The sequence below is a fragment of the Lathyrus oleraceus genome, chromosome 1 (genome assembly GCF_024323335.1).
Source record: "Lathyrus oleraceus cultivar Zhongwan6 chromosome 1, CAAS_Psat_ZW6_1.0, whole genome shotgun sequence".
NCBI lineage: Eukaryota > Viridiplantae > Streptophyta > Magnoliopsida > Fabales > Fabaceae > Lathyrus > Lathyrus oleraceus.
In genome coordinates, this window is record NC_066579.1 from 15,005,605 (window position 1) to 15,070,146 (window position 64,542).

Here is a 64,542-nt window from a genome sequence, read left to right on the forward strand (position 1 = left end):
GTCATTTTTGAAATTGAATGGACCATAACTTGCCAACCATACATGGGAATTTCAAGTTCTTGGACTTTTTGGAAAGGTGAGACCAAGATCTACAACTTTCATGTTGAACAAATTTTCATTTGAAGCTTCCTTGGACATGTAATTTTGAGGTCAAAAACTTTCCATTTTTGGAAACTTCCATTACTAGTCACTTTCTATTTTTGGCAATTTTTGTCTTGACTTGATTTTCTCCATTCTTGAGCTTTGCAATGTCAAATAACACTTGTTTCAACATGAAGGAAGTGTATCCAACTCACTTCCACCTCCAAATCCATTAAAATCAAGCACAGTTGACCACAGTTGACTTTTTCAACTGATAGATGAATCTGTCAATGCATTGATCAATCTGAGCCCCAATCCTCTGATGAAATGGCTCAAGGATGAAACCCTAGCCTCCATAAGCTCAATAAAACCATGGGATGATCCCCATATACATCATAGACCCCATCTCCTAGCCATGCCCTGACTGGCCCAATGCAACTGATTAGGGTTGACCAGTGGTCAAAACCCTAATCTCAAGGAATATGCTCCAATACTTGATGATGACAAACCATGATGATGATGATGAATCATTCCAAACAAGATGAAGACCAATATCCTTGAGAACCACAACACCCTAAGTTGAACCTCCACATCCTCAGATGATTAATGACCAGTCCAATAAAACCCTAGCTTGCACATGACCTCCCATCTTCTGATCAAGACTTGTGAGGATGACTTGCACCATGTAACCACATGATATGCAATATGCAATGCCTAATGGCCTAAAAATGATATGTAATATGTTATGCTAGTCCCAAGAGAGGAGGGCAAATTTTGAGATGTTACACTATGCAACATGGCATGTGTCTGTCAAAAACACAATCCCCTTCAACTAAGGAAGAAAGGGATCGCATGAATAAGATTCCATATGCATTTGCAATATGATCTATCGTGTATGCCATATTATGTACTCGACCAGATGTCTTGTATGCTTTAAGTGCAACGAGTAGGTACCAATTTGATCCCGGTGATGCTCATTGGATAGCTGTTAAGAATATCCTTAAGTATTTGAGAATGACTAATGACTTATTCTTGATATATGGAGGTCAGGAAGAGCTTATTGTAATTGGATACACTGATGCTAGCTTCCAGACAGATAAGGATGACTTTAGATCGCAATCTGGTTATATGTTCTGCTTAAACGGTGGCGCTGTGAGCTGGAAAAGTTCAAAGCAAGATACAGTTGTTGATTCTACAACCGAGGCCGAGTATATTGCTGCCTCAAGTGCAGCAAAGGAAGTTGTTTGGATCAAACAGTTCATTAGTGAACTTGGCATAGTTCCTAGCATTGTGGATTCAATTGATCTCTATTGTGATAACAATGGTGCTATTGCACAAGCTAAAGAGCCTAGATCTCACCAACGATCCAAACACATACTTAGGCGTTATCACCTCATTCGAGAGATAATAGATAAAGGAGATGTGAAAATATATAGAGTACCTAGGCTTGACAATATTGCTGACCCGCTGACAAAGCCTCTTGCGCAGCAGAAGCATGATGGTCATACTAGATCTATGGGCGTTAGGGGTATGTCTGATTGGCTCTAGTGTCAGTGGGAGATTGTTGGTGTAAGCCCTAGAGGCCAATACTTTTGGTACTTATATCGAATTATTTATTAATAATAAAAGGTTTTTTCTTTATTATGTTTGTTTAATAAAGTCCCTAGAATAGCTAGTCCGTTTAATGTATCAAGTGTGACTTAATCATGAGATCCCATTAAACATAAGGACATTATTCTTAAAGTATCTGTAGTCGAGATTTGTTGTGAAGTGGGATAACATTAAAGCATTAAGACTATTATGTATATAGACTGATGATCATATCTCATGGATCATGGATAAGGAGTTATCAAGTCTTAAACATAGGTATGAATATTATGAGTAATATTTATACTGGATTGACCCGCTATGACAATACTATGTAGAATGTTATGAAAAGTGTCATAAGTTATTCTCATGGTGATAGTGGTGTATATCACCCTTCGACCTGAAACTACTATGGATCCTAGATGTAGAGTCGAGTGCTTTATTGTTGATCAAACATTGTCCGTAACTGGGTGACCATAAAGATAGTTGATGGGTACTCAACGAAGCATGCTGAGGGACATGAGTGACCTAGATGGAATTTGTCCATCCTGCATAACAGAAAGAATGTCTAAGGGCCCAATATTGAACTGGACAAGGATGACACGGTCTATGCCTTGTGTTCAATATAGACATAAGGGCAAAAGGGTAATTATACACATAAGTATTATCACAAAAGGATTTGTCAGATCACGTGACATTTTCGTGTCTTGGGTAGCAGTGATGTGTTGCTAGATATCACTCACTATTTATTATGTTAAATACATGATTTAATATAATTGTCAATGGCGCGAAAACCTACAGGGTCACACACAAAAGGACGGATTGATGAGAGATAGAGTAAATAAGGAACACTATAAGGTACAGTACACTTAAGTGGATTGTAGAACATCGTAAGGTACGATGCACTTAAGTAGAATACGAAATATGGTAAGGTACCACGCGTTTAAGTGATTTTGGTATATCATAAGATATGGGCCACATACACTTAAGTGGGTTTTTTAGCTTACAACCCACACAAGTGGTTCTATAAATAGAACCCTTGTGCAGAAGCATTTGATCAGATGAAATTTCATTTCTCTCTCTCTCTCTCTCTCTCTCTCTCTCTCTCTCTCTCTCTCTCACTCACTCAAAGTCTTCATTCGTAGCAGCTAGCACTGAGACTGAAGGAATTCGTTCGTGTGGACTGAGTAGAGGCGTTGTCGCCATTCAACATTCGTGATCACTCCTTAGATCTGCATCAAAGGTTTCAATCTCCACAAGAGGTAATTATTTCTATCACTGATCATGCCCATTCGTAAGGATCACTAAAGGAGAAAATTTTAAATTCCACTGCGTTTTGGATCGATATTCTCCTTCACATGTACATTCATAGTGGGTTGTATTGTGTTTTGTTATGTCATGCATCATATGTGTCGTTGTTGTTAAAGAGACATGTTTGCTAGTTTATAGTGGGGACTAGTGACTTGTCCCAAGCTCGGAGTGGAGATTTGGAGTTCAGAGTGGGGGTTCAGGATTCACAGAGATTGAAACTTGATTCGTATGAAGAACCAGATATTGAGTCGGTACCGCATGCATATAGAGTTGAGTTGTGACTCTGGTTCAGAGTGGGGACCGTGACGAACAAGAGTTGAGTCAATTGTTGTATTGCATTATATAATGATTATGCAAATGATATGCTTGTGTATTAATGAATACTCTTGTATGATTTTGTGAGTTTGACTAGGACGTGGGCGAGATGTGAATACATGATTTTGAGGTGCATATCTGATACATGTATGACTCTGGAGTATAAATAATTAGGTACCTAAGTAGGAGCTTGAGGTTGAGGACGATGTTGTGTCTCTTTAGTTGTTTGTCAATCGAGTGTTATCTTGGAGTCGCTCTGATACGTAACACGAGGGGAACATGTTGTTTCTTTATTTGTTTATGTTGCGTATCTTTCTCTTTGATTTGATTTTATGATGAACTACTTTTAAAACTAATATTGTTGTTAAGGCTTTTTATTCCGAGTATTTCATAATTTTGCTGCTTATCAAATGATTTAAGTTTTTAATTATGTAGTTCAAATCTGAGTTGTTTGGATATGAAGTAACATTCTAATTAATGAATTTATTTTTTATTTAATTATTTCTCAAGTTAAAAAATAGGATATTACATTATTAACTTTGTAGGTCCACTCAATGCAACCACATCAAAATAACCTGCATCACCATGTTAATAATTTACCTCAAGTTTATATATATATATATATATATATATATATATATATATATATATATATATATATATATATATATATATATATATATATATATATATATATATATATATTTATGGCTAAGGAAAACGACAAATCTAACCTTTGGTGAATATGTAGAGAAGAAACATTTAATTAGTAAATAAATAAATTTTTACAAATTATTATCTTTCTTTGTTTGGTATTTTCTCGGTTCTATAATAAATGATTTATTTAAAATTAAAAAATATTTTAAAATAAATTATTCATTTCAATTTTAAATATAAATTAACTCTTTAATCATTATTACTTTTAATATAATAAATATTTTAATAAAAATATAATTATTTTTCTTTTATATATTTATTTATTGTAATATGTGTAAAATAATCAATTATGAAACGGAAAAATAATAAATAACACTACTCATTTTTACAAATAACTTTTATACCAGTCAACCATATGATTTATGTATTTGGAATTTTTCTCTTATCTAATTACAATTTTATCTCTTTTCTTACTCGCTTAAGAAATTGGTCACCTAATTTTAAAATCACCCGTTTTATCCTCTCACTCATGTTTTAATACTAAAATAAATAGTGATGTATTGTCTTTCTAAAAAGTGTTACATATGATATGAAAATGTGTAATCATTAATAGCAAATAAATTGCAAAATAAATCTCTAAAATAACCCTAATTAATTCATCTAAATTATGTTACATCACCATTTTATGTCATGTCAGTTAAAACATGTCAGATAAAATTTAATACAGGATAAACAATTTCGTGTGCATGTGAAAATAGACATACTAAAATTTCAATAATTTAAATGTATTTTTTGGTCCTTTTATTTTGATATTTTTTAATTTTTAATCTTATTTTAAAAATCAATTTTTTATCCTGAAGTTTACATCATTTAGAATTTAACTAATCTCTTTTCAATTTTGATAAAAAAATATTTTTAAAGAATTAGCAATATTGACAATGCTAATTTATTATTTAATATTTATTTATAGAATTAACTAATTATTTTGATTAAGTTTTTTATAAAAAAATTATATTTATATATGTATTTGGAATTTAATTAATAGATATTTTAAAAAAAATTCTGTAATATCTTTTAGAATTGCTGTTAATTAAATTCCAAATAAATTTATAAAAAAGAAAATTATAAAAAAAGAATTAATTAAAATAATCAATTATTAATTATTTTATTCTGTAAACAAACATTAAATAATAAATTATCTAAAGCAATATTGACAACTCATTAAAAATAAAAAATTTATCATAATCATCAATGTATTTGGAAGGGAATTAACTAAATTTTAAGTGAGGTAAAATTTGACGAAAAAAATTAATTTTTAAAAAATAAAATTAAAAGTTGAAAACAGTTAAAGTAGGGAATCAAAAGTAATATTGAAATATTTGAATGAATTCTTCCAACCATCAAGAGACATTAATTAATAATTCTAATTTGAAAATGCAATTTTCACACTATAAAGTAATTATACAAATGTATGTATTTCAACATGCAAATGAGAGAACATATGACACAGAATCTTAAGTTTGCTTATTTCATGATTATTTTTCTTTTCATATTTGTCGTGGTAACCGATGGTAAGTTTAATTTTGCAATTTATTTTCAAAATTTATTCTTAATCTTTCATTTTTCAAAATTAATTTAACGTCACAGGAATTGTCGTTGGAGTTATCTTATGCCAATCTAATAGAACATGTCGTAGAGAAATGACTTGTTGCATGCGTCCAAAACATCCAAGGTGTGTATCAGGGATATGTAAATGTTGGTAATTGTAGGAATAAAGTTAAAAAATAATTCTATTTGTAACTATAATGTTGATACTTTTATAATTTTCTCAAACTTCAACCTAAATATTTATTATTGTATTATGGCAGTGTTGTTGCATTCGTTCTCTCTTAGAAATTAAAATATCCCCTTTAATAATAAATATAGGCAATATGATTAGGTATAGATTTTAAGTAAACATAAAATTAATGTGGGAACTTGATTGGATTGATAAAATAATTTAAAAGAATTACATTTTAATAGTAAATAAATTTGTGATAACATTGACACGACCGTCTTTACAGAAGTACAAGGCCGTCAGCGGCACAAGTTTTAAATTTATCAAAATTAAATTATAATTAAATTAATTTAATAAAACATTCATAAAATTAAATGGTAATTAAATTAGATCTTTATTTGCTTTGTCGAGTTTAAACTGTGTTAATTTATACATAATTTCTAAACTTTTGAGAGAATTTTGAATATTGATCTATACTGCAAATTTTAAAAATAAAGTTCACAGTTTAAAGATGGAAAAAAGAATCTAAATAAATCAAAAAAAATCATTACAAACTATCAATTTACAAGGAGTTAGGGAATAGAAGAAAAAGAGTACTTACTCAACAACAACGGGAAGAAAAAAGAAAGACTAAGCCGACCAAAATACAAAAACAATAAAAATATTAATAATAAGGGGTCAGTAGGAATAATTAAATTATCATATTTCAAGCCTCTTATTCCTAAAACGGCCGATGTTTGATGTTTGCCACTCTCCCAAAAATAATCTTTACTTTAAATACTAAGAAAATTAAATATCACTATAATTAGGCGAAGAATTTTATTAAGTTTGGAGGTCCATGACAATGTATGGCGTGATAGTAAATACCTTATTTTTCATCACGGGTTAGTAGTTGTGGTAAAAAAAAATTGATAGCTCATTATACAACTAATATAAATAATATATTTTATGACAAAACTTTCACCTCAACAAACAAAAAACCAATGTATAGTTCTAGGATGTGCTAGTGGGGGTTATCCAAGGAAATCAAGAGATCTTTAAAAAATGTTATGTGGAGAGTCTAAAGTTGAAAAGGGTTTGCACTATAGGCGGGAAATCCAGAAAAATGGACTCAGGAATAAAGTCGCCAAGAGAAACCTGCAAGGGAGAGGAGGCTCCCCCTCCAACCACTATGGATATCGAAGATTGAGTGTTTAGAAGGGATGCCCTCTGGAAACATCTGCATAGTTGTCATTTAGTTTTTTTCTTTATTATTGTTTGGTTACTTTATCGTTGATTTTTTATAGGCGAGTATTAAATCTATGCCGACTGTAAGGAAAATTTTATTTTTTGGAATGCATTGTTTTCCCTCTGCACTTTTCATGGGGCGAGGGTTTTTAATGAGGCTCATCACTTTATTATCTTGGAGAGTTTGTATTTGCTAGTTATTACCTTTTTACAATAAAACCTAAAAGCTCGAGAGAAGATTGTTCTATGAGGCAAGCATAACGTTGAATCCCTAAGTGGGATCCTTGCTGCCCATTGAGGCGATCCAGATGTTGGATCCCTAAGTGGGGTCCTTACCCTCATGGAGGCGATCAAAATGTTATATGCCTAAGTAGGATCCTTGTCGTCCATTGAGGCAATCAAAATGATGGATCCTTAAGTGGGATCCTTGCCGCCCTTTGAGGCAATCCAAGTGTTGAATCCTTAAGTGGGATCCTTTCTGCCCGTTGAGGCGATAAAAATGCTTGATTCTTAAGTGGGACCCTTGTCGTCCATTGAGACAATCAAAGTGCTAGATCCTTAAGTGAGATCCTTGTTGTCCATAGAGGAGGTTCAAATGTTGGATCCCTAATTGGGATCCTTGTCGTCCATGGAGGAGATCGAAACGCTAGATCCTTAAGTAGGATCCTTGTAGCCCATAGAGGCAATCGAAATGTTGGATCCCTAAGTGGAATCCTTGCCTTCTATAAAGGTGATCAAAATGTGGGATCCCTAAGTGGGATCTTTTCCGCCTATTGAGGTGATCAAAGTGTTGGATCCTTAAGTGTGATCTTTGTCGCTCATTGAGACGATCAAAATGTTGGATCCTTAAATGGGATCCTTGTCCCCATTGAGGTGATCAAAACGATGGATCCTTAAGTGGAATTCTTGTCGTCCATTGAGGCGATCAAAATATTGGATCCTTAAGTGGGATCCTTACCGTCCATTGAGGTAATCAAAATGTTAGATCCTTTAGTGAAATCCTTGTATCCCATTAAGGCGATCAAAATGTTAGATCCCTGAGTATCATCCTTGTCGTCTATAGAGACGATCCAAATATTGAATCCTTAATTGGGATCCTTGTCGTCGATATAAGCGATCAAAATGTTGGATCGCTATGTAGAATCGTTATTGCCCATAGAGGAAATCCAAACGTTGGATCCGTAAGTGGTATCATTGATGTCTGATGACACTCTGCCATTGCATATTTTCCGTCGAAGAAATGGATCAAAACAAGTTTAAAAGGAGAAAATCTGAAGAACAAAGGCTAAAGAAAGAGGAAAAAATGACTAAGTTTTGAGAAATAAGGACTTGGTGAAAATCAGGTGAAAATGGAGCAAAAGTGTGCGGCCACTAGAATAATCACGTGCAGCATCGCGCGTGCGATCGAAAAGTAAAGGTTGCATCGCGCATGCGATAGAAAAGTAAAGGTTGCATCGCGCACGCGATGCAGGACAAAGACTTGAGAAAGGGATTGAAAGAAGAAAGAGTTTCTAAAAACTCTCTTTAATCCTATTATTTTTTTCTAATCTCTTTGCACTTTCTAGTGTTGTTGTTGTTTTTTCAGGAAATGGGTCCAAAGAAAAGTCATTCCTCTCGAGCATCATCATCAAACAAATAAGGGCGGAGTGGATCAAATAAAACCAAGACTCCAACAATACTATGCAAGACGTGCAAGACTTTTTCCGCTCCAATGACATGTTGATTTGGAGTTTTTGGAATTTGTATTAATTTATGTGATTCCCTTTTACATCCAACAAATCAATCTAGAGTATTAGCTACAATACTTGGTTCCCCTTTGTACCAATAAATTTTTCTTTAATAAACAAATTTGTTGCTGATGTTTCAAGTCAATATATCGTTGTCCACTAAAATATTGGTAAGCTCCTCTTAAGAAGCTCCTCTTGTGACATTCTTATTTCTTTCTTAGTTCCTTTATAGGATAGATTGTGTGATAAACACATGATGTAGCTACTATGTATTCAACTTTATAATTCGAAAGTGCGCCAATGAATTTCTTCTTTTAACATCTAAGTGAAACTTGTGTTTTCTACGAAGAACACAAAACCAAACCGTTGGAAGACTTTCGATCATCTCCATCTTCATCGCAATCAATGTCATTGTAACCAACCAACTTTTAGTTCTTATTTGATGAGAACCTTAAGTCAAAGTCCATTGTACCTTTGATACAGTGGAGATCTCTTTTTTGGGGCCATGAGACGAGTAATGGTTGGATTCTCTATGTGTAAGACACATGAGTCTAGTAGCACATAGAATGTCATGTCTTGTGCGTGTGAGATACAGCGAACTCGCAACTAAACTCTTGAAATCGGTACCATCCACCTTTTATGCTTCATCACATGAGTCCATCTCATACCTTTTGTTTTACCTCCATGTCAATATAGTATGACATTAGCTAAATATCAGCAAGGAGAAACTCCAAGAATTAAAGTAACCAAGAGCAAGGGAATCAATAAATTGAATGCTTTCCGATTCCAAAGGTTAGAGGAGATAACAATAGAGAGATGAGAATAATCTTTTGATTGAAATGAGTAACTAATAATCGCAACACTTGCTGCAGCAACTTGTTTGGAACTGCTGCAGCTTCTTTTCAAGTAATAAAAACAGCTATCTTAACATATGCAAATGTCATTGTATGAAGGTTTTAGAGTTTAATTTTCATAGAAAAACTCAAGTTTACTAACTAGGCTAATTGAAACTCAGAAGATATGTGAAACATGATGCTTCTAATCAATGCACCATCACAATTAGTACAAGAAAAATCAGGCTCTTAATATTTACCGACTTTTCGTTCTGTAATAACTGTATGAATCAATCGACACCTTATTTGTTAAGTGCAAAAGGAAAAGCAAAACAATTTAATTTCTGTGTGATATGAGAAATCAATATGAATAAAAGCTAAATATTCAATTGCATTAGGAAAATAATACAGTAGGCAATTCTAAAATCCCATTCAAAAGAAAGAATTTCAGTTACAACTTACAGAACCATAAAGATAGGGACTTCGGGGTACCATAACTTCGACAATTCCTTCTAACATCAGTAAAACCTCCTTCATTGTTGGTCTAAGAGAAGGATCTTCTTGAATACACCAAATAGCAATCATGACTAACTTTTCCAAGCTCATCGTGTCATTTCCAACCTCATTATCATTTTCTATAAGATTGTCAAGTCTTTTAGTCTTGTAGCAATCATAAGCCCAATCAGTCAAAACCCCTTGTTCTTCAGTAAAAAATTCCTTCTCTACATTTTTCCTGCAACAAATGATCTCTAATAACAATACACCAAAACTATAAGTATCAACCTTTGCAGTGATTGGTGCACTCCTAAACCAGTCTGGCGCAACATACCCTTTGGTTCCTCTGATTCCAGTTTCGGTGTGGCTTTGGTTAATCAGCAATAGCTTTGCTAATCCAAAATCTGAAATCCTAGCATTGTATCGATCATCCAGAAGTATATTTTGCGGTTTAATATCACAATGGATGATTTGGGTGCAACATCCCTCATGCAAGTAAACAAGACCTCTTGCAATTCCGAGAACAATTTGGAATCGTTGGCTCCAATTTGGTTTTAAAGAGGTGAAAAGGAAGCTTGCTAAAGTTCCATTGCTCATTAACTCGTATACCAAAATCCGATGTTGTCCCTCATTGCAATATCCAAGAAGACGAACAAGGTTTCTGTGATGAGTTTGTCCTATCACACTCATTTCAGTCTGAAATTCCTTATCACTATCTTGAAGCAACTTATCGAGTTTCTTAACTGCTACCTTGACCATCATCTCTATTGTTCCTTTGTACACAATGCTGCAAGACCCTCTTCCAAGTTCCTCTCTGAAGTTATTTGTTGCTTCAACGATTTCCTTGAAGCTAAAATTGCGCAAGTTATTGTCAACAGCATTTTTGTTGGTTCTACAGCCTCTGACCTTCTTGCGGTTGTAAGGAAACCCAAAAAACATGGCCCCAAGTAATGTCAAAATGACAAACACAGAGCTTCCTAGAAGCACTGAAATCACAATAATCAAAGTTTCGTGATCTTTCTTCTGATTTGTCAAGGAAGAAAAAGGATCATTTTTCATCAATTTCATGACAGAAACTCCTTTTACTACCTGATCTTTTCTTCCATAAGATAGTGGGAGCTTCTTCTTCCAGCAAGAACTTTGGTTGAAAGAAACCAAAACACATAAGCAATCTTGCAAACACGATTCCTTACATTCTTGCAAACTAGATGGACTTATTATTTCATAATCAGATTTAGGCCAATCTGTATTTGGCAATTCCTTCATTGTATACATATCATCTTGCGAACCCAGGTTCCCACCTGCTTGACAAATGACTTGAAAATCTGGTATGCAGCCAGCATACATGCTGTTTGAATCAATTAGAGAATATCCGTCCGGGCAGGTACAATTTGGCCTTTGGTCATTTGTAAGGGTGCAAATGCTATTAAACCCACACACACCTTCACCATCTGTGAATGTAGAATACAAGCATATGTTTTCTGGTATCGTCTTCGCAATGACCCAACTCTGCCCTCTTTTTGGATCTTTAGGGTAAAATGCTACGGTGAAAACTCCATCATAATTAATTGTTGCCTTGTAGTAGAAGTTATCAGTTGAGAATGTCCCATTCTGGTTGCTGATAGAAATATTATCTCCACCTTTTTTCTCTATGTATAAGAAACCTGATTTGTCAAACATCAAACGTTGTCCAACATTTGTTTGATTCTTCACATCACCGTTGGAACCAGAACTATAGTAAGGATCGTAACTGTAGTTGCTCGGCAAATTTATAAGGTGAAGCACAAGATTCCCATCCTCTTGTAAATGAAGTTTGAACCTTCCTCTTGAGAAGTTGAATGCTCCTTGTCGTGAAGAAAGATTTCCATTTAATTCCATTACTTGATTAGGCACAAATGTGTCAGTAGGATGACTAAAACTATCCCATATTGCCACAGAGTTTTTGTCTTGCAATTGAAAGTTTCCATCATCATTCATTATACCTTTAGAAACTGTACCCGATGTGAAATATGATCTCCATAGCTCTAAACCTTGAGGGTTGGTAAGCACCAAACCTCTAGAATCATTTAATACCAGTCTTGATCCTTTAGCAGCTGGAATGTCTCCATTTGCATACCAAATGATTGAATCAGTTTGTATTTTGTCATACCATATAGCTAGTAAGAAAAGCTCATCAGGAAGTTGGTAAAACCCAAATGCAAAATCTCCGGAAGAAGAGAGCCATCGATTTGGTCCACTACCAGCAACCAGTGACTCACTAACATTCACACTGCCACCTTGATCTACCGAATCTAAGCTATATAAAATTGCATAAACCATATATTAGTTACTAAATGGTAACCTTCTTAATTAAGGACATAGATTATGAAAAATCTTCTTAACAATGTTATCTAACCTGGTGTTATTAGCAGGACAAAATACGACGTGGTAATCGGTGGACGGACATGAGAATGTGCCGCTTGTATCATCATAGACATAGCTATAGGCCGCAGGACACGCCGTCTTGAATATCTGAGCATACACACTCGGCTCACAGGTATTTGGAGTTGAATGACTCCCAGCACAGCAGAAAACCTGCAAATTAAAAGCAGCACAAGGACCCTGACACGCCACAAGTTTTCCATTTTTCATTACCTTCAATTCCGTCGGACACACCGCGTTCAGATCCGTAGGACAACCCGTGCTGCTACACTTTCCTGAACTACTTAACGGAACAATATTCATTGGAACGTTATAACCGTCAACTAAGCTGACATCGTAAAAATCATGATTGTTGGCACTGTTCAAAGCGAACTCCGCCAGCGTCAAGGGGGGCAATCCGTATTTGTCACATGTAATCTTTCCTGAGCTGCAATCGCCGGTGACGCAGGAGAAGTTTCCGGTGGTGGAATCTGTTGTGCAGAGAGTCCGGCCCCATACACGGCCTGTCCAATTATCGGAGGTCGTGATTGTGGAATTCTCACCAGGTTTTAAAATGAATCCGGTGCGCGTTACGTTTCCACTGTTTTCGCTGGTAGTGGTAGTTGATGAAGCTGGCCACACCGTGTAATTGCACTGGTTAACTATAGTCAATTTCGCCGAAATTACAACTGCAAAAGGAATGGTATCTTAGTTATTACTGATACGTAACACTAAAATTAATAAAAAATTTAAATAAATTATCGGTTTTATTTATAAGAAAAAATTTATTTAATAAATTAAATGCAATTGTCAGGACACCAATAAATTTAATTTCTGTAATAATTAATACATACCGGTTACTAATAGATGAAGTGTGAAGAAGAACAGAAGAGAAATTTGCGTAACCATATGGAAGCTAAAATTGAAAAGGAGAAGAAGAACTAAAAAAAATTGTAGTTAGTTATCCAAGTTTTCTTGTGCAGGTGTGGCAGTGTACAAGTTTAGTAAGAAACTGCAAGTAAATGACGCGTTTGATTTATGTCTTTTCTGCTTAATCGCCGGTGTTGACTTGTTGACCCGTGATGTCTAATGACTGAGTCTAGTTTGACTGATGATGGTTCCATCCATTCCCTTTTACACATTTCGGATCATTAATAACGATTTTATTATGATCGGATAATTTAATTTATATTTAAATTTGTAATTAATATTATAAAGTAAAAATAAAATTAGTTTTAATTTGATCCTTCTAATTAAAATCAAACCATCAATAATATTCCAAATACGTGAGTGCACACTTGTGATTGCAGACAAGATGAGTGAGTCTAATGTCTTGAACTATTATTTGGATGGATGATCTTCTGGAAATTTTTTGTAAAATGCATGTGAGTGAGGACAAAGCGGGCTGAAAAGACTCGTATTAATTTGTAGAGTCGGTTGGTAATCCTTAAAGAAGTCTGGGACATTACACTATATAAGGAGCTCAAAACTTACATTGAAAGCCAACAAATACATCGAAGATTTGGAGTGATAAGGTTTAATTTTTAGCCCTTGTTAATGTTGTATGTTTCAGTAACTTGACATAGAAGGTTTGTCTATAGTTGAATGGTAGTAGTCAATATTGATTATTGAGTTATAATCTCCAATCTCAAGTTGGGTGATTGAGACGAAACTGAGTAGGTTATAATATTTATGGGAGGCTCTAAATAGAAAGTTATTGGGTAGTGTTATAAAGAGGAATTGAATAACGTAGGGTTTATTATTGCTTGTAAATCTAATTGTACTAAGCTATTAATAGTGAATTTTCTTTCTTGAGTTGTGGACTCAACCCTCAGATGTAAGTCTGGTTTCACCGAACTAGATAAATAATTATTGTGTTATTTACTACTTTTCTACTCCATCATCTAGTATTATCTATTGTGTTGCTTCTTGTATAACTTGTTGAATTTGTTGGTGAAGCATCGCGTTCGACATTTGTTCCCTAAGGAACAAAACTTAAATTGGAATCAGAGCAGGCATCCTAGCTTGTTGGGTGAGCTCTAGGGAAAATAAATCTTGCTCAAATGGGGACAATGAAAGATGGAGGATCAGTTAGCAAACCACATGTCTTGGAAGGAACCAATTAAGATTATTGGAAGGCAATGATGGTGGTCTTTCTCAATTCTTCATGAAATTTGAAAGTTCTTGCTTAATCACACAATAAGATGCCTCTTGAAATGAGTATCAATGTATGAAAAATGTTCATGATTAATTACAAGGATGAAATTTTGTTCTTAAGGCGACAAATGTTGGACCAGATACCTAAGCCAATGTGTTCAACATATTATACCAGAATTGATAGATAATATAAAAACAAGATGATAAATCATAAAGCAATTAAAGACGAGAAATAATTATTAACCCAGTTAGGTGCAACGTCACCTACATCTAGGGGACTTCAAACCCAAGAAAGGAAATTCACTCTCAATAGAATTACTACAAAGTGTCTTATATTAGCAACCCTTGTTCAATGCCCATCTTCTTAATTTTACCCGTGTATTTTTATTTAGGACTCCCCCTAAATATGAGGTTCATCTCACTTTCTCTCAATCACTAACCTTGGTGATCAATACAATAAATAGAACATTGATTGTTAAATTACAACTGAAATAACAAATAAAACTCTGTGCCTTTGAATATGAACGCACGCGCTAGAGTGGTACACAAACAAAATACTTAAAATAGAGATTCGAACACAAATGTCTTCAATACTTGCACACTCTTCAAACCTTAGGTTTGACTATTCGTAAATAGAAATGTAACTTCTGAGAATTTTTCCAATGGGCATTTGATTTGAGATCACGTCCAGATTTGTAGAGGGTTTTGTTTTGATTTGTTTTTCAAAAACCTCCAAGAAAAAAAATTTAATTTGATTTGATTAAAATTTAAATCTCCAATTAATTAAATTTGATCTTATTCAATCTTCAAATAAATGTAATTAACGCATTTCTAAAATATAGCAACAAATCTCGTTGCACACATTCAGAAAATTCTCACAGAACAACAACAACAACATTGGCATGCAGGCAAGGCTAGATGTTGCACACGTTCTGGAACGTCGAGTCGCACATGTGTCCTTTTTTCACCAAATATCTTGTACACTCAATGTGTGTTTTGAATAATGCAACCAATCAAAAGGAACAACAATCCCCCCTTTGGAAAAATTTGGCAAAACAACTCTTTCAAAAACCTACAAGATGTGTTGAGTAAGTCTTACGAACGAAGAAACATAAGCAAACCAAAAACAGAACAAACTGAGTTGTTGTTATACACTCAAATTAGAATCACAATGCTCCCAAAGTCATGCATATATTTAATCATTCATGCACACAATCAAAGTCAGTATCCAGACAAGATAGTCACTACAACTACTCACAAACATAAGATTTCTCACACATAGAGAGATCGACTCACAAACATACATGATCACAGTTGAAGGCCAAATGTCAAACCATATGTTCCAGCATGTGAGCACACAACTAAAAAATACTCCAGAAACACATCAAAACATCCATTGCAGCAGAAGTAGCACATTCACACCAAGCATATACACACCATTACTCCCCCATTTTGCCTCAATTTGGCAAAGGTGTGAAAAGAAATAAAACCACATAAATAACACAAAGCATGAACCATTGACATTTGCAGAACCATAAATACCAAAGCTAGATTACAGACCCTGAAACACAATAAATTAAAACATGTCAGATACAAGGGCACAAAACAATCATAACATCTTTCTTCATAAACAACACAAACAGCTCCAGCCAGATGACTTTAGTCTTCAATGTTTCATTATTCTTCTTCACTTGAGGATTATGCATCCTCCTCACTGAGTAGATATTTACTCTTGAGGTATGAGTCTTCATAAATGAGATGAACTCCTTATATATCCACAGAATATCAACTCCAAAATCCCATAAGGATTTAGGTCATGAATTTGGTTGGACTTCTAAAAAGCATAAGAGATCAATCTTCAATAAAGATGATTTCCAATCTTGATCGGTCTCCTTTAATAAATTTGACACTCTTGATTATACTTGTTGTATATGATTCATATTATATCCTCTAAAAACACACATGATCAATTAAATCTTTATTAGGAAGATTGAGATCTTTGTAACTAGTATGAGGTAGATATCTCATAAATCATGAAACATTTGGCTTGACATTTGTCCACGTAACACAATTCTGAATTTTGAAAAAATTAAATGAAATCTTTACTTAATAAACATCACAATTCCAACTTCTTAAGTAAAGGATTGAGAATAAATCTCTTGCAAAAACGAAATCTCACTTTAAATAATCTTTAGTTGAGATTGGAGATTTCTTCATCAAGTGAGAATGCAATTAAATCTTTTCTTCAAACTTATTGATTAATAAAATCTTTTTCCAAACTGATTTGGATTAACAAACTTCTCCCAAAAGTAATCTTATCATCATACCATAAATAATACAAGTTTTCAAACCAAATAATGAAGTGAACATTTAGTGCAATATAAGCAGTCTGCGCGCCAAGATGTCACATAACATGTTCCAGACATAAATAATAGAGTGAAGTGAAACCAAAACATGTTATTTAATCACAACCATGAGTATGAGCTTAATATCACAACAACACACAACTTCTTATGAACACCAATTGGAAGCAATAATCTTTCTTGCAAATTATCATATCTGAAGGAGAATTGCCATCCAAGGCGCAGCGGAATTTAAAATTTCTCCTTTAATGATCCTTACGAATGGGCATGATCAGTGATAGAATCGTTACCTCTTGTGACGATTCGAACCTTTGGTGCAGATCTCTGATAATGATCAAAACCTTTGATACAGATCCACGGAGTGATCACGAACGTTGAACGATGACAACGTCTCTACTCAGTCCACACGAACGACTTCCTTCAATCTCAGTGCTAGCTGGTACGAATGAAGGCTTTGAGTGAGAGAGAGAGAGGGAAACGAAATTCCAAGTCTTCACTTGAATTTCAGTCTGAGTGGAGTGACAATGCTTCTACCCAAGGGGTTCTATTTATAGAACCACTTGTGTGGGCTTCAAGCTAAAAAGCCCACTTAAGCGTATTTTGGCCCATATCTCATAATATGCCAAAATCACTTAAATATTTGGTACCTTACCATATTTCGTCTCCCACTTAAGTGCATCGTACCTTACGGTGTTCCTTAGTTACTCTATTTCTCATCAATCCGTCCTTTGTGTGTGACCCTGTAGGTTTTCGCGACGTTGGCAATTATATTAAATCACGCATTTAACATAATAAACAGTGAGCGGTATCTAGCAACACATAACTGCTACCCAAGTCACGAAAATGTCATGTGATCTGACAAAACCTCCTGTGATAATAATTATGTGTATAATTACCCCTTTGCCCTTATGTCTATATTGAACACAAGGTATAGACCGTGACATCCTTGTCCAGTTCAATATTGGGCCCATAGACATTTATCCTATTACGCAGGATGGGCAAATTCCATCTAGGACACTCATGTCCCTCAGCATGCTTCGTGGAGTACCCATCAACCGTCTTTATGGTCATCCAGTTACGGACAATGTTTGATCAGCAATAAAGCACTCGACTCTACATCTAGGGTCCATAGTGGTTTCAGGTCGAAGAGTGGTATACACCATTATCACCATGAGAATAACTTATGACACTTTGCATAACTTTCTATATAGTATCCTCATAGCAGGTCAATCCGGTATAAATATTACTCTTAATATTCATACCTATGTTTAAGACTTGATAACTCTTTATCCATGATCCATGAGATGTGATCATCAGTCTACAAACATAATAGTCTTAATGCTTTAATGTTATCACACTTCACAATAAAGCTCGATTACGGATACTTTAAGAATAGTGTCCTTATGTTTAATGTGATCTCATGATTAAGTCATACTTGATACATTAAACGGACTATCTATTCTAGGGACTTTATTAAACAAACATAATAAAGAAAATGCCTTTTATTATTAATAAATAATTCGATACAAGTACCAAAAGGTATTGGCCTCTAGGGCTTACACCAACAATCTCCCACTAGGACTAGAGTCAATCAGGCATACCCCTTATGCCCATTGATCTAGTATGGCCATCATGCTTCTGCTGCGCAAGAGGCTTTGTCAGTGGGTCAGCAATATTGTCAAGTGTAGGTACTTTACATATTTTCACATCTCCTCTATCTATTATCTCTCGAATGAGATGATAACGCCTAAGTATGTGTTTGGATCGTTGGTGAGATCTAGGCTCCTTAGCTTGTGCGATAGCACCATTGTTATCACAATAGAGACCAATGGGATCCACAATGCTAGGAACTATGTCAAGTTCACTAATGAACTTCTTGATCCAAACAGCTTCCTTTGCTGCACTTGAGGCATCAATATACTCGGCCTCGGTTGTAGAATCAGCAACTGTATCTTGCTTTGAACTTTTCCAGCTCACAACGCCACCGTTTAAGCGAAACACATAACCAGATTGCGATCTAAAGTCATCCTTATCTGTCTGGAAGCTAGCATCGGTATACCAATTACAGCCAATTCTTCCTGACCTCCATATATCAAGAATGAGTCCTTAGTCCTTCTCAAGTACTTAAGGATATTCTTGACAGCTACCCAATGGGCATCACCAGGATCAGATTGGTACCTACTCGTTGCACTTAAAGCATACGAGACATCTGGTCGAGTACATAACATGGCATACATGATAGATCCTATTGCAGATGCATATGGAATCTCATTCATGCGATCCCTTTCTTCCTTAGTTGAAGGGGATTGTGTTTTTGATAGACACATGCCATGTTGCATAGGTATGAATCCTTTCTTGGAATCATGCATATTAAAGCGTCTCAGCACTTTGTCTATGTATGTACTCTGACTTAGGCCAAGCAGTTTTCGTGATCTATCTCTATAGATTCTGATTCCTAATATATAGGCTGCTTCACCTAGGTCCTTCATAGAGAAGCATTTCCCCAACCAAGACTTTACTTGTTGCAGGGTAGGGACATCGTTTCCAATGAGTAATATGTCATCTACATATAATACCAGGAAAACGATCATGCTCCCACTAACCTTCTTATAGACACAAGGCTCATATTCGTTCTTGATGAATCCATATTGTTTTACCGTCTCATCAGAACGAAGATTCCAGCTTCTGGAAGCTTGCTTCAATCCATAGATTGATCTTTGTAGCTTACATATATTTTGGGCTTCTTCTGGTATGTCAAATCCTTCAGGCTGTGTCATGTACACATCCTCAAGAAGATTTCCATTAAGAAAAGCAGTTTTGACATCCATCTTCCATATTTCATAATCATGATATGCAGCGATAGCAAGTAAAATCCGAACAAATTTAAGCATTGCAACTGGTGAAAAGGTTTCATCATAGTCAACCCCATGAATTTGTTTATATCCTTTTCCAACCAGTCTTGCCTTATAGGTATGTACCTTACCATCCATGTCAGTCTTCTTTTTGAAGACCCACTTGCATCCTATAGGATTAACTCCTACAGGAGGCTCTACCAAGGTCCAAACTTGGTTTGTGTACATGGAATCCATTTCAGATTTCATGGCTTCTAGCCACTTCTCAGACTCGGGACCAGTTATGGCCTCTTGGTAGGTCACAGGCTCATCTTGATCCATGAGTAATACATCACCTTGATCTGTTATGAGATATCCATATCTCTCAGGTAGGTGACGTATCCTGCTTGACCTACGTTGGTCTTGTTCTACTTGAGCAGGTTGCTCTTCCACAACCACTTGTGTTTCCTGCTCTAATTCCTCCATAGGTGTATCGATGCTTTGTGATTCTTAAATTTCTTCAAGCTCTACTTTCCTCCCACTGGTTCATTTGGAAATAAAATCCTTTTCTAGGAAAACTCCAGTTCGAGCGACAAACACTTTGCCCTCAGAAGGATTGTAGAAGTAATACCCTCTTGTTTCTTTAGGATACCCCACAAATAAGCATTTGTCAGATTTGGGCTCAAGCTTAGTTGAAATATGTCGTTTCACATAAACTTCGCAACCCCAAATCTTCATGTAAGACATATGTGGTTTCTTACCACTCCATATCTCATATGGTGTCTTTTCAACCTTTTTGGATGGAACACGGTTAAGTGTGTAAGTTGCTGTCAATAGTGCATGTTCCTAAAAGGAGTTTGGAAGATCGGCGTGACTCATCATGGATCGGACCATGTCCAACAGGGTTCGATTTCTTCTCTTAGATACACCATTCCATTGGGGTGTTCCAGGAGGAGTAAGTTGGGATAGGATCCCACACTCTTTCAGATGGTCATCAAACTCTAGGCTTAAATACTCACCACCTCGATCTGATCGAAGAGTTTTAATATTCTTACCTAGTTGGTTTCGTACTTCATTCTTGAATTCCTTGAAATTTTCAAAGGACTCTGATTTGTGTTTCATTAAATACACATAACTGTATCTACTGAAATCATCAGTGAATGTGATGAAGTACTGAAAACCTCCTCTGGCTGGTATGTTCAGTGGTCCACATACATCAGTATGTATGAGGGCCAAAAGATCATTAGCTCTTTCACCTTTTCCTGTGAATGGAGACTTTGTCATCTTTCCAATTAAACAAGATCTGCATGTCTCATATGATTCTTAATCAAAAGAGTCCAAGAGTCCATCTTAATGGAGTTTGGAAATGCGTTTCTCATTTATGTGGCCTAATCGACAATGCCAGAGGTAAGTTGGATTTAACTCATTAGGTTTCATCCTTTTAGTATTAATGTTATAAATAGGCATTTCAAGATCAAGGACATATAGTCCATTGTTCATTTGTGCAGTAGCATAGAATATATCATTCAAATAAATTGAGCAACAATTGTTCTTTATTATGAATGAAAAACCAAACTTGTCCAAACAAGAAACGGAAATAATATTCCTGCTAATTGCAGGTACATAATAACAGTTCTCTAACTGAATTATTAAACCACTAGGTAAAGTCAATACATAAGTTCCTACGGCTAAAGCAACAACCTTTGCTCTATTGCCAACTCGTAGGTCGACTTCACCTTTCGCCAATTTTCTACTCCTTTTTAGTCCCTGCACATTTGTACAAATGTGAGAACCGCATCCAGTATCTAATACCCATGATGCAGAAGTGGATAAATTAATTTCAATAACAAAAATACCTGAAGTTGAAGTCTCTACTCCATTCTTTTTATCTTCCAGGTACTTTGGGCAGTTTCTCTTCCAGTGTTCGGTCTTACCGCAATGGAAGCAGGTGCCTGATTTTGCTATGCCTCCACTAGGCTTCAAAGTAGCAACGGTGGGTTTGGGTTTGGCAACTTCCTTGCCTTTCCCTTTATCACCTTGCTTAGTAGGCCTTTTGTTCTGTCTCTTTCCATTTCCGATCATCAGAATGGACTTCCCTTTTGACTTCAGATTCTGCTCGGCAGTTCTTAACATGGCGAGCAGTTCAGGAAGAGATTTGTCCATATCAATCATATTGAAATTTAGGACAAATTGACTGAATCTATCTGGCAACGATTGCAAGATCAAATCAGTCGCAAGTTCCTTTTCGAGGGGAAAGCTCAATCTCTCAAGGTTTTCCACATACCCAATCATTTTGAGCACATGGGGACCTACAGGGGCTCCCTCAGCTAACTTGCTTTGAAAAAGGGCTTTGAAACTTCAAACCTCTCATGCCTTGCTTGCTCTTGATAGAGCATCTTCAGGTGTTCGATCATATCGAACGCTGACATGTTCTCATGTTGCTTTTGCAATTCTGAGTTCATGGTAGCTAGCATGAGACAAGCAGTCTCATTGGCATCATCGACATGCTTCTTATAAGCATCTCTTTCTACCTTAGGTGCAGAACTAGGAGGTTCCTCTTCAAGAACAGGTGTCTCCAAGACATACAGCTTTTTATCATGTTTGAGGACAATCCTCAGGTTTCGGTGCCAATCCAAAAAATTTGTCCCAGACAATTTTTCTTTGTCAAGGATCGATTGCAAGATGTTGTTAGAGGTGTTTGTTGTCATGGTAATCTACATAAGAATTAATGAAAATATAAGTATCATTGACATATTTAATTAGGCCTTTAATTAAATATGCTCCCACTATTTTACTCAAAACAAATGACCCTCATCATTTGATTCGAAAAATCCCGTTGGAAGATTTTCTAGTGGGTCGAGATCCATGTTTCACTTCGTTCTAAGTCCGCGTAGGCGGATTACACAAAACTAGGTTATTTAGGTAGGAACTCCTTCCAATTGTATCTCATACAACTCTCGAAAATTTCAGTTGGGTGAATAACTCCTTATTCCAATCCATCATATGGATTATTCCCAACTCTTGCTTCTAAACATATATAATCTTATTATAATTTGTTTAGTTAAGTTTGACCCATTGTTTTAACAGTTGGATATTACAATTATCCCATCGCACCTTACTAATTACGGAACATGCACCTCGCGTAGGCGAAACCTACATTATCTGATACTAGTCTTGATGAGTGTTAAAGCTTGGAAAGCATAAACTTAATATTTAATTTGAGGGAATTGTAATTTTCTGATCTCACCGGCTTGTTTATCATATAAACCGTCTCTCACATGCATCAACATACATTCACATGCATCAATATACATACATAATGAAACAGTTATGGCCCCTAGCGCGATTGTTCTCCCAAGCCAATGAGAGAACCTAAGCTAACCTACAACGATCTAAGCTTCTCCAAGCAAGATCTTTGCTTTCTTCATATCATTACATTACAAAAGAAACTCGTTTTACATACGAGGGAGTGAGATGAGAAAAGAAGTTACATTTGGGAGATAAAGAGAGAGGCATGACACGCAGGTCGTATTTTAAAACCCAAAACAAAATAAAGGAAGACTAAGGCCATAACCGATCACCACAAGACAATAATAAACACTTTATTATTTTTATGAATTCCTTTAATTAATTAAAATCAAATTAAATCTCAACGACCGATCACCACGTTTTAATGAACAATTCATTTAAAATCGATGTCGCTTTTCGTATCAACACTTGATACTTTTAAAGCACTGAGTTAGCCGAACGGGTGAAAATTTCCTTGCGTTAACCGGTTAACCATATGCGTTAACCGGTTAACACTGTTTGAAATCTAAAAAAAAATTGTTTTCTGCCTTGCGTTAACCGGTTAACCAAATGCGTTAACCGGTTAACACTGTTTGAAAATGACTTGGAAAACTGTTTTCCGCCTTGCGTTAACCGGTTAACACTGTTGAAAAACTCAAAAAAAATTATTTTGTATTTCGTTAACCGGTTAACACTGTTCCAAAAAGTGTTTAGAAAGCACAACTCTTGTGCAATCAAACCCCAATCGCATAACTCTCTGACAACACAACCCTTGTGCCGTCACTAACCCTGATGCATCAATTTCAGACCGTCAAACACATCTCGATTGTTAATTCAGTATGATTGATCAACACGTCATTGCTTCACCATACTAATGTCGGATCAAGAAGCAAATGACCATTGATCGCTCAAAGGAAAACAATCATTGAGTGTTTGAATGAACGAAACGAGAACACTATATCATATATAATGTATTTTGCATTAGGATTACATATATCATATATATGTAACTTGAGATCTCAATTTAATCTTTGATTCAATCTGTCATTAATCATATTAATACAGAACAAAAATAGTTATCAGATTCATGTTTTCGTAAGTGGCTCTGATACCACTGAAGGAGAATAGTCATCCAAGGCGCAGCAGAATTTAACATTTCTCCTTTAATGATCCTTACGAATGGGCATGATCAGTGATAGAATCGTTACCTCTTGTGGCGATTCGAACCTTTGGTGCAGATCTCTGATAATGATCAAAACCTTTTATACAGATCCACTGAGTGATCACGAACGTTGAACGATGACAACATCTCTACTCAGTCCACACGAACGGGTTCCTTCAATCTCAGTGCTAGCTGGTACGAATGAAGGCTTTGAGTGAGAGAGAGAGGGAAACGAAATTCCAAGTCTTCACTTGAATTTCAGTCTGAGTGGAGTGACAATGCTTCTACCCAAGGGGTTCTATTTATAGAACCACTTGTGTGGGCTTCAAGCTAAAAAGCCCACTTAAGTGTATTTTGGCCCATATCTCATAATATGCCAAAATCACTTAAATATTTGGTACCTTACCATATTTCGTCTCCCACTTAAGTGCACCGTACCTTACGGTGTTCCTTAGTTACTCTATTTCTCATCAATCTGTCCTTTGTGTGTGACCCTGTAGGTTTTCACGACGTTCGCAATTATATTAAATCACGCATTTAACATAATAAACAGTGAGCGGTATCTAGCAACACATCACTGCTACCCAAGTCACGAAAATGTCATGTGATCTGACAAAACCTCCTGTGATAATAATTATGTGTATAATTACCCCTTTTCCCTTACGTCTATATTGAACACAAGGTATAGACTGTGTCATCCTTGTCCAGTTCAATATTGGGCCCATAGACATTTATCCTGTTACGCAGGATGGGCAAATTCCATCTAGGACACTCATGTCCCTCAGCATGCTTCGTGGAGTACCCATCAACCGTCTTTATGGTCATCCAGTTACGGACAATGTTTGATCAGCAATAAAGCACTTGACTCTACATCTAGGGTCCATAGTGGTTTCAGGTCGAAGAGTGGTATACACCATTATCACCATGAGAATAACTTATGACACTTTGCATAACTTTCTATATAGTATCCTCATAGCAGGTCAATCCGGTATAAAAATTACTCTTAATATTCATACCTATGTTTAAGACTTGATAACTCTTTATCCATGATCCATGAGATGTGATCATCAGTCTACAAACATAATAGTCTTAATGCTTTAATGTTATCCCACTTCACAATAAAGCTCGACTACGGATACTTTAAGAATAGTGTCCTTATGTTTAATGTGATCTCATGATTAAGTCATACTTGATACATTAAACGGACTATCTATTCTAGGGACTTTATTAAACAAACATAATAAAGAAAATGCCTTTTATTATTAATAAATAATTCGATACAAGTACCAAAAGGTATTGGCCTCTAGGACTTACACTAACAATATCACCATCTCCCCTATATTTCTCAAAATGGGAAAGGGGTAATAGAAAATTCTAGCTTAAAATGGGAAAATGTATTAGATAGTAAGAATAAAAGAACACATACCACAAAATGGCAGTAGCAACAGGTTTCTTCTTCAGCCGGACAGATGTCAAACATAATGTCTGACACAATGTGTATGACAATGTATTTATGTAGCAGTTGTTGGTGGAACCCCTAGAGGCCAATATTTTTGGTACTTGTATCGAATTATTTATTATTAATAAAAGGCTTTTTCTTTATTATGTTTGTTTAATAAAGTCCCTAGAATAGTTAGTCCGTTTAATGTATCAAGTGTGACTTAATCATGAGATCCCATTAAACATAAGGACATTATTCTTAAAGTATCCATAGTCGAGCTTTGTTGTGAAGTGTGAGAACATTAAAGCATTAAGACTATTATGTATATAGACTGATGATCACATCTTATGGATCATGGATAAGGAGTTATCAAGTCTTAAACATAGCTATGAATATTAGGAGTAATATTTATACTGGATTGACCCGTTATGAGAATACTGTTAGAACAAGATTTTGTGTCTACAATTCATCCCTAAGGTTTTGATGATAATAAAGGATGAAACAAATTGGTACCCTAACAAATTTATCTAAGTGTGCAGGACTCTAACAGAAAAAGGATCGGATAGACAAACATCTGACATCATGTGAGTCCAGATTAGACAACTTAGAATAAACTGAAGCAGAGGCTCTAACTCCGAAGAAAAGAAAGCTTATAGAGTCTGACGGAAGAAGACTCAGACACTCTGAATCTGAAGAGTTCTATACAACTGATATGATTATTTTTACTCTGAAGAAGGCTCTATAGAAAAACATATCAAGAACTTCTGAAGTAAATCTGCTCTCAGCAACTATCTGAAGTATACACGCCAAACAAGAACATCTGAGATCCACGTACTCTGACTCAAGGTCAAACACAAAGACTTAGTTAAGAAGTTTTCTACTTTTGGTATGAATCTATATTTGGAAGAGATTAAACACTCTCCAAAATTGTTATGGAAATGACAACGAGATTAATGACATTAAAAGTCAATCATGGCCAAGATATTCATGATTGCCTCAGCTAACAGTCTCTTGTTCAAATCACTATATAAAGGTAGAATCATCATCATACATGATAGGAAGAATACACACAAGAACATTGCAATAAAAAATTCTATGATCTCTTTCATTCTTGTTTAAGTCTGTTCACACGAGTTGTTGCTCTAAGTGTGAAACATTTTAGTTCTTATATTGTGTTACTACTGCTTACCTAGAAGCATTAAACACTTCATTCTATTTTCAAATAGTTGTTAAATATTTCCTCAAGTGACTTGTGAAGTCTGTAAACTTGATAGGGCTAAGAGATCTTCATTCTCTTAGACGCTTTTTGTTGTAATCTTTCAAGATTAGTGGATTAAGTCCTTGTTGAAGGCGAAATCACCTTGGTTGAGTGGACTAGAGTAACTTTGAATTTCAAGCGAACCAGGATAAACTTATGTGTTGATAGCCTTATCTTTTGTATGTGTTCTATTGAAAAAAGTTTTTATTTATCTGTGAAAACAATTCAAACCCCCTCTTTCTTATTTTTCTATACCTTCAATTGGTATCAGAGCTGGCTCTGTTATTGATTTTCTAATCAAACACTTAACAATGTAGAGAGATCCAGCGTGAGAAAAACATTATGGCCAACACAAATGAAAGAGACTGTTACAATTCCAAACCTCAAGTGTTTGATGGAGAAAAGTTTGATTATTGGAAAGATAGAATCGAAAGTTTCTTTTTGGGTTATGACGCTGACCTATAGGACATAGTTACAATTGGCTATGTACCACCAGTATCTGATGCTGGTATTGCTATTACCAGAAATAAAATGACTGATGATCAGAAGCGTGATTTCAAAAATCACCACAAAGCAATAACAATAATGTTGAATGTTATATCCTACAATGAATATGAAAAGATCACCAACTGGGAAACTGCTAAAGAAATACTTGACTCCCTAAAGATGACCCGCGAAGGTAACTCTCAAGTTAAAGAGACAAAGGCTTTGGCTTCGGCAGATGTATGGTACAATCCTTACGTGTGTCATACCCCAAAATTTGCCCGTTAATATTACAAGGCATTTTTTAAGGCACTCCAACTTATTTTTCAAGGCATTAATCTTAAAAGAACAAAGACCCAGCACGTAGATGGCCAAATCCAGAAAATGGCCTAAACTGGCTGGCTCGCTAGGCGAGAAATTCCTTCGCTTAGCGAACCCTTCGCTATGCCACTCGCCTAGCGAAGCTTGCGAATACCAGAAAATTCTGGGCTTCATTCTGAGCCCATTAGGTCACAAAAAGAGCATTATAAATACCACAACTTCAATCAGAAAAGAGGAGGACGAAAACGGAGGGAGACGAACCGGAACCCTAGCAATCAAACCTTGGAGGCTAACCAAGAGAATTCAGAGCAACCCTAAAGGAAACCCTGAAAGCAACTCATCTGCACAAAGGTTACCTCCGCCCAACTCAATCCGATACCAAAAGTGATCTGCCAATTCAACGTTGCAATTCAATTGCAAACAGGTTTGCGCATCACTACTGTTTTATGCTTCCAATCTGTAATCTCTAAATACATAATGCATCATGATTGAATTTTTGGATATGTAATTAGATTTTGCATGTGAGTTTAAGTATGCCTGAATATCCTGAATGTTTGACCATGTTATGTCTGTAATTGAGTGCCATAGGGTTCGGGGTTCCGGAAATCGTACTGCTGTCAAACTCAAAACCCGTAGCCGCTCGCTAGCACATCGCTAAGCGAGCATGTAGCGAGCACTCGCTAAGCCTTCGCTAGGCGAGGCAGCAGCGAACATGACAGTCGCTGAATTTTTCTGTTCTGTTTTGTGCCTACCTGATCTGATTCATTATAATCATGCATTATTTCGCCTGACATTACTACTGCTGTGATTCTTTTGTAGTGCAATTCTCAATTGCACTTTGTCTCGATATTCTAACCCGTTTGCTGAATTTTGTAAGGGCTCACATATTCCCGGAAAAGTCGCTTGCTAGGTATTCCACTTTATTTGTGGGATACCCTTGTGGAGATTCATCATAATTACTTAATCGATTTTAATGTGGAGATTCATCCTAATTATTTAATTGATTATAATATGGACCTAATTACCTAATTGATTACAACTACCTAATTGATTGTAAAATATTGCCTTTGAATATGTGATCTTGGACCTCTCTTTGTTGCCTTACGGTATTACGGTATTACGGTCATGTCCCGCGAATGTGGGGATACACTTAGCACAGACCCCTCGATTAAATCATCATGTCCCTACAAAATAAGTCATAGTCCCTCGGACGGTGCCTTCGAATATATGACTTTGTCCCTCGATGACCCTTCGTTGTAGCCTACGGTTAAATGATGATCGTCCCTTTGAATGCTAAGGTATCCTTACAAATGTTGCCTTCAATGACCAATCGATGACCCTTTACATCCAAAGGGATAAGACTACTTACTTCTCAATAGTAAGGACAGTTTTACCCTCATAAGGATAGGAAAAGCCCGTAAAGACCTTGGGTGGGTATAACTCTTAATTGCTGGCCCACAACCTAAAACATTTTTCATACCTCCCATTTTGCAAATACTAGAAAACCACCACTTAGTATACATTCATACCAGAATCATTGCCAGGTTACATTTTTCTAAACCGCTTTCAAAATTAAACGAGATGAATACTTTGTATACATTCGTACAAGAATCAGTACAAAGTTAAACTCTCTTTCCAAAATATTTTTTTTAAGCAATTCACAAACATTTTTTCAGACAAACATAAGTGATCAAGCAATTAAGAGCCCATGGATAACCATGGATACAAAGGGTGCTAACACCTTCCCTTTGTATAATGTACCTCCCGAACTCAAAATCTAATTAAGGTCTTTCCTGTTCTTTTCCACCTTTCCTTATGGGATAAAAGAAAAGTCGGTGGCGACTCTTGCTATCCGCGACATTTGCTTTCCAAAGCAAAACACACCAAAGTCAGTTCACCGTATGACAGAACTGGCGACTCTGCTGGGGAGAAAAGAGAGGTTACCTTAAAAACAAGATCACTTATTTAAATTGTCTGATTTACTTTTAAGGGATTGCTTGGGTATTCTACGCTCGAGTGAAAGATCCTACACCCGGATCTAGTGTACCTTAGGTAAGTAGCAAAAGATCATCGCGACTATCCGGCGTATACTGGAATGGTCAAAATGATGGCTACGGTTAATGTGACACTTTGGATGTCCTGATGTTCCTCATGTTTACTTGAGGAAAAATTTGGCTTCCGCGTGGTGTCATCAAAGCATTAACCAGACCTTTAGAACCCTAATTGACTCATCCTAGCCATTAGAAAGTAGTGAGATAACTGACTTCGGTTCCGACTGGGGTTGGTTGAGACTCGATACTACACTCTTTGAGATTGGACTTTAGGGAAGCTTCGGGCAACCACTTGGTGTTGCACTGAAGTGGACTTAAAGGAAGGTCAATGATTTGAGATCCTTCTAGAACCCGGTTACTATTCTAGGACAGGTTGAACCAACCAAACTTCAGTGGGGAGGGTACTTACCTATGGAACTCATGCAAGCCTTAAAACCTAGGAATGATTGTTGTGTGACTTGTTTGTGCTTGTTGATTACTTAACATCATAACATCATAACATCATACCATCATAACATCATAACGTCATGACATTGCACTAATCATTTCAAGGACTTAGGGATTTAATGTTGCTCTGTTTTGTAAGGTTATGGCTCCTAGGAAGACCATCCGAATCAATTTTGTAGCAATCTCTCCTCAACTAAAGGATTTAGTGTCAGAACTTCCTGATCAGGCTCAGTTCATCAAGAAACATGGTTCCCTCATCAATTTGGTTACCACTGGTTTCAAAGAAGATATGATGAGAGTTTTATTCCAGTTCTTCGACCCTAAACATCATTGCTTCACCTTCCCGGATTATCAGTTGGTGCCCACGTTAGAAGAATTCTCCAGGCTGCTTGGGATACCTATCCGCGATCAAACACCTTTCAGTGGTTTAGAAAAGATTCCGAAGTCTGAAGAAGCTGCCGCGGCTTTACACATGACAAAGTCCGATATTGAAACTAATTGGGTAACAAGAAGTGGAGTTAAGGGTTTACTTGCCAAATTTATGATAAATAAGGCCCGAGAATTCTTAAAAGATGTGAATGTCCATGCTTTCGAAGATGTCCTAGCATTACTAATCTATGGTTTGGTGTTATTCCCTAATCCAGACCAATTCATAGACATGAATGCTATTAAGATATTTCTCACTCATAACCCTGTGCCTACCTTGCTTGGAGACATTTTGCATTCCCTTCACACTCGTACTATGAAAAGGCAAGGGACTCTCATGTGCTGCATACCTTTATTATCTAGGTGGTTTATTTCGCACCTTCCTCAACCAGCCTTGAAGAATGAGCAGAATTTGAAATGGTCTCAAAGGATAATGTCGCTTTCCCATTCAGACATCCGTTGGTGTCCTCATCTCGAGGAAAATGTTATCATCATTGACCGTTGTGGAGAATTCTCTAATGTACCACTCCTGGGGATAAGAGGAGGTATCACTTATAACCCAGCTTTAGCCCTGCGTCAATTCGGTTATGCTCGAAGAGATGGTCCACATGAGATAATTATCCAAGGCACTGTGTTTGACTATGACAACGATTCCCAAGGTCTCCGCCAAAGGTTTATACGAGCTTGGGGCATGGTGAAAAGAAGTACTTTAGGACAGAAAAACTCTATTCCTATGGAACCTTATCTCAGATGGGTACGCGCCAGAGCTCGTGAACTTGTCATGCCATATCTTGCAATCGGACCTCAGATTGTCGAACCAGAAGTTGAAGGAGGTACTCCTCAGACCATTCCTTATCCAGATATGCCTACCAATATTGAAGAACTGAAGAGATCCTGGATCCAGTTGAGAGAGGAAAGGGATACTTTCGAGACTCAGTTCATTGCAGAAAGGAAGAAAATGGTAGAACTTACCAGTCAGCTTAATGAGGAACGAAGACTCAATGCATATCTTCGCCCAAAAAGAAGTCGCCCCTGGGAGACTTGAGCTTTCATTGTATTTTTATTATTATTCTTTTTGTAATGAGCATTGATTAAAGAAATTATTAGTAAAAGTTTCTCTCTTTTTGGTGGTTTACGCAAAGTTAAATTCCAAAAGTCCTTGAAAACATTTCATACATTGCATAGCATAACATAACATCGCATAACAGGTATCCTAAAAGATCAATATTCTCACGGTCTTCCTTCTAAACAGAAAAATGGCTCTCGAACAAACTGTCAAAGATCTCCAGGCTCAGAATGCTCAATTCCAGGAGATGATGCTAAGCTTATCCAAGGGGCAGGAAGAACTGAAGGCTCTCTTGCTCGAGAAGAAGAAAGACAAGGAACCTGTGAGTTACATTAACCCGGGAAGAAGACTTAAAGGACAGGCTGCAGGAGTCAAGATTAGACTTCCGAAAGATCAAGAAGAGGAGACAGAGAATGATTCAGAAGAGGAGAATGTTGATCTCTTTGACCATGAGGACGACGATGAAGATTATGAGAATGAACAATACTCTCCAAGAGATGGCAAGTACAAGTTGCTGGAAGAACGTATGCTAGCTATGGAGGGTCAGAAGGCGCCCGGCCTAGATTTCGAAAACTTAGGTCTGGTCTCTGATATGGTCATTCCTCGCAAATTCAAGATCCCCACTTTCACTAAGTACGATGGTGCGTCTTGTCCTCAGATGCATCTGAGAGCTTACGTGAGAAAGATTCAGCTGTATACCACTGATAGGAAGCTATGGATCCATTTCTTCCAAGAGAGTCTATCTGACACACAGTTGGAATGGTATTATCAGCTTGAGAGCTCTAACATCCGCACCTGGACTGATTTGGCAACAGCTTTCTACAAGCACTACCAGTATAATTCTGAACTAGCGCCTACTCGGCTACAGTTGCAGAATATGACTATGGGATCTAAAGAAGGCTTCAAAGAATATGCTCAAAAATGGAGAGATTTGGTTGGCCGAGTCAAACCCCCTATGACTGATCGGGAATTAGTGGACATGTTCATGAGTACATTGACTGGCCCATTCTACAGCCACCTATTGGGAAGTTCTTCATCGGGTTTCACTGAACTTATATTGACAGGTGAACGTGTTGAAAGCGGCATTCGAAGTGGAAAGATACAGGCGACTACCTCTGCAAGCACCAAAAGGTCCTACCAGGGGAGGAACGAATCAACCGCTGTGTACGGTCAAAGGGGTCGTAACAAGAAAAATCGTGACCATACCATTGGAGCAGTTACGATTGCAGCACCGCCATCTCAAAACCTCCAGCACAGACAAGACAGGCCAAGAAGGCAGTTTACCAAGATCAATATGACTTTAGCACAGGCACTGCAGGGTATGCTAAAAGCAAATTTGATTACCCTCAGAGATCCTCCTACGAATCCCAACACTACTTCTCCTCGTTATAATCCCAATGCCAGGTGTGCGTATCACTCTGATAGCCCCGGGCATGATACAAACGATTGTTGGTCGTTGAAGAATAAGATTCAGGATATGATCGACGCTGGAGAAATTGAATTTGATCCTCCAGAGACTCCTAATGTCATCACTGCACCTATGCCTAACCATGACAAGACTGTTAATGTTGTGGATGACAATTCTCATATTTCTAATGTAGCGGACTTAACATCTTCTCTCCTGATCATCAAGAGGAATTTATTGCAAGCTGGTTTGTTTCCAGGTTGTGGTGAAAATTGTGATCTTTGTGTACTCCGACCCAATGGTTACCTGAAATTGAGGAATGGTATTCAACGGCTGATGGATGATCGTACAATTCTATTTGAAAGGATTCCTAAGGTGGAAAACCCTGTTGAAGAAATATCTGTGATTGCTAGGTCCAAAGTTCCAGTGAAGATTAGCGCTACTAGGGTGCTTGTGAAGATTACTGCTGAGCCCAAGGTAGCTCCCCTAATTATTACTGCACCTGGCCCAGTACCGTATTCCTCAAGCAAAGCCATTCCGTGGAATTATGGAGGTGATGTTTACATCCATGGCGTGAAGCAAGTTGGTAATTCTGCTAATCCTAATGACATTGTTGGGACTAGTAAAGTTACTCGAAGTGGAAGGATCTTCTCTCCAGAAATCTCACCTCCCGCCCCTGAAACTCGAGGAAAGGAACCAGTGATCAACCCTTCTCAGTCGAAGACACCGGTCGAAGTTACTACTGAAGATGTTGCCAAGCAGGAAGTGGAGGAAATGCTGAAAATCATCCGTAAGAGTGATTTTGATGTGGTAGAACAGCTGGGGCATACTCCGTCCAAGATCTCGATGTTATCCTTGTTATTATCTTCTGAGTCTCATGCCAAAGCGTTGATAAAATTCCTGAAGACTGCTCATGTACCCCAGGAGACATCTGTCGATCAGTTCAAAAACTATGTGGCTAATTTGACTTTTGACAATGGCCTAGGCTTTTCCGATGCTGACCTGACACCAGCAGGAAAGAATCACAATAGAGCTCTGCATATCTCCATTGAGTGTGAGGGGATCACCTTATCTCACGTATTTATCGACAACGGCTCTTCTTTGAATGTGCTGCCGACAGCTGTGCTCGATAAACTTGATTGTAAAAGCATTGAACTAAAGCCTAGTGACATTGTGGTGCGTGCTTACGATGGTGCGAAGAGCGTTGTCCACGGTGAAGTGGTCCTCCCTATCAAAATAGGACCTCAAGTCTTCAACACTATCTTTCACGTAATGAACATTCGTCCTGCTTATTCCTGCTTCCTGGGACGCCCTTGGATTCATGGGGCAAGTGCTGTAGCTTCGTCTCTCCATCAAAAGCTGAGGTATCCAATAGAGGGTAAGATCGTCACTGTGTGTGGGGAAGAAGAGTATATTGTCAGTAGTGTGCATACCTTCAGATACGTCGATATGGATGGTGAATTCTTCGAGACTCCTTCTCAGTCATTTGAAGTGGTTCCTCCGCCCAGTCCTGTCCTTAAGCCAACTTCCCGTGTGCCCAAGGGTATTCGTGATCCTCCTGCTATGATTTCTCTGAAAGATGCTCAAGCCGTGGTTGAAGATGGTGGTCGTACTGGTTGGGGTCAACTGATCAACGTACCATACAAGTCTGACAAGTCTGGTCTGGGATTTAACTCTGAAAAGATGGTCAAAAATCAAATTAATGCTGTAGAAGATGCTGATAGCGATTGCGACCTGGATAGCTGGATTTTCCCAACAATTGGTGACGGACTCAATAATTGGAAGGCTGAAGACACTATCCCGATTTCCTTTAGTCAGGAGTAATTGTTATTGTCTATTTTAGTGTTGCAAATTTTTTAGTTTTTACAATTGAACTTCTTAAAGTATTGTGTCTATGCCCGGGGCACAATAGCTAATTTGTTAAGGGTTTTGTCATTTTCATAAGCATATTCACATTCAATAAATCAATGGACTTTTTGCATTCAAATATTGCGCTCTTTATCTTTCCTGTCATCTTCCAAAAAAGCTATGTTTCTTACACACACTCACGTAACGAATTGCAGATCCATACCCACTCTGGATCCTGTTGATAATAGTTCTACTACTATTCATTATGACTTTGAAAATCCGATCTACCAAGCCGAGGATGGAAGTGAGGAAGATTGTGAAGTACCTGGAGAACTTGCTAGACTGTTACTGCAAGAAGAAGAGACCATACGGCCGCATGAAGAGTCAATCGAAATTGTAAACCTAGGTACTGAAGGGGACAAGAAAGAAGTCAAAATAGGAGCAGGCTTGGAAAACAGTGTCAAAGGAAGATTGATTCAGATGTTACACAACTATATGGAGATTTTTGCTTGGTCTTATGAAGACATGCCAGGACTGGATACTGATATAGTAGTGCATCGTTTGCCAATGAAGGAAGATTGTCACCATGTTAAGTAAAAGGTTCGTCGCATGCGTCCTGAAATGTCCGAGAAAATCAAAGCCGAAGTTATGAAACAATTTAATGCCGATTTTCTAGCTGTTACTTCTTATCCTCAATCGGTTGCTAATGTGGTACCAGTGCCAAAGAAGGATGGTAAGGTGCGAATGTGTGTGGATTACAGAGATTTGAATAAAGCGAGTCCCAAAGATGACTTTCCACTTTCGCACATTGATGTTCTGGTAGATAACACCGCTCAACACAAGGTATTCTCATTCATGGATGGATTCTCGGGTTATAATCAGATTAAGATGGCACCTGAAGACATGGAGAAAACTACATTCGTGACGCAATGGGGCATTTTCTGTTACAAAGTAATGCCATTCGGTTTAAAGAATGCAGGGGCAACATACCAGCGTGCTATGGTAGTGTTGTTCCATTACATGATCCATCACGAAATAGAGGTATATGTGGATGACATGATAGCCAGATCTCATACTGAAGAAGAACATCTCGATCATTTGTACAAACTATTTGAGAGGTTGAAGAAATACAAGCTGAGATTGAACCCGAACAAATGCACCTTTGGAGTAAGATCCGGTAAACTCTTGGGATTTATTGTCAGTGGTAAAGGAATTGAGGTTAACCCGGCTAAGGTGAGAGCTATTCAAGAAATGCCAGTTCCCCGTACAGATAAAGAAGTCAGAGGTTTCTTGGGACGTTTGAATTACATCGCCCGGTTTATCTCCCATTTAACTGCTACCTGCAAACCCATCTTCAAACTACTGAGGAAGAATCAAGAGATGATATGGAATGACGAATGTCAAAAAGCTTTTGACAAAATCAAGAAGTATCTCCAGGAACCTCCGATCCTGATACCACCAGTGGAAGGAAGACCTCTAATCATGTATTTGACCGTGTTAGAAAATTCAATGGGGTGTGTGTTGGGGCAACATGACGAGTCTGGTCGAAAAGAGCATGCCATATACTACCTTAGCAAAAAGTTTACCGACTGTGAAATAAGATACTCACTGCTCGAGAGAACTTGCTGTGCTTTGGCCTGGGCCGCTCGCCGACTAAGACAGTATATGTTGAATCATACCACTTTGTTGATTTCTAAGATGGATCCTATCAAATACATATTTGAGAAACCTGCCCTCTCCGGAAGAATAGCAAGATGGAAGATGATTTTAACGGAGTATGATATCCAGTATACTACCCAGAAAGCAATCAAAGGAAGCGTGCTAGCTGATCATTTGGCTCATCAAGCAGTGGATGATTACCAATCTATGAATTTTGAGTTCCTAGATGAGGACGTCATGTTTGCCACTGATTATGAAGAACCTGGATCGGATGAAGGACCCGGACTGGGATCCCGATGGACTATGGTTTTTGATGGATCTTCTAATGCATTGGGCAATGGGGTTGGTGTTGTAATCATTTCTCCCAGGGGTTGCCATACGCCTTTCACCGCTAGACTATGTTTTGATTGTACCAATAATATGGCCGAGTACGAAGCATGTATTTTGGGACTCAGAGCTGCTATAGACCTAAGAATCAAGTTTTTGAGTGTGTACGGAGACTCAGCCTTAGTGATCAGTCAGATCAAAGGAGAATGGGACACTAAACATCCGAATCTCATCCCTTATCGAGAACGGGTGCTGACATTAATCCCATATTTTGAAGAGATTACATTCGAACATATTCCCCGAGAGGAGAATCAGTTGGCAGACGCCTTGGCCACCATGTCATCTATGTTCAGAGTCAGATGGGACAATGAAGCTCCCATGATCACCATTGAACGACTAGATGAACCAGCATATTGTTATGAACTTAACGCTACTGAAGTAGAAGAGAAACCTTGGTTCCACGAAGTAAAAAGATATTTAGAAGCTCAGGAATACCCTGAAGGGGCGTCCATCAATGACAGAAAATTCCTGAGGAAGTTCTCCGCTAAATTCTTTTTGAGTAATGGAATATTATACAAACGTAATCATGATTCGACTTTGCTTCGTTGTGTGGATAAAAAGGAAGCAGAAAAGATTATGGAAGACATGCATGACGGTATTTTTGGGACTCACTCTAGTGGACATACAATGGCCAAGAAGATTCTGAGATCAGGGTATTATTGGTCTACCATGGAAGCTGATTGCCACCATCACTCCAGAACTTGTCACAAGTGCCAGATCTATGCGGACAAAGTACATGTGCCTCCTGCCCCATTAAACGTGTTGACAGCCCCTTGGCCCTTTGCAATGTGGGGCGTTGATATGATCGGAGAGATTAAACCTACTGCTTCTAATGGACATCGTTTCATCCTTGTTGCTATTGATTACTTTACAAAGTGGGTAGAGGCAGTCTCATTTGCTTCTGTCACCAAGAATGTGGTGGCACGGTTCATCAAGAATAGTATTATTTGTCGATATGGCGTCCCTGAAAGAGTTATCACTGACAATGGCACCAATTTGAACAACAAAATGATTACTAAACTCTGCACGCAGTTCAAAATAAAACACCATAACTCTTCTCCGTACCGGCCAAAGATGAACGGCACCGTGGAGGCTGCTAATAAGAATATCAAGAAGATCATACAAAAGATGACAGTAACGTACAAAGACTGGCATGAGATGTTACCGTTTGCTCTTCATGGTTATCGCACTTCAGTACGCACTTCGACAGGGGCAACTTCTTTCTCTTTAGTCTACGGAATGGAAGCCGTCTTACCGGTGGAAGTTCATATTCCCTCTCTAAGAATCATGAAAGAGACAGGTTTAGACGAGGATGATTGGATTCAAACTCGACTTGATCAGATAAATTTGATTGATGAAAAGAGACTTGCGGCTGTTTGTCATGGGCAGATATATCAGAAGCGCATGACCCAGGCATTTAACAAAAAAGTCAAGAGACAGGTGTATCAAATTGGCGACTTGGTGATCAAGCGTATCATTCTACCACAAGGTGATCCCAGAGGCAAATGGACCCCCACATACGAAGGGCCATTTGTAGTTAAGAAGGTATTCTCTGGTGGAGCCATGATACTTGCTACAATGGATGGCGAAGACTTCCCACGTCCCGTGAACGCAGACATAGTTAAAAAATACTACGCATAAAAGAGACCCGCTAGGTCGACGTACCTAGGCAAAAGTAAGGGCATCCCAGCGAACCAAAAGGGTTCGGGCAAAAATTAGGGATAAACATGTAAAAATGCACACCCGACAAGTCGAAAACCTAAAAAGGCGACTTGGGCAAAAAAGGGTATCCCGGTGGACTGAAAACCTGAAAAGGCGGTCCAGGCAAAAATTAGGGATTAAAGCGTATGACTATGTCCCGTTCTCGGTCAGCTTCACCCAAGTCAAAGGGACTGAACAAGCCAATCATTTTTATCCGACAGCAGGAGATGAGAGGCTTGAAGACATAATGACAGTAGTGGAATTAAAATCAATAGGACTTTTTCCGCATAGCTTTCTCTTCGTTTTCTTGGCAATTTCCTCTTACTAGGATTTTTGTCTCCTTGTACACAAATTGCCTGTTTATAGGCACTCTTTCAAAATCAATACAATTTTGTTTCAAAAAAAAATGCTTTCGTTTTACTTTCTCTGTTTTGTTTGCATAAACGTCCATTGATTTAGATTGAATTGGTATATGCATTTGAATATGATCGATGTTTATCAAAAATACATGCATAAAAATGGAAATAGCAATTACAAGAGACTTCAGGATCGAGGACAAGGTCTAACCATGCGTCCCAATGAATCCGGTTGCTAATTCTATTCCCCAACAAAAACCAGCTAGTTCTCAGAAGAGGTTGGCATCACCAGACAGACTGGTCATCTCTTCCATCCCCAGCCAGGCTCTGTTGAGTGTTTCCACCATCAGACAGAAATCAAGTATCCCCAGCCAAGAAAGGGTCATCAATACAAGCATCTCCAACCAGAAGATGGGGATTTAGTTTCCCCAGGGAGTCGCCAGGAAAAACTTTCCAGACGCATAATTCATTCATTACATACGCATGCATACATTGTTCGCATTTATTTTCATAAGCGTAAAACATCTCACGCATCATAACATGGCATGAAGCTAACTTTATTTTTCAGGTGAATTATCCTCCTGATACAGTCAAAACAAAGGTCCATTCAGACGGACATCTTTATCAATTACATTCAAGATTCAACTACATCTCTCAGATACAATCCATATGAGCATTCACTCTGACAAGCACTCTGATATCCGCCCAATGGTGGCATCTTTAAGCCCACCCTAGATATTCATTGCAAATACAACATATACAAATACTATCAGATATCGCCTAGCTCCAATGTACGACCCAGTTGGACCTTCAAATCCTCAGATACAGCCTGATGGATGGCTCATTCTGCAACTCAGATACGATCTAGCGTACGATCCATTCTGACCTTTATTTCCCAGATACAGCCGGATAGACGGCTCATTCTGCAACTCAGATACTACCTAGCGTACGGTGCATTCTGAAACGTAGTCTAGTGGACGACTACCCTTTCATCCTCAGATACAGCCTGATGGACGGCTCATTCTGCAACTCAGATACTACCTAGCGTACGGTGCATTCTGAAACGTAGTCTAGTGGACGACTACCCTTTCATCCTCAGATACAGCCTGATGGACAACTCACTCTGCTATTCAGATACGGTCTAGCGTATGATCCATTCTGATCCCTTATCCCCAGCGGCGTATAACACACTCTGACTCCCCAGCGAAGTCGACAGCCTAATGGATGACTCACTATACGGTCTAGCATATGACCCGGTATGACACCCATGTCTTCAGATATCGTCTAATGTACGACGCACTCTGAAGCTCTCATCATCAAACTTCCTGGATGGTATCTTTAAGCCCATCTCCATCAAGACTAACTGTTGATTAACAAGTGAAATTTTTGGGGCATTCTAAGTGTTCAATAATCTTCCACCTCCAGACGACGAATGGCGTACATACCATTCTAACTCTCTCGGTTCAAGAATATTGAACAGGGGCAGCTGTCATACCCCAAAATTTGCCCGTTAATATTACAAGGCATTTTTTAAGGCACTCCAACTTATTTTTCAAGGCATTAATCTTAAAAGAACAAAGATCCAGCACGTAGATGGCCAAATCCAGAAAATGGCCTAAACTGGCTGGCTCGCTAGGCGAGCAATTCCTTCGCTTAGCAAACCCTTCGCTATGCCACTCGCCTAGCGAAGCTTGCGAATACCAGAAAATTCTGGGCTTCATTCTGAGCCCATTAGGTCACAAAAAGAGCATTATAAATACCACAACTTCAGTCAGAAAAGAGGAGGACGAAAACGAAGGGAGACGAACCGGAACCCTAGCAATCAAACCTTGGAGGCTAACCAAGAGAATTCAGAGCAACCCTAAAGGAAACCCTGAAAGCAACTCATCTGCACAAAGGTTACCTCCGCCCAACTCAATCCGATACCAAAAGTAATCTGCCAATTCAACGTTGTAATTCAATTGCAAACAGGTTTGCGCATCACTACTGTTTTATGCTTCCAATCTGTAATCTCTAAATACATAATGCATCATGATTGAATTTTTGGATATGTAATTAGATTTTGCATGTGAGTTTAAGTATGCCTGAATATCCTGAATGTTTGACCATGTTATGTCTGTAATTGAGTGCCATAGGGTTCGGGGTTCCGAAAATCGTACTGCTGTCAAACTCAAAACCCGTAGCCGCTCGCTAGCACATCGCTAAGCGAGCATGTAGCGAGCACTCGCTAAGCCTTCGCTAGGCGAGGCAGCAGCGAACATGACAGTCGCTGAATTTTTCTGTTCTGTTTTGTGCCTACCTGATCTGATTCATTATAATCATGCATTATTTCGCCTGACATTACTACTGCTGTGATTCTTTTGTAGTGCAATTCTCAATTGCACTTTGTCTCGATATTCTAACCCGTTTGCTGAATTTTGTAAGGGCTCACATATTCCCGGAAAAGTCGCTTGCTAGGTATTCCACTTTATTTGTGGGATACCCTTGTGGAGATTCATCCTAATTACTTAATCGATTTTAATGTGGAGATTCATCCTAATTATTTAATTGATTATAATATGGACCTAATTACCTAATTGATTACAACTACCTAATTGATTGTAAAATATTGCCTTTGAATATGTGATCTTGGACCTCTCTTTGTTGCCTTACGGTATTAGGGTATTACGGTCATGTCCCGCGAATGTGGGGATACACTTAGCACAGACCCTTCGATTAAATCATCATGTCCCTACAAAATAAGTCATAGTCCCTCGGACGGTGCCTTCGAATATATGACTTTGTCCCTCGATGACCCTTCGTTGTAGAGATGACCCGCGAAGGTAACTCTCAAGTTAAAGAGACAAAGGCTTTGGCTTCGGCAGATGTATGGTACAATCCTTACGTGCAAATGCAAGGATCTCTGAAACAAGGAGACATATTTCGCACAAAAGAGGAATGTGTAAAAGCCATTAAGAAATTCCACATACAACTATCATCAAATTTCAGAGTAGACAGAACTGACGCATCGAGGTATAAAGTTTATTGTTCGAATGAGCACTGCCTTTTTAGGTTGTCAGCTTCGTAACGAAAGAGGAGCGAGTCTTGGGAGATTGGATCAATGGGTCCAGATCACACATGCATGCTGACATACCCAATGCATGATCATCGTAAATTAAGCTCTCAGCTAATATGAGATGAAATATTATTTGTCATTGGCGATAATCTGTCGTTAAAGGTGAGTATAATAATCTCGCATATTAGGGCAGAGTAGGAGTACACTCCATCATATAGGAAGGCATGGATAGCTAGAACAAAAGCTGTTGAAAAAGTGTTTGGCAATTGGGAGGAATCTTATAAACAACTTCCAAAATACCTGTTGGCTCTAAAACACTATGCTTCCGGGACAATTTTCAAGATGGAAAATTGCCCGCATATACACCAGATGGTACGTGTGCTGTTGGAAATAAAATATTTCACCGTCTATTTTGGGCTTATCAACCGTGTATCATAGGTTTTTCTTTCTGTAAACCAATTATATAAATTGATGGTACATGGTTGTATGGAAAATACAAAGGAACTTTACTGATGGCAGTGGCACAAGATGGGAACAACAATATTTTTCCGATCGCCTTTGCCCTAGTTGAAGGGGAGACTGCTGAGGGATGGGGTTTTTTCCTAAGAAATCTCCGATTGCACGTTGCACCTCATCCTAACTTGTGTTTGATCTCTGATAGACACCCCTCAATCATCAGTGCATATAATAACATTGACAATGGCTGGAAAAATCCTCCTTCAACGCATGTGTTTTATATTAGACATATTGCTCAGAATTTCATGCGGGAAATCAAAGATAAGACGTTGCGTAAGAAGGTTATCAATGCAGGTTACGCATTATCAGAACCTTCTTTCAAACACTACCGTGAGGAAATAAGATTGTCGAATGAAGATGCAGTTCGATGGATCAATAGTATTCCGTTGGAGAAGTGGACTAGGGCATACGACAACGGTCAACGTTGGAGCCACATGACAACAAATCTTGTTGAATCAATGAACTCTGTCTTCAAAGGCATCCGTAACCTACCAATAACCGCTTTGGTGCAAACTACATATTTCAGGCTAGGGGCGTTGTTTGAAACCAGACACTCAAAATGGAGTTCCGTGTTGCAATCTGGACAGTTGTTCAATGATGCTTCAATGAAATTCATCAGACATGAAGCTGCCAAAGCAAGCACACACGTGGTTACGGTATTTGACTGAACTAAAAGTTGGTTTAGTGTTGCCGAGTCCATGGATTATAATGAGGGCATGCCGATGGGAAAATACATAGTCGAACTAGATAGAGGTTGGTGCGACTGCGGAAGGTTCTAAGCCTTTCGTACCCCCTGCTCCCATGTCATTGTGGCGTGCTCAAAGGTTCGAAAGGATCCATCCTACTTGCTATCTGAAGTTTACAAAGTCGCCATCCTTTCAAATGTTTATAAAATTAGTTTTTCGGTAGTGGAAAAAGAGGATTATTGACCAAAATATCAAGGGGACATCGTCTGCACAACGAAGTTATGAGAAGGAAGAAAAAGGGTCGCCCTAACAGCACCCGGATTCGAACCGAAATGGATACGGCGAACAAAATGGTTAGACTATATAGTTCATGCCGTCAACCAGGTCACAATCGTAATAACTGTCCTAGTGTTGGAACGAGCACAACCAGATAAATTCAGATGTACCTCTGTTGCTATATATGGAAAACTAAATTTATTTCAAAGTACCTCTGTTGCAATATATGGGAAACTAAATTTACGTTATAGTAGACGTCTGTGACAAAAAGACAATTATTCATAAAAAATAACACAAACAATTAAAACAACTAGAATACAAAAACTATGCGATTACAACCATAAAAACAATTTTGAACATGTAATGCATCATCCTACGAGCGTCTTGGTCGGTCTTAATATCCAGCCATTCACGCACTTCTCCGTTTTGGTTGAATGTGGACACATGCCATTGTATTCTTCTAATCCGTTCATCCTCTCCAATTTCTCCCTCTAACCAACTGTACAACGTACGATTAAGACGTTCAAACGTATCTGTGTTCCATAGTCGAACATGTATCGGAGCCGCAACGGCAGAAAATATTACATCAACATTTCGTTTCTGAATGTATGTAGACATTGTTGAAACAAAGAAAATTGAAATTGATGTTTGAACTAGACTAAGAGATGAATTTGAGTGAAAATAATTGTATGCAGGGCGTGGTATTTATAGAGACGGAACATCTATTCGACAAAACACGTGGGTGCCACATGAATTGGCGCCCACCATACAAAACACACTCAGGCGCCAGAGGCATTGGCGTCTCCTCATGAGGGCCAATGCAGGCGCCACAAGCATTGGCGCCTCCTCATGAGGCCCAATGCATGTGCGCCAATGCTTCTGGCGTCTCCTCTTACTGGTATGGGGGTGCGCCAATTCATCTGGCGCATCCTCTATAAACTTGGTTATTTTGATATTCTTTTTGAAAAATTGGTTATTTTCGATTTTTTTTGAAAAATTTGGTTATTTTGAAAAAAAATCCTACTAATAACTATTGAATTTAATTGAAATACAGTGACAGTGTAAAAGGATTTTACACCGTCAGTTAATCCTATACGTTGAATATTGAAATAAGTTTGACTTTTATTTTAAAAATCTATAAAGTAATGCAAACGGATGATGGTGATGAATCGACAGTGTAAAATTTTTTACACTGACCGTGCATAATAATTAATCTCATAACTATTACTCAATCTTTAAATAATGATTTATTAATAATAATTATTCCATGGCTACCACTAACCTTAGAATGACCACTAAACATATTCACTATATCTAGGGCTTTATTAAAAAACACTCAATTAAATTAAGCGTCACCCTTAAAATATATCTGGATACTAAATAAAATACATACTCTCTCAATAAAATTTAACATTGCTATATAATAATAATAATGTTATTGAAATATTTTTATTCAAATTTTATCAAAAACAATATTTTTATTCAAATATTTAAGTTCAAATATAAGTTAAATTATAATATATATATATATATATATATATATATATATATATATATATATATATATAATTTTAACTAATATAATTTATTAAAAATAATTATATAAAATTGACCATGCCGTCTAGTTAAATTTTAAAATTTAGCAAAATAATTTGTAAATGGGTAATTTTCTGCGGATGCCGTAAATATTGAAAGCCCAAAGTTTAAAAATTTAAGCCGGGCCATGTTATGTTGGGCCAAACCCTATTATCTCTCTTGAGCTGAAGTAGGGTTTAGTTTCATCAGAGGAGAGAGCAAGAGGGAAGAAGAAGCAATCATGGAAAAGCTCGAGCAAGTTCAATGCTTCGGCCGCAAGAAGAATGCTGTCGCCGTCACCTACTGCAAGCGCGGCCGTGGCTTAATCAAGATCAACGGCGCCCCCATCGAATTGGTCGAGCCGGAGATCCTCAGGTTCAAGGCCTTTGAACCAATCCTGTTGTTGGGAAAGAGCCGTTTCGCTGGAGTGGATATGCGAATCCGTGTCAAAGGCGGTGGTAAAACCTCTCAGATTTACGCCATCAGGCAGAGCATTGCCAAGGCGCTGGTTGCTTTCTACCAGAAGTATGTTGATGAACAGAGCAAGAAGGAGATCAAGGATATTCTTGTTCGTTATGATAGGACTTTGCTTGTTGCTGATCCTAGGCGTTGTGAGCCAAAGAAGTTTGGTGGGCGAGGTGCTCGTGCAAGGTTCCAGAAATCTTACCGCTAGAGGTGTTTTTGGTTTTTCTTATATTTCAGTTTTCGGGTTTTAGTTGGAGTTTTTATTTAGGGTTTATTATGCTATAACTATTACTTGTTTTTTGGTAATCGATCTCTGATTATGCTTCATGTTTTATGATACACCTTTTTCTGGTGATTTTGTGTATTATATATTGCATGATCAAACTCTTAGTTAATGCTTCTTGTGACCTTTACCTTTACCAGTGATTTTGTTTTGTCTATGTGTATTATATATTGCATGATTAAGCTCTTAGTTAATGATCAAGCAACTATTTTTTCAAGAATTCTGTCTTTGGGTCAAATTTAAGCCGACTTATTAATAGGGCCGCTAACAGCAATTGGTATTGTTTCCCTTTTATTCTACTAATATAAAAGCTTTTAGTGATGTCAAATATGCAAATTTGTTGTTCTCTTTCCACATTCTTTTCAAATCATTTCAAATCAGACATCTATTTTTCTCATCTATTCTTCCACATTCAGTCTTCTTAAATTCTGTAGGTTGTTATAGCTACTGTTTTTAAGGGTTTTAGGTAGGTTGGAACTTAATTTTTAGTATTTATGTACGTTGTTAAGTATTTATCTGGTTTTCAAGGCTCACAATAGCGGTCATATGCGCAATGCCTCTATTCCTATCCTTTTATTTTATGATATCCAACCATAAGAAACATACCCAAAGGATTGAATGTGAAAATGATTTGAAGTGATGCACAATTTAAGTACAGCAAAACAAATTTACCATTGTTATTTTTTTCTTCATGTTTGGCGCTTCTCGTTTTGTAGCATCAAAATAGGGTGGTAATTTGGTGTTAATTAATCAGACTTTACAACTGAACAACAATTAATCATACTTTACAACTGAACAGAAGTGTTAATAACTGATAAGGATAATTTCTTTTTGTTACATTTTTGCCATCACATAAAAATTGTATCACAAACCAAACTCGGTACATATATTTATCAATGCGATTAATCTGAAATTCCAATAAAGCAAATAATATACATGTTCCCAATCAAAATCTGCAACAGAAAACCTCTCAGAAAATCAAAACCTTCATATTTTTTATGTACTACAATTGCTTGATTTCTCGTGCCATTGCTTCTATCATTTTGCTCCGAACCCTTAACCGTGACCTGAGGAGTTTGCAAAGTACTTTCTTTTTCAGATTCAACAAGGGAGGCTCTCTGTACATCTAAAGTTTTTTTTTGCTTTCTTCATTTTTGACACTGGTATGTATCCCTTTTTTATGATCATCCTCGGCTAGCATATGGTTGCGGAGTGAAGCTCGTTTGATCAAGTTCTTCTTTTGAGACGGAATGTATAGTACTAGTTGCCGAGGTAACCTTGTCAAAAACTGATGTTTCACTAGATGAAGCAAGTGCCTCGAGTTGCTTCTCAATGTTGATGATACTTTCTTGGCACTCTGCGAGATTTGTTGAGTAAGTGATTACTTCAATTGAGAATATAAATAAAATTGATAATACCGACGATTGATATGACAAAGCTTGATAGCAATATGTAGAAAAATATTTGTTATTATTAGGAGTTGATGATAAATGTTCTTACAGTTTGATATATCTTTTCTTCTTCGCATTTGCCATTTGTTGGGGGAATCCTTCCTCGCAATGCTCTTACCATGTATAAGAAATCAGATTCATTAACCAAAAGGAAAAGAACATCGCAAAATGCTTGAAATTGAAAAGGGTGAAAGGTGTAAAGAAGTTTTTTTTCTTCCTGTTTACCTTTCTAGCTGGAGTTGAAGCTCAAGACATGTTGCTTCTAACTCCTCGCACTGAGTTCTTTTTATTCTCAAATTCAAATTCTAGCGACGAAAACTTTTGATAGATGTTATTCAATTTTGCTTGCGCTATTGTAAGTTGTATGTCAAGATCTCATTTATCATAATTTGTTTTTCAATCTTCTCTTCAACCATAGCTTTTGATTCTTTCAATGTCGCTATTTCTGATTCTAAAACTCCGATGCTATTTTGCGCTTCATGACACTGTTTTGTCAAATTCTCACTCTCTTCAATTACTGACATAAGCTTTACCTCCAAGTCTTTCTTTGCCGATTTTGTATTTGTCAAATCATCTTTTAATTTTCTAATTTCTTCAACAAAATCATACTGACTAGTCTCATCAGACCGATCATCTGGATTCACACTAGAAGGCGTGCAGAAAGATTGTTTATCATCAACATCAATTTGATTTTCATTTACGGACAGAAAATAGTTTAAGTGCTTCTTTATCTTATCCATTGCAATTGGGGCATTTGTGGAGTTAGTGCATTTATTAATGCTCCAGTCCAAGCAAATGCAACTTCCTCGACAAAATTTTCGAAATCGGCTCTCTCTGTTAGTAAATTTTTGCAGGTGTGAACAAGTTGATGCAAAAGTGGATTCAAGTCTGACCCTCAATTGAAAAACATGAACAATTTATACGTCTGAATTTTGATTCTCCTCATTGGAGCAATTCCTTCAATAAGCTTGATGATTCTATGAACTGCTTCTATAAAACCACTGAAACTGTTAACATGAAAAGGATCAAATTCTCCAGGATGAATCGACTTTCGAGTTATATCGGATTTGCAAGCAGTTGAATGATTTACACATCCGAGCGCGATTTTTATGTCATCAAATAATTCATCGAGACTTCGTTTCGATATGCGTTTCTCCTCCAACATGGCATTCAAAACAATTTGAAGCCAATCAAATGGTCTTTTATACCTCTCACCAATGCCAAAATCTTGTTCAACTGGTACTATCTCCCTTCCAGTTACATCAGATAAGTATCCTCCTCCTTTCGGTGTATCAACCGAAACAATAGCTCTTTTTCGCGTCTCAACAAAATCATCCATTGAATACATGTCATGATGAACTTCCAATGCTTTATTGTTCTTGTAAATTTTAGCCTCCAAGACTATTAAATGTTCGAGTTCTGAGATAAGCGCGTTCTCCTAGGATCCAGAAGAGAGAGCCCCATCATCACTATGTCATACCCCAAAATTCACCCTACCCCGATACAACTTTCATTTGATCCATGTCCCTACTGCACATGCATGCATTCATTATTTCATCATCATAATTTCATTGAAATTTCATAACCAAATACATATTACACAGACTTAAGGCATGATGTTTACACCTGGAAAAAACCGGGGTTATCCGGTTAAAGTTCTGGAGAAAAAACCAACAAAATAAGGGAAAAATCAATTTTTGGACTGGGTAATCGATTACCCTAATCATGGTAATCGATTACACAGACAAAAATTGACTTCCAGGCCATTTTGGACTGTGTAATCGATTACCCTAATCATGGTAATCGATTACACAGACAAAAATTAATTTCCAGGCCATTTTGGACTGTGTAATCGATTACCCTAATCATGGTAATCGATTACACAGACAAAAAATTGATTTCCAGGCCATTTTGGACTGTGTAATTGATTACCCTAATCATGGTAATCGATTACACCTGCACAGACAGCAGCAGTAACTTTGTTTTTCACCACAAAGTGACTTTCTTTCACCCACTTCAACCCCTTTACTTCCTCTATAAATAGAACACTATCCCCACTCATTTTTCAAGCTTGAAAGTCACAAAACCTCTGCCCAAATCACATTCAAGCTCCCTCTTTTCAACCTAAACCCTAACTCACCCAAACCCTCTTTTCTTCTTTGAACCACCCAACCACCATGTAAAAATCCACAATCTCCACACAACAAAAACAATAGCAAACTTGTGACCTTCACTTACATAATCATTCACCACCACCACATAAACATACAACTTTCTTTCCTTCCATTTTTCTACCACAACAACCATAGCCACCCTCTTCCAAGCTTTTTGCTTCATTCTCAAACCCAAACACAACAACAACCTAGTTTTGACACCACAATCTTGGTAATATTTTGGACTCAAACTCCTTGACATTTTTGATTTTTTTTTATGTGTGGAAATGAGTTTTTACTATTGGGTTGTGTTTTGAGAGAGATTTGAGTCAACTTTGAGACAAGTGGGTTTTGTTAGGTTTACACCCTTTTGGAGATTTTTTGCTCTTACTATTTTTTATCCACCATTTTCAATCAAACTTTGTATTTTATTTCATTTGCTATTTATTGTTGACTTATTTTCACATTTATTTGGTTGATGAGATCTATTAGATCATGACGATGGTTGTTTAGAGTTGATAAAACCTTCAATGATTCAAACCTATTAATGATTGATCAATAGATCATTCATGATACTTTGAGGCATTGATAGGTTGCCTTTATTTCAACAATATTTGGGTCATTTGATACATAGATGAAACCATTTTCTTCCCTCTGACATCCTCTGGAAAGTACTTCCTCAGGAATCTCTCTCTGAACACCGCCCAAGTGATCTCAGCACTCCCAACAGCTTCCAACTCAGTGCGGGCAGCAACCCACCAATCATCTGCTTCCTCTGACAGCATATGCGTACCGAACCTGACCTTCTGGTTATCGGCACACTCAGTCACTCGGAAGATCCTCTCAATCTCCTTCAACCACTTCTGAGCACCATCTGGATCGTATGCTCCCTTGAACATTGGAGGATTGTTCTTCTGGAACTCACTCAGTTGACGAGCAGCTCCTAATCCCACAACATTCGGATTCCCTCCAAGTACTCCAGCTAGCATACCCAGAGCCTCAGCAATCGCAGCATCGTCTCTACCTCTTCCAGCCATCTCTATTCTGAAAACCCAACAAGCTAAACAATAAGTACTGATAGGGTTACACAACACCTATCACGTACAGGGAAACAGAATAATTACGACTCGACTCGACCAACTATGCTCTGATACCACTAATGTAACACCCTTCTAAAATATCCCAATAATTAATTAAAACAACCAAACATAAATCAGAGTAGATATGCAATTTAAGGGTGTCACACTTGACACTTCACACCATTCATCAAAACAGTTCGTCATGCTCATTTATTAATCAAAATAAAACATTGCACAATTCGCAGCGGAATAAAAATCTAACAACATGCAAAACATGTAACACATTACATGTAAAGTTGTTCAACAACCAAATGAAAACAAGTAAAACATCCCGTCCCGATGTTACATCTACCAGAGCATGACTCACTAAGGAACTACACTAGACTCCAATCACTAGCTTCTACTCAATCACTGCTCGTTACCTGAAACATAGTTGTAAGGGTGAGTTCCTCAATCGATATAATAAGCATTATAAAATATCATGTAATGCTAAGTAAATTAACACATTTCATCACCCTAATCATATTACACATTCAGCAACGGCAACATCAACTCATCATCATACTCAACACAACACAAAACACACGTATAATATTGGAATACATCCATTCATATTATACGCCATACATACATTATGCAATGAGACTCCATGCATGCGGTACCGACTATTCGTGAACATATAGTTCAACCTCACCGATCAAATCCAGATACGGCTACCAAGCTCACTAGTCCCACTCATTTGAGACCTAGTGACTCACATCACTAATTCCTCACCATGGGAATTAGCTACCACCCCAAGGGCCATGCTATGCACGCTAAATCACCTAGCATGCAAACATCAACAACAATCCACAATAACTCATCACTAATTCCTCACCATGGGAATTAGCTACCACCATAAAGGCCATACTATGCACGCTAAATCACCTAGCATGCAATCATCAACAACAATCCACAATGGACATATGCTCACACTCTAAGCCATAAACAGTCCATTCACAATTGCATACATAACAGATACATTCACAGTATTATGCATATTTATCACATAATCATATCATGTCAAATAATAAATCACAGTATTAGCACGCTCTACTAATACCTATACTGCTCAAAACAACGGGAAATGACCCCTACTATATCATACACCCATATAGGCTAATCATCAAATACGTTCACAATATTTAATTATCAATTTTCCACTTTTCCAACAGTGTTAACCGGTTAACGCCCTGGGTTAACCGGTTAACGCAACACAGAACACGCTTCCTGGCACATTTTAACAGTGTTAACCGGTTAACACCCTGGGTTAACCGGTTAACGCAAGACAGACAACAATATTTCACAATTCATAACAGTGTTAACCGGTTAACACCCTAGGTTAACCGGTTAACGCAAGACAGAAAGCTGTTCCTGCGCTAACACGAAGCAGAATGCAGAATTCTCCGCATTTTCCGCCGTTGGAGGACTTCCGGACCTCCGATTCCAATTCCGTAAAAAGCTACACGTTCGGAAAATCACAACTCACCCAAATATAGATTCAATTACAGCTTTAACATAACTTATTCATCACAATTTTTCAGCACTCATCATCCCAATTAGGGTCAATTCAACGGTTTATTACTACCCATTACATGTTAACCCATAATACCCATTAAGCGACGATAAACCCCCCTTACCTGAGTTAATCCGAAAAATCCTTTAGCTTCAAGCTCTTCCTTCTTCAACCTTCTTCTCCTGCTCTTCCTCTATGCTCTTTCTCCACTTTCTGTCGCTTCTCTGATTTTCACGTGAAAAAAACCCTTTTTACCAAATGGAACTCTTTATATATATTCCAACTTATTATTCCAACTTATTATTCCAATAATAATAATTCCAAATAATATTCCAATAATAATCCAATTATTTAATTAAATTAATAAATATACTATTAACTTAATTTAAATAATTATCATATTTTATCGGGGTGTTACATGCACCACTTGAAAATTTGCTAAAATTGGAAACCAAGGTGCATGGATGCATAGGCAATGATTTGGGCCTAAAGAATGATGCAATCCAACTTTAATTCGTGCAGAAAGAGGACTGGGGTCATCACATGGAAGCATGCAAAGAGGAATGATCATTTGAATCCAAAACTTGCCAAAACAAATCCGACAAAGGAGCCATGTGCAAGTCCCTCAATTTTGGTCCAAAGGAAGTGATCTTGGACTTTTTGGAAAGGTGAGGTCAAGGGGAACAAATTTAATGCTGAACACTTTTCCATTTGAAGCTTGGATCATGATGAATTTTGAGGTGGAAATTTTGAAAATCAAACATATTTGAAAATTTTCTAAGTACCAAGTCAAATGTTCACTTCTTCCACCTTCAATAACTTTTGATATGGACTTAAAATGGAAAGAGATAATTCATAAAAGTTGTATCTCTTTAAAATATCTTCAATTTGGTCACAAATTTGACCTCATTTGGATTTGGCATGAAGGAGTTATGCATTTTAGAAGTTGAGGAAAATCACTTGTTCAATGGTAATGAACTAAAATGACCTATAATGTTTCCTCTTGGCACATGCATTTTAAATTTGAATTTGAACTTATTACAAACATAAAAGTTGAAAAGGACATATTGAATTTGATAATGGAACTTGAATGGCTTCATCTCATAAAAATTGAGCAAGTTATGGTCCTTGGAAGTTAACCTCCTAACTAGGGTTCATACAGAATGACCTATAATCTTTCACCATAAAAAATGACTTTCCAAGAAAAACTATATTTTTACTTAAACATTAAAGTTATTTGTAATGTGATAAGGAGTAACGTTTCTCTTGGAATCATTTTCATATGACAAAAAGTGTAGGAGATTGGGTCTAGGGAACCCCAATTTTGACCAGTTGACTTTCTCTGCTCAACCACCATGAACTAACTTGCTAACTTGACATTCTCTTGATATTTGGGACTCATGGAGGATCATATATGTGTAAGATGATGTAATATGAAGTATCCCTTGAGATATTTGATCAAATGTTGAAGAAACTTGTTGAGGAAGTCACACAAGATACCCAGATGAATTAGGGCTTCCAAGACAAACAAGCTTCAAACTCTTGATGATTTTTTTGATCAAAATGATATGTGAAGGTTATGGGGACCCATATATGATGTCTAGAGTCATTGTGAACCATCTCTTGATTGATCTCCTTGCATTGAGGGTCTTAAACCCTAAATATGAGCTTGATGGAGCATGGGTGAACACACACACTACCTACAAAAGAAACAAACTATACATTGACATATTTTTGGTATTTTGGTTAGTAAATAATGAAAAATAAAGTTTGATACAATCAAGTGTGCTTGGTGACCTCTCCCAATGTAAACCTAATGAATAAGGGGTAAGGAGGATACCAATGTGTGATCCCAAAGCCAGTGCATATGATGAGATAACATGAGGGATCTTAGGGTCAAAATTGGGGTCTTACACTATGACATATTCTAAATACGCTGTCTGGTCGTGTCTACGATCTATATACGGATACTTAGTGTACAATAGAAATCTGGAAGGCACTCAAGTTTAAATTCAAGGCCGAAGAGGAAGGTACGAATAAGTTTTTAATTTCTAAATACTTTGATTTTAAATTTATAGATTTCGAACCCATTCTTCCCCAAGTGCACGAGTTACAGATTCTTGTGAATAAAATAAAAGCCGTGAAAATAGACATTCCTGAAACCTTTCAAGTTGTTGCAATCATTGCAAAATTGTCAACTTCGTAGAAAGGCTATAGAAAGAAATTGATGCACAGTTATGAGGACTTCTCTCTAGAGAAAATCCAGAAACACCTTCGAATTGAGGAGGAATCGAAGGGAAGGAAGAAATTAGAATTTGTTGGTCTTTCCAAAGCAATGTTGTGACCAACAAAGGAAAAAAGGAAACATGATAGCATGAAGAGTCATCTTGTACCTAAAAAGGAACATAAAAAATTCAAACATTCTGGCGGTCCTAAAGGTTCAAAAAGCGGCTGTTTTATGTGTGGAAAACTCGAACACTATGCTTGAGATTGCAGGCATAATAAGTCAAAAAAATGATATCAATCTTGTTCATACAAATGACGACATAATCGCTATGGTAAGCGAAATAATAGTAATCAAAGGCAAAATGCAAGAATGGTGGTATGACACATGTGCTACAATGCATGTCTCTTATGAAAAGGATGTTTTTAAAACCTATTATGAGGCCAATGATGAATAAGAAGTACAAATGAGAAATGAAGTACGATCAAAAGTTGTTGGAACCGGATCCGTCAAACTAAACTTCAATTCTAGAAAGAAAGTCACTCTTGTTAGTGTGTTTCATGTCCCCAATATGAATAGGAATCTTGTTAGTGGGGATTTATTGGGTAAATCGGGAATTAAATCTACATATGAATTGAGCAAACTTATATTGACCTGTAATGGTGTATTTATAGGAAAAAGATATTCCGTTGAGGGAATGATCAAACTATATACTACCGACAATATTATTAATGAAATTTCTAATTGTGCTTACATGCATGAGTTCGTTTCTTTATGGCATAATAAATTATCACATACCAGTATTAGTTCTATGAAGAGACAAATTAAATCTGGTTTGGTCTCATGTAATATAAATGATTTCAAAAAATATGAATTATGCGTTAAATCAAAGATGATTAAGAAACCTTTTAAACGTGTTGAAAGACATACAAATCTCCTTGATCTTGTACATTCATATTTGTGTGAATTTAGTGGCATGTTAACCCATGGGGGAAACAAATATTTCATTACATTCATCGATGATTCTTCTAGATTCACATATGTATATCTTTTAAGGCATAAAGATGATGTTTTTAGTGCCTTTAAACTTTACAAAGGAGAAGTAAAAAATTAATTAAATAAAAGTATCAAAGTTCTTAGGAGTGATAGGGGAGATGAATATTTTTCTACTGAATTTGATACATTTTGTGAAGAATATGACATTATATATGAATGCTCCGCACCTCACACACCACAACAAAATGGTATAGCCGAGAGGAAGAATCAAACATATCAAGATATGATGAATGCAATGTTAATACATTCCAAATTGCCATTTAATTTGTGGGGTGAGGCCTTACTAACCGCTTGCCACATAATTAATCGAATTCCTTTGAAGAAAACCGATATTTCCCAATATGAGTTATGAAAAGGTAGAATATCAAATATCGATTACCTCATAGTATGGAGGGGTGTATCCTACTATAAAAATATGGTTCCTAAGAGAACGAAATTAGGACCTCATGGGACAAAACATGTCTTTATAGGTTATGCACGAAATAGTAAAGCATATAGACTCTTAAACTTAGAGTCTAATGTAATCATTGAATCCCGAGATATAAAATTCTTTGAAAACCTCATTACTAAGGATAAAGAATCCGAGTCTCCCTAAAACAAAGATATCGTGAGGAAGATTCTTCTCGGAGTATCGAGATACAACCCGAAAGTACCTCTCAGATCATTGAAACACAACCCGAGCCTAGGATAAGCAAAAGAGTCAGAAAAACAAAGGATCTAGAACCAAACAAAATATATTCTCAACTTATTTCTTTTTATCTAGTTGAAGGAAACTGTGAGAATTATGTACGGAATATTCCTATTATTCTTCAAGTACAAGATGATCCTAAAATTTACAAGGAAACAATGGCTTCGAGGGACTCTTCATTTTGGAAGGATGCTATCCAAGATGAAATGGATTCAATCACGTCAAATTACACTTGGGAACTTGTTGACTTACCAAAGGGATCAAGGCCCATTAGATGCAAGTAGGTGTTTAAAAATAAGTATCATAGTGATGGTACATTAAATACATATAAGGCAAGATTAGTAGCAAAGGGATTTACACAAAAATAGGGTGTTGATTACTTTGACACATAGTTCATTAAATGGATGTTAAAATAACATTCTTAAACAGATGACCTTATAGTTCATCAAGTGGATGTTAAAACAACAATTAGAATATTGTCCGCCTTAGCCTCTTTGGATGACCTTATAGTTCGTCAAATGAATGTTAAAATAATATTCTTAAATAGAGATCTCGATGAGGAAATATACATGGAACAACCAGAAGGCTAAGTGCTTCCTGGAAATGAACAAAAGGTGTGTAAACTTGTCAAATCCCGATGTGGACTAAAATAAGCACCAAAACAATGGCATCAAAAATTTAATTCTGTCATACTTTGAAATGGGTTTACTTCTAACTCGTGTGACAAGTGTTTATACACAAAGGTACAAAAATATTGTAATATTCCTTTGTCTATACGTTGATGAAATGTTAATAATTAGCAACAACATGGATGGAATATTAGAGACAAAAAAGTTTCTAATTTTCACATTCAAGATAAAAGATCTTGGATTAGTTTACACAATTTTAGGGATCAAAGTATGGGGAAATAATGGGGGTTACGAACTTAGTAAAATACATTATATAGAAAAAATGCTTGATAAGTTCAAACACCTAAATTCTAAGGAAGTAATCCCTCCTTTTGATCATGTCGTCAAACTTCAAAAGAACAATGGAAGAGCAATGACTCAATTGGAGTATGCAAGTGCAATAAGGTGTCTTATGTACTTAATACAATGTACCAGACCATACATATCATTTGCAATTAGTAAAATGAGTAGATTTACTAGTAATTCAAATAAAGAACATTATAAGGCAATCACAAGGATTTTCGACTATCTACAAAAGACCAAAAATCTTGGCCTTCACTATGGTAGGTTTCCCACCATACTAGAAGGATATACCGATGCAAGTTGGATATACAATATTAGAGTTCGTAAACCCACAACTGGGTGGATATTTACACTAGCTGGAGGAGAAATATCTCGGAAGAGAAAGAAATAAACATGCATTACTCTTTCAACCATGGAATCAGAGTTCGTGGCTCTTGCTTCCGCCAGTCAAGAAGCAGAATGGTTGAGGGACCTTCTATTAGAAGTTCCGTTGATAAAAGACAATGTCTCAAAGTTGTTGGTACACTGCGATAGCCAAGCCACTTTAGCTAGAGTATTCAATGAAATGTATAATGGAAAGTCTAGACACATAGGACTTAGATATTCCTTTGTGAGAAAATTGATTAAAGATGAAATCATTTCACTCACCTATATATGAACGAGCTATAATTTTTCTCATTTGAGACTGCTTGCACAAAACATTCCTTCAAATTGATGCCTATGATCATGCTCTTGAAGAAGTCCACACTTAATCCTAAAACTAACTCAAAACCATGCAAAACACTTTGATACTCCATAAGTTCTTTCACGAACTTTTGCCCACACTCACTAAATCGTCTACAAATTGAAGCATTTCGAAAAGTGTAAACCCTCAGATACTTTGAAAGGTTCTAACTCACCCAATTGAATGACATTTGCATTAAGTCCGTAAGACCTCCTACTACAAGTAAAAACAGAAAAGGTTACACGGGATCCTCTTGACGCAAACATTTCCATACTTGATAATCCTTTGTCGGACTACCATTCACTAAGACAGACATGCTACTTGAAACTACGCAAACTTCCATCCACTTCAGTCATCGATATTCAAATCTCACTTTTCTCATTATATATCTAAGATATTCGCATGGCACACAAACATTTGCCTTCTCGAATCCTACCTTCATCAACAATAATTCTTTTTTATTTCTTTTGGCAAAATTCGCCATTCCATTAACCAACACCCATCTACTTGCATATTTCATATTGAAAGTTGAATTCATATCACTTTATTTTATTAGAGTCATCTAAAAGGGAATAAATTACTCACAATTTATTCTAGGTGTAATAAAAGAAAAGAAATGATATTCTAGCACCATTTTAGGCATGCAACAATGTATACAAATATGGTTTATATACGATGTCATATTTAATTAGTTTTTTTTTCCTTTTTAAATGTTAAATCAATAGTTATAAATAATTAATCATTGCTTTTGTTAAATATATAATTTTTTGTGTTGAAGTCGAAATAGTATATCTGTATTCGTCAGTCTTCGAAGATTCTGTATTAATTGTATTTAACAAAAGGTCAAATACAATTTATCAAAACATGTCGTTGTCAAATGAGTCAACCTCAACAGAGTCGAAGAAGACTGACTTAGCTTAGTTTTAGTTGAGTTATTTATTTTGTGATTACTTGAATGTGCAAGTAATCTCATCTATAAATAAAAAATATCTTCATTTCATTTGTATCAAGTTTTGTAATAGCATTGTCAAATTTCAGAAATAACAGTTGTGATTAACACACATTATAACAAACGTTTAAAGTATAGTTTACACATCAATACAATCTTCTTCTTCCTCCAAAATTTCTCTTTCTTTTATTTTCAATTGTCTCATTTTTTTTTTCCATTTCTCTATGTAGTGTAAAATTATCTTGCAATCAAGAGTAGTTGTTTCACCTGAATAAATGATGAAAAACAAGAGACGTGATCAATAAAAATATTGATTTTTTTATAAAAATTGATTCGGTTAATTTTGAAGTTTTTCGGAAAAGATATCAATTTTTAAGTGTTGAAATAACACCCTTCTTAAAAAAAAAAGTTTAAATGGTTTCTTATTAGTAAAGTAAAAGCAGTCAGGACGGCCGATGTAACTGTGCCTTAAACAATTGTGCTAGAGACGGGTGATGTAATTGACTAGTACAAACAACTCATGGATTAAGTTGAAAGTAAATCAAACTTTGTAAGTCAACTAGCTCCTTCGCAATGTAGTCCCTATAAATAATTAACATATCACTCATGAGAAAATAACAAAAACACCAATTCTTCATAATCCTACTAGTTCCTTACCACCCATAATTGTCTCTCTTCATCCATAATATAATGTCTATAAGTTTGCATATGATTCGGCCAGGTCCAACAACATTGTTTTCGTTCTTGTTAGTGATCCTCCATCTATCAGCATCAGGTAATGCTTATCTACAAACCTATGGATTAATATTTATTTTGTAAAAATGTTACATAATGATACATTTATTTGTATATACATTTTTAAGAAAAAAGCATGATAAAATATGATTGAACTCTTGTCTAAAAAGCAACTAGTGATTTTCATTTTTCATTACTTAGATCAATTGCGATTCATTCTACACAACGGATGCAACTATAAAGTGTGGCCAGCTTTATTTACTACCAGTGAAAATAGAAATTTTCAAACCATTAAACATGGTTTAGAACCGCATGATCCGAACACAATCACAACTCCTGATGCGTGGAATGGCTATTTATGGGGCCGAACTCTCTGCACAGGCACAGAAGGAAATTTCACATGTCTTACCGGCGACTGTGGTACCGCGAATGTGTCCTGCGATGAAAACGGAACCGTGCCGCGTGCTACCCTAGCCGAATTTCGTTATAGCTATGAAGGTGGAATTTACTTTTACAACATTAATGTGGTAGAAGGTTTCAACATTCCCATAGTAGTGACTCCTATAAGTGAAGCCAGCCAGAATTTGAATTGCATAAGTGCAGGATGCCCTATGAGTATAAATACTATTTGCTCTATAGAAACTTGTAAACCAAGTTCTTACTCTCCCACATTCAAGAAAGCATGTCCTCAGGCCTATAAGGATTCTTATGACAATGGGACAAACACATTTAGTTGTTCAACTAAGTCTTTCAAGATTATCTTTTGCCCAGCTTTCAGGTTAGACCATGCAGGTTTTTCACCCTCTCTAATTTCATTAAAAAATCTTAGCTGTTTTTTTTTTTTTGAGTTTTGTTTCATGATTTTGATTTTTTATTTAGTTTTGTTTCATAAGTTTTAAGAATCTTTAGTGAACAATATGTGTTTAAAGAATATCTTTTTTGTTTTACTTTATTAATAAAGACAACTGATTTAAAGACCACTGATTAAAAGACGGAAAGAATAAGTAATGGAAAATGAGTGAAAATTTTAGTGATGAATATTTATAAAGAGAACAATGGATATCCATGGCACGGATGATAGTCTCCTATTATTTGTCCTCATTTCTTAGATACTGTTGTTTAAATAATTAAAAAAAATATAATTATCTTAATTTTTTTATCCTCTTTTAAAATCATAAAAAAATCAGATTTATCACATAATAATACTTATAAAATAAATCACATTTATTATATTTCTTCTTTTATCAATATAATAATAATAATAATAATAATAATAATAACAATTTTAAATTTAACAAAATAATATTTATGTAATTTTGATCATTATTAACGGATAAGGATACTCACGAATATGAAACTGTCAAATTCGTATTTGTATTTGTTTACTATCGGATAATTAAATATCCATTAATTTTATTCGTGAACACAATAATTCATCGGACATGTACCCGTGGGGTGTTTTACCCGCGGATATCCATGAATACAATTTTTTTGTCATCACTAAATGTGGGTTCGGAGATTAGAAGCAATGTTTTAAAAATTGAATCGGAGATCGAATAGATGAAACTTGTGATTTAAGGTTCAAGTGGTTCAACCGGTTAAACATACGGTCGAACCGTTTATTAAATAAACTAACAACATAAAATTAATTTCATAGATATATCACGCATAATCATATGCTCACAAATTAATAAAATAAATATTTCTAAAATTATTATAAATTTAATACAACAATATCGATAATACATATAATAACATAACACAGTTCTACAATTCATTTCAACCTTCATTTAAGAATAATTTGATCAAATTAAAGAATTATAATAAAATAATAAAACTATTTCAAACCAAAACTAAAATAATAGAATATAATAACTAAAATAAAGTTCAAATACTTAAGAGTACCTAAATTAAATTAGATAAAATACCAAAAACAAATAATACAATATACTTCATTAAACAACAAAAAAACGAATTTGAGTTGAATTACGACAAACAAGTCTTAATTGACAACAACAAATATATTGACTTGAACGACAATCAATATTGAGTTGGACATTGTGATCATGTTTGAAAGAGACAGCGTGATGCTGATGAAGTATGGTTGAAAGAAAAACTATAATGAACTCATAAAATTTAGAAGTTTGTATGGTTTAAAAAAAACACGGATTTTCTTTTGTGATTGGAGAATGTATGATAAGTTTTAATATTGATATATTAAAAAAAATTATAAAAAAATATTTAATTCAATGTATTTTTTTGAATCAGACGGTTTTACAAAACTGATTCCGATTCTTTGGTTTGAATGGTTTTGGACGGTTCGATATGGGTTTTTTGATTTTACTCCGGTTTTGATCCAGTGGTGATTTTAAAAGATTGACCCAACCAGATTCATCTCTGATTCTTGATCGAATCAGTTGAAACAGACGATTCGGTTTGATTTTTAAAACATTGGTTAAAGGATTTTATTTTATTTTTTTAATTGATTTTATAATGTTTAGTTTTTTTTTTAATTTTGTTTTTAGCTTTTTAAAATTAATGTCAATTAATAAAAAAGCCAAGAAAAAATAAAAATAAAAAACTAAAACAGCAACTCCGATGTAAGAAAAAAAATTATTAACTAAAATATTAATGGCTAAGATAGTTGCACAATAATGTAGTAGTATTTAAGATATAAGTGGGGTATATGATTTAGTAAATAATTTTATTGATAAATTTATTGAAGGAGATTATGAGCAGTTAGATAATTTTTTTAGTAGAAACAAAAAGGAAGAGTTGAAATTTTTTAAATGAAATCTATTTAGTTTTAATTGTTTAGGTAAGCGAAACACACTTCTAAATAATACTTTAAAAAAAATGAAGTTGTCGATCAAACCGAAACTGATTCAAAATAAAAGATAAAAAAGAAAATATTTTTAATTCAATTTTAAACGAATACTATATAATTGAATATGTAAGATTTGTTTATGCATTCAAACAACTAAAATATTTATTATAAAAAGTGGAAGTTTAATACATATTTTTTTAGTCTATTAACTTAATTTAATGATACGTTTTAGTCTTTTAAAAAAATATTATAATATTTCTTAATTTCAGTAATTTTGTTATTTTATTTGATCTTTTCCGTTAATTTAAAAAAAGAAAATTTAAATTCTCATGACGTGATAGTAAGATTTAAATCAGTATATGTAATTAAAAATTGATAAACTATTTAAACGGTAAGATTTCCATCGAAAACAAAACTCTTGCAATTTAGAAATAAAACTCAAACATCTTAAAAACCTCACCCCATAGGATTCAAATTATATCCTAAACCACCGTCGAGATAAATATCAAAAATCACATACCAAAACACTCGTTAATGATTAATGCATAGGATAGAGTTCTCAAACTAGTTAAATAAACATAAATATTCACCTTTAATTTACCTAAAAATCACTTTCAAAACAAAAAGATACCCTTCTTCTTCTCCACTTATTTCACATTTCATAGTCGTTGAAACATTGAAAAATGCTATTAGGTATTAATCATTTTCACTAAAATGTACAATGAAGTAAAATAACTTACGAGTTATATACATAGTATTAATTTGATGACATAGTTAGAATAACTTGATTAATGTTTCATTAAAAATGTAAAATGATATTTATTTTGTCATTTTTCTTTGGGTTATTAATTTTATAAAATTTTAAATTGTAGCACGGGATCATTGAATCAAAGTGTAAGTGTAGGTGACTCACTCATTGCTGGAAATGGACCAACTCGATGGATCTCTCCTTTAGAAGATTTTGCATTTGGGTTTTACCAACTTCCTAATGAACTTTTCTTACTAGCTATATGGTATCACAAAATACAAAACGATTCGATTATTTGGTATGCAAATGAAGGCAACCCAACTCCTAAGGGATCAAGATTGGTATTAAATAATTCTTATGGGTTGGTACTTACTAGCCCTAAAGGTTCAGAGCTATGGACATCATCAAATTTTACTTCTGGTAGAATTTCAAGAGGTCTAATGAAGAATGATGGAAATTTTCAATTACTAGACCAAAATTTTGTTGTATTATGGGAAAGTTACAATCATTTTACGGACACATTAGTTCCTGGTCAAGCAATGGATTTGAACACCCATCTTTATGCTCGACGAGGAGAAATCAACTTTTCACGAGGAAGATTTGAACTTTGCCTACAAGAAAGTGGGGATGTTGTGCTCAACCTTGTAAGTTTTCCTTCAAATGCAAACATTAATGCTCAATATGAGGCTTACTATGATAGTCGCACTATTGATCCGTATAAAAAATCAACAAATGTTGGTCAGAAATTTATATTTCACAAATATAATTTCTTCTTATACATATTGAAAAAGAACGGGTCAAGGTTTTCTATCATTGACAATCAAAATAAGACACTTTTAAATGATGACTTCTACTACAAAGCAACAATCAATTATGATGGAGTATTTACTCTGTCATATTACCCTAAAGATCAAAACAATGGTAATAGTTGGATTGTTGCAAAGACAATACCTGAGAACATTTGCTTGAGTTATAATTTTAACAATGGTCAAGGTGTTTGTGGAATGAATAGTATTTGCAACCTTAGACATGATCAAAGGCCAATGTGTACATGTCTAAAAGGTTATTCTCTAATTGATTCATACAACATGTATGGTGGTTGCAAAAAGGATTTGCCAGTCATTTGTCAAAGTAGGCATAATGGTTCACAAAAGAACACGCATATGATGATGAAACTGTCCAACGTTTCTTGGCCTAAATCTGATTATGAAACATGCAATTCTTGTACTCTTGAAGAATGCAAGGATTATTGTTTGCAAGATTGCTTATGTGTGTTGGCTTTTTTTAATGAAAGTTCTTGTTGGAAGAATAACCTACCACTCTTACATGGGAGAAAAGAGTTGGCGGTAAAAGGAATTTATATCCTAAAAGTAAATAAAACTAATACTCCATCGTCCCTCTCCGATGGGATAAAAGATCTAGATAATAGTATAACCAAAAAGAAAAAAGATCATAAAACTTTGATT

At 36.3% G+C, this 64,542-nt stretch overlaps 4 protein-coding genes and 1 pseudogene across 4 annotated transcripts in view; 3 read left to right on the top strand and 2 right to left on the bottom strand.

Moving 5' to 3' along the window:
• Positions 1-9,882: 9,882 nt before the first annotated feature.
• On the bottom strand, positions 9,883-13,433 carry LOC127129460 (G-type lectin S-receptor-like serine/threonine-protein kinase LECRK3). The gene is made up of 3 exons (XM_051058659.1): positions 13,265-13,433; positions 12,406-13,099; positions 9,883-12,306 (listed from the first exon to the last, which is right to left on the bottom strand). Exons 1-3 carry the CDS (start codon positions 13,317-13,319, stop codon positions 9,963-9,965), a joined length of 3,093 nt encoding a protein of 1,030 aa, XP_050914616.1. The 5' UTR covers positions 13,320-13,433; the 3' UTR covers positions 9,883-9,962.
• A 31,878-nt stretch (positions 13,434-45,311) lies between these two features.
• Positions 45,312-46,052, top strand: LOC127129536 (40S ribosomal protein S16). Its single transcript, XM_051058713.1, has one exon. It carries the CDS (start codon positions 45,410-45,412, stop codon positions 45,839-45,841), a length of 432 nt encoding a protein of 143 aa, XP_050914670.1. The 5' UTR covers positions 45,312-45,409; the 3' UTR covers positions 45,842-46,052.
• Positions 46,053-46,461: 409 nt separating this feature from the next.
• Positions 46,462-55,818, bottom strand: LOC127087478 (uncharacterized; annotated as a pseudogene).
• A 1,687-nt stretch (positions 55,819-57,505) lies between these two features.
• On the top strand, positions 57,506-60,393 carry LOC127087490 (thaumatin-like protein 1b). Its single transcript, XM_051028375.1, has 4 exons — positions 57,506-57,660; positions 59,488-59,541; positions 59,770-60,279; positions 60,381-60,393. Exons 1-4 carry the CDS (start codon positions 57,506-57,508, stop codon positions 60,391-60,393), a joined length of 732 nt encoding a protein of 243 aa, XP_050884332.1.
• A 3,123-nt stretch (positions 60,394-63,516) lies between these two features.
• The window catches only part of LOC127087499 (G-type lectin S-receptor-like serine/threonine-protein kinase LECRK2), a 2,061-nt gene continuing 1,035 nt past the window's right edge, over positions 63,517-64,542 (top strand). Inside the window, exon 1 of the mRNA XM_051028388.1 lies at positions 63,517-64,542. This exon is cut by the window's right edge and continues 1,035 nt beyond it. Within this exon, the coding sequence (XP_050884345.1) occupies positions 63,517-64,542 (1,026 nt within the window).

Coding starts and splice junctions, on each gene's coding strand:
- LOC127129460 (XM_051058659.1), bottom strand. CDS start 13,319: ATGGTTACGCAAATTTCTCTTCTGTTCTTCTTCACACTTCATCTATTA. Junction 13,100..13,264: donor ACTTCATCTATTAGTAACCG/GTATGTATTAAT, acceptor TTCCTTTTGCAG/TTGTAATTTCGGCGAAATTG. Junction 12,307..12,405: donor TGTCCTGCTAATAACACCAG/GTTAGATAACAT, acceptor AATTTTATATAG/CTTAGATTCGGTAGATCAAG.
- LOC127129536 (XM_051058713.1), top strand. CDS start 45,410: ATGGAAAAGCTCGAGCAAGTTCAATGCTTCGGCCGCAAGAAGAATGCT.
- LOC127087490 (XM_051028375.1), top strand. CDS start 57,506: ATGGAATCAGAGTTCGTGGCTCTTGCTTCCGCCAGTCAAGAAGCAGAA. Junction 57,661..59,487: donor GCTAGAGTATTCAATGAAAT/GTATAATGGAAA, acceptor TGATTCGGCCAG/GTCCAACAACATTGTTTTCG. Junction 59,542..59,769: donor CCTCCATCTATCAGCATCAG/GTAATGCTTATC, acceptor ATTTACTACCAG/TGAAAATAGAAATTTTCAAA.